Source organism: Hyperolius riggenbachi, chromosome 2, assembly GCF_040937935.1.
Source record: "Hyperolius riggenbachi isolate aHypRig1 chromosome 2, aHypRig1.pri, whole genome shotgun sequence".
NCBI lineage: Eukaryota > Metazoa > Chordata > Amphibia > Anura > Hyperoliidae > Hyperolius > Hyperolius riggenbachi.
Genome location: NC_090647.1, coordinates 5,568,747 through 5,640,835, shown reverse-complemented (window position 1 = coordinate 5,640,835; position 72,089 = coordinate 5,568,747).

Below are 72,089 nucleotides of genomic sequence, written 5' to 3'. Positions count from 1 at the left end.
GTAGTAGACGTAGTGGTAGGAGTAAATGTGGTAGTAGTCGATGTAGTAGTAGAAGTAGTAGTAGTAGTAGTGGTAGTATTAGTAGATGTAGTAGCAGTAGTAGTAGTAGTAGTAGTAGTAGATGTAGTGGTAGTAGTAGATGTGGTAGTAGTCGATGTAGTAGTAGTAGAGGTGGTAGTAGTAGTAGAAGTAGTAGTAGTAGTAGATGTATAAGATGTAGTAGTAGAAGAAGTAGTAGATGGAGTAGTAGTAGTGGTAGTAGACGTAGTGGCAGGAGTAGAAGTAGATGTGGTAGTAGTTGATGTAGTAGTAGTAGTAGTAGTAGTAGTGGTAGTAGTAGTAGTAGTAGTAGTAGTAGTAGTAGTAGTAGTAGTAGTAGTAGTAGTAGTAGTAGTAGTAGAATAGATGTAGTAGTAGTAGTAGTAGTAGTAGTAGACATAGTGGTAGGAGTAGATGTGGTAGTAGTCGATGTAGTAGTATTAGTGGTGGTGGTAGTAGTAGTAGTGGTAGTAGTAGCAGTAGATGTAGTAGATGTAGTTTTAGGAGTAGATGTGGCAGCTGTGGATGTATTTATTAGTAGTAGTTGTGGTAGTTGTATTAGTGGTAGTAGTAGTAGTAGTAGTAGTAGTAGTAGTAGTAGTAGTAGTAGTAGTAGTAGTAGTAGTAGTAGTAGTAGCAGTAGTAGTCGTACTGGTAGTAGTAGATGTGGTAATAGTCTATGAAGTAGTAGTAGAGGTAGTAGTAGTAATAGAAGTAAATGTAGTAGTAGTAGTAGTAGTAGTAGTAGATGTATAAGACGTTGTAGTAGTAGACGTAGTGGTAGTAGTAGATGTGGTAGTAGTTGATGTAGTAGTAGTGGTGGTGGTATTAGTAGTAGTGGTGGTAGTAGTAGTAGTGGTGGTAGTAGTAGTAGTAGTAGTAGACGTAGTGGTAGTAGTAGATGTGGTAGTAGTCGATGTAGTAGTAGTAGTGGTGGTAGTAGTAGTGGTAGTAGTAGTAGTAGATGTATAAGACGTAGTAGACATAGTGGTAGTAGTAGTAGTAGTGGTGGTGGAAGTAGTAGTAGTAGATGTAGTGGTGGTAGTAGTAGTAGTGGTAGTAGTAGTAGATGTAGTAGTAGTAGTCGTAGTGGTAGCAGTAGATGTGGTAGTAGTCGATGTAGTAGTAGTAGTGGTGGTAGTAGTAGTGGTAGTAGTAGTAGTAGATGTATAAGACGTAGTAGACATAGTGGTAGTAGTAGATGTGGTGGTAGTAGATGTAGTAGTAGAATTAATGGTGGTAGTAGTAGTAGTGGTAGTAGTAGACATAGTGGTAGTAGTAGATGTGGTAGTAGTCGATGTAGTAGTAGTAGGAATGGTAGTAGTAGTAGTAATGGTAGTAGTAGTAGTAGTAGTAGTAGTAGTAGTAGATGTAGTGGTGGTAGTAGTAGTAGTGGTGTAGTAGTAGTAGCAGTAGATGTAATGGTGGTAGTAGTAGTAGTGGTAGTAGTAGTGGTGGTAGTAGTAGTAGATGTAGTAGTAGTAGTCGTGGTAGACATAGTGGTAGCAGTAGATGTGGTAGTAGTCGATGTAGTAGTAATAGTGGTGGTAGTAGTAGTAGTAGTAGTAGTAGTAGTAGTAGTAGTAGTAGTAGTAGATGTAAAAGACGTAGTAGTAGTAGTAGACGTAGTGGTGGTAGTAGATGTAGTAGTAGTAATAGTGGTGGTAGTACTAGTGGCGGTAGTAGTAGTAGACGTAGTGGTAGTAGTAGATGTGGTAGTAGTCGATGTAGTAGTGATGGTAGTGGTAGTAGTGGGAGTAGTAGTAGTAGTAGTAGTAGACGTAGTGGTAGGAGTAAATGTGGTAGTAGTCGATGTAGTAGTAGTAGTAGTAGTAGTAGTAGTAGTAGTAGTAGTAGTGGTAGTATTAGTAGATGTAGTAGCAGTAGTAGTAGTAGTAGTAGTAGTAGTAGATGTAGTGGTAGTAGTAGATGTGGTAGTAGTCGATGTAGTAGTAGTAGAGGTGGTAGTAGTAGTAGAAGTAGTAGTAGTAGTAGATGTATAAGATGTAGTAGTAGAAGAAGTAGTAGATGGAGTAGTAGTAGTAGTAGTGGTAGTAGACGTAGTGGCAGGAGTAGAAGTAGATGTGGTAGTAGTTGATGTAGTAGTAGTAGTAGTAGTAGTAGTGGTGGTAGTAGTAGTAGATGTAGTAGTAGTAGTGGGAGTAGTAGTAGGAGTAGGAGTAGTAGTAGTAGTAGTAGTAGTAGTAGACGTAGTGGTAGGAGTATATGTGGTAGTAGTCGATGTAGTAGTAGTAGAAGTAGTAGTAGTGGTAGATGTATTAGATGTAGTAGTAGTAGTAGTAGAAGAAGTAGTAGATGGAGTAGTAGTAGTAGTAGTAGTAGTAGACGTAGTGGTAGGAGTATATGTGGTAGTAGTCGATGTAGTAGTAGTAGAAGTAGTAGTAGTGGTAGATGTATTAGATGTAGTAGTAGTAGTAGTAGTAGAAGAAGTAGTAGATGGAGTAGTAGTAGTAGTAGTAGTAGACGTAGTGGTAGGAGTAGAAGTAGATGTGGTAGTAGTTGATGTAGTAGTAGTAGTAGTAGTAGTAGTAGTAGTAGATGTAGTAGTAGTAGTAGTACTAGTAGTAGTAGTAGTGGTGGTAGTAGTAGTAGATGTAGTAGTAGTAGTAGTAGTGGGAGTAGTAGTAGTAGTAGTAGTAGTAGTAGTAGTAGTAGTAGTAGTAGTAGTAGTAGTAGTAAACGTAGTGGTAGGAGTAGATGTGGTAGTAGTCGATGTAGTAGTAGTAGAAGTAGAAGTAGTAGTAGATGTATTAGATGTAGTAGTAGTAGTAGTAGAAGAAGTAGTAGATGGAGTAGTAGTAGTAGAAGTGGTAGTAGACGTAGTGGTAGGAGTAGAAGTAGATGTGGTAGTAGTTGATGTAGTAGTAGTAGTAATAGTAGTAGTGGTGGTAGTAGTAGTAGTAGATGTAGTAGTGGTGGTAGTAGTAGTAGTAGTAGTAGTAGTAGTAGTAGTAGTAGTAGTAGTAGTAGTAGATGTAGTGGTAGGAGTAGATGTGGTAGTAGTCGATGTAGTAGTAGTAGAAGTAGAAGTAGTAGATGTATTTGATGTAGTAGTAGTAGTAGAAGAAGTAGTAGATGTAGTAGTGGTAAGTTGTGAAAAGTTGATTCACTGCACCCAAACTGCATAGTTCAATAGGTCAATAAGGGGTTAATAGTGTTTTTTCTCTAGTTCGGTATGGGGGAGGGAGGGCTATGCTACTTGAGTTTGTTATTTTATAGTTTTTAACCTTGTTTTATGGTTTTCTTGTAAGTCGGTATCACAGTTCTCACACAGGCTCATGGAGCATAGAAAGCAGCCTGTCCTAACAAACCATGTGATTGCCTGGCTGCTGAAGTGTGAACTGGTCAGCAGTGAACAGGAAACATGCCTGGGCATTCACTTTTTTTTCATTAAGTTTTCAAATATAACATACATGACTAGTATAGAAAAATAAAAGAGAATAACATGCAAAGACTGGACATTTACAAGAAGGTAGATATCGCTACATTTAGGTTATCATGTGAAATGTAAAGGTTTGTAAATTGTGAGCAAAAAGGGTCCTCATTGGACAAGGACTTGGTTCAAACTGTTGACCAAAAGTGGGAGATAAATTTGTCCCTGTATTTAAATAGATCTGAGTAAGGAGCGATGCCCCCTGGTGGTGGGATTTTTGCCCTTCAGACACACCAGAGGTCGCATCCATTTATTGATGTAATGCCTGGCGAGAGAATCGTGAATAAATAGGCCTTACTCACAACGAGGAACCCACAGCTTATGGTGATTTCTGATATCTGATATTTCAGTTTAGAAACAACAACTAGTAGCGCCTGTGAAAACTAGCAGTAAGGAAAAGAAAAGGGAGACAGAAGAAAGAGCAAAGAACAAACCCTGAACTAGGAACAGAAATTTCCTGTTACAAAAATGTGCATACTTTAAGAAATCTATAATATAATGTGACTGACCAAGTATACTGTTTCAAGCTTATCCGGGATATTCCTACCTATGGCGGGTCCACCAGTTCTGTGGCAGCCGGTGGTAGTTAGCGCTAGCAGCAGATCCACGTCTAATATTCCTTTCCATACTTATGTTTCTTGTAAGATTTGTGCACATAATAAAGTATTGCTGATAAGAGCACAAGTGTGTCAAAGATAAGGGGGCAAGGTCATCGACCTGACTACAAAAACAAGAAAGAAAAGGGCAACCCCCATAAATTGTACAATATGGTATTAACCCCCTTGCCGGTCCAATTCCTGCGGTAAGTGGGCAGCGCAGCACTTTTTTTTGTTTTAAATCATGTAGCGAGCCCTGGGCTCGCTACATGATAGTCGCTGAGCATCCCCTCACCCACTCCGATCGCCTCCGGCGATCAGAGTAAGCAGGAAATCCCGTTCAGAACGGGATTTCCTGCTGGGCTTCCCCGGTCGCCATGGCGACGGGGCGGGATGACATCACCGACGTCATGGACGTCGGGACGTCAGAGGGAATCCCGATCCACCCCTCAGCGCTGCCTGGCACTGATTGGCCAGGCTGCGCAAGGGGTCTGGAGGGTGGGGGGGCTGCGAATCGGCGGCGAGCGGTGGCGATCGTAATATGCACGCAGCTAGCAAAGTGCTAGCTGCGTGCAATAAAAAAAAAATATGCAAATCGGCCCAGCGGGGCCTGAGAAAACCTCCTGCGCAGGTTACCCCGAGCTGCACTCGGGATAACCGTCAAGGAGGTTAAGGAACAAATAACTGGTGCAAAAAACCAGTCCCCAGCCCTCTTCACCACCTCATTTAGGTAAGTACGTTTTTTACCTGCACATTTATTTATGTGTGTCTCACTCCTGTGAAGCTGCAGTGGTTTCAGCGTCACTTATTACTCCACTATTGTTTACTGTTGCAACCAGGGCCGGTTTAAGCAACAGTGGGGCCCCCAACAGTTATCCCGGAACAAAAATCGCCATTAAGGGACCTTTTTGCAGCTGGTATAGTCAGGGTGTAAAGCCCCAATCGGTCGGAGCTCCACATTCTGGCCACCCCAGCCTGCATGGGGGACAAGGGGTTAAAAAGTTTCAGGAGGGGGGACCCCACATAATTAAAAAAAAATGCCCACACTCTAAACATAAAAAAAAAAAATTGGGAAAATAGGAAAAAATGCCAGGGATCTTCATACAGCCATATTGCGGCTGTATAGCGATCTCTGGCCAAAGCGCTGCGGCTGCGTATAGACCCCCTGGAAACCCCGTCAGGAAATGTATTGCTCTTTCTTTTGATGCATGTAAAATTACACTACCGTTAGGTTTGCTACTAAAAGTGACATTTACCGCATTTAAAAGTATACTTTTTTCCTTCGAAACTTTAAAATCGATTTTCTCAAAAACTATAAGGTCTTTTTGAAAAATTGTTTTTCCTCTTATTCCCAATGATCTCTTTAATATATTCTGCAAATTTAGGGTTTCTAGAATTTAAGGTGGATTTGCTATTAACCGTTAAAGTCGGCGGGTTTTTAAATGTGTATTTTTTCCTTTGAAACTTTAAAATGATTTTCTCAAAAACTATAAGGTCTTTTTGAAAAAAAAATATTTCCTCTTGTAGCCACTGGGGGTCCCTACAAGCTCTGGGGCCCTGGGGAAATTGCCCCCTTTGCCTCTATGGTAGTGCCGGCCCTGGTTGTAACGCTATAAACCGCATAGACCGCCTCACATGTACCTTTATCTGACTGTGATCTTTAGCTGCTAAGCTTGGACTGCTTCATATAGACTGCAATTAGCCTGTGATACTAGCCGCTTCGCACGGACTGTTTCATATGGACTTCTATTAGCCTGTGATATTGCCTGCCACTGCCCCCCACACGGACTGCTACATTGCGGCGGACCGCCACGAGCCTGCCGCGGCCCCCCCCCCCCCCATATGGACTTTACAGATGAACTGTTATTATAACTGCTGTGCACGATCTCTAATATTCACTTGCACGACAAACCTACTGTCGCTGTCTTTCTGCACTGCTCACACATGCCCCACTCCTGTATGATACCCACTGTAATCTGCTATAACCCATGCAATAGGCACTGTAAATGAGGGGGTTACAATCTTCTCGTGGATGCCACTGATACGCTGCGGGCGCAGTGTCGGAACCGCAATATCTCCAATGGACCCCCTCCCATCTCAGCGCACCATCACCTACACCAGAGCTGAGCTCCTGGTATGGGAGTCCAAGGCCCAGGGACTTCCCCTGCGGGATACAGTCCAGGCTCACCTTGACCAGTGGACCCGTAGGCTCAGATACCGGCCTAGGGGGAGGAGAGCGGGCGCACAAGTAAGGCTGAAAAAGAAAGGTCTGAAATCACCGATCCCAGCCATTCTGCTAGCGAACGTCCGCTCTCTCCCGAACAAGCTAGACGAGCTGCTTCTATTGCTTGGCAGCAAACCCACGCTTGGTAGCAACTCCCCGGTACTCTGCTTCACAGAGACCTGGCTGAACGACAACATCCCGGACAACTCCCTTCATCTTCCGGGCTTTGACCTCTTTCGTGCGGATCGCAACCAGGCACTCTCGGGGAAAAAGAAAGGCGGAGGTGTCTGTTTTTACATCAACTCCACCTGGTGCTCCAACACGACCGTCCTGCAGAAAGGCTGCTCCCCAGACATCGAACTCTTACTGATTAACTGCAGGCCTCAGTACTCTCCCAGGGAATTCAACTCCTATGTCCTGGCGGGCGTCTACATCCCCCCGGATGCCGACACCAGTAATGCACTGGGCACACTCAGCGACGCCATCTCAAGGTGGGAGACACACCTCCCAGACTCCCTCTTCATCATTCTGGGGGATTTCAACAGGGCAAACCTACGCCAAGAGCTGCCCCGTTACAAACAACATATCACCTGCCCCACCAGGAACCAGAACACCCTGGACCACTGTTACACGGTCCTCAAAGACGCGTACAAGGCCATTAGCCGAGCTGCCTTGGGCAGCTCTGATCACTACTTAATCCACATGATCCCCACCTACAGAAGACACCTTGAAACCACAAAGCCGCTAGTCAAGCCTGTGAAAAAGTGGACAGACGAGGCGAAGGAGCAACTCCAGGCCTGCTTCGACAGCACCGACTGGTCAGTCCTGGAAGCTCCCTGCCTGGAGGAATGGACAGAGAATGTCACCTCCTACATCAGATTCTGCGAGGAGTCATGCATACCAGCGACAACCATCAAGGTCTTTCCGAACAACAAGCCCTGGTTCAACGGAAGGCTACGCAGGCTCCGGAGGCAAAAAGAGGAAGCCCACAAATCTGGTACACCAGAGGGTTTCAGGGAAGCCAGGAACACCTTGAAAAGAGAGTTGAAGGTGGCAAAGAGAGACTACTCCAACAAGCTGAGTCGCAACCTACAGTCCAACAATGTCCGGGAGGTCTGGAAAGGCCTAAGGGCAGCCACCAACTTCAAGCCTCCTTCTCAACACATTTCTCCGAGCACTGCACTAGCTGAGGATCTCAACAAATTCTATTGCAGGTTCGAGGCCCAGCCCACCCTCCCGGCGGATCAAACGTCCACATCCTCACCCGAGAATCCACCACCCCCCTCCTCTCCTCCACACGCTGGTCATTCCCCCTCAACACAGCTAACAGTCCAGGAGACCGATGTGCTGCGGCACCTCCGGAAGCTAAACACTAGGAAGGCCTCAGGCCCAGACGGCATATCCCCATCCTGTCTAAAAACATGTGCGGGACAGTTAGCCCCGGTCCTCACTTCCATCTTCAACAGATCCCTGGAGCTGGGAAAAGTTCCCTCATGCTTCAAAAAAGCCGACATCATCCCGGTCCCCAAGAAGCCAGGAGTCACGGACCTAAACAACTTCAGACCCGTCGCCCTAACCCCGATTATCATGAAGACCTTCGAGAGACTGGTCCTCTCCTACCTGAAGCTTCACACTGCTACCCTATTGGATCCTCTACAATTTGCATACAGGGCAAACCGGTCTGTGGAAGACGCCATTAACATCTGCCTTGCACATATCACTGAACACCTGGATAAACCAAAGACCTATGCAAGGATCCTCCTCCTGGACTTCAGTTCTGCGTTCAATACCATCTGCCCAAACATTCTGCATGACGATCTGGAACGGCTCGGTGTCGACCCAACCCTTTGCACCTGGATCAAGGACTTCCTTACGAACAGGACACAGCTAGTGAGACTCGGAGACTGCTCCTCCAGTGTAAGAACCACAAACACAGGCGCCCCGCAAGGATGTGTACTGTCTCCGATGCTCTTCTCCCTGTATACAAACAGCTGCACCTCCTCCACGGATACCGTCAAGGTCATTAAGTTTGCGGATGACACCACCATCGTAGGACTCCTGGGCGATAAAGCGGAGCTGGAATATCACAGCGAGATCGAGCGGATTCTCAGATGGTGCTCTGACAACAAACTCGTACTAAACACAGCAAAAACAGTGGAACTGATAGTGAACTTCAGAAGGTACGCGCCACCACCCAGCCCGGTCATCATTGATGGCACCGAAGTCTCCAGGGTACACAGCGCGCGGTTCCTAGGCACCACCATCACGGAGAACTTGAGATGGGACGTAAACACCTCTACCACCCAAAAGAAGGCCCAGCAGAGACTGTTCTTCCTGAGGCAACTAAAGAAGTTTGGCATGCCCAGGGAGCTACTGACCAGTTTTTATACGGCGACCATCGAATCTGTCCTTTGCTCCTCCATCATTGTCTGGTACGCGGGTGCAAATGCGAAGGACAGGCTCAAACTCCAGAGAGTCATCAACGTGGCTGAGAAGATCATTGGGTCGCCCCTGCCACCCCTGGACCTTCTCCACACATCCAGAATGAGGTCCAGGGCAAATAGAATCACACTCGATCCCTCCCACCCGGGCAATCACTTCTTCAGTCCCCTTCGCTCGGGACGTCGCTTCAGGTCCATCTACACCAAGACCACCAGGCGTAGGAACACATTCTTCCCTCAAGCGATCACTCTCCTAAACTCAGACTCTATCCCCAATGCCATCTCCTAATCCCCTTCTGCACCTCGGGGCACTTAGAGGACGAACGCGCGCCCATGGGCGGGCACTCATGTCCATCTCGGCTTAATACAGCGACAACCGCTTTATGTGTCTTTTGCTATGTGAAATGTTTCTTTTTAAATTGTACCGTGTGTAATGTTATTTGCACTGTTTGCACTTGACAATATGCCTTGTGTCCACAAACAATTCCGGGTGCGGCGCCTGTCGCACTTGGCGAATAAAGTGATTCTGATTCTGATTCTGATTCTGAATTTATTACCGCTGCTCTTTAGGAGTCATACACACTACTTTTTGTATATTATCATTATGCAATCCATATAGACTCTTTTTTCTGTGCAGCTTTTCAGACTGATTGCAGGGCCTATTGCCATTATTATATGATACAAGGGGCCCTTGCGCTGGGCACGGTGTTGCCTTATTTTTAATTGTTTTTAAACGTTTGTAATTGGCTTAATGAAAAGAGAATTGCACCTACTTCTGTTTTTTTGCACCAGTTATTTGTTCCTTAACCTTCCTGGTGGTAACCCCGAACGTAGTTCGGGGTAAGCTGCGCAGGACGTTTTCTTAGGCCCTGCTGGGCCGATTTGCATAATTTTTTTTTTTGCTGAACGCAGCTAGCACTTTGCTAGCTGTGTCAGCACCCCTATCACCGCCGCCCCGCGCCGATTCGCCGCTATCTGCGTCGCCACAGAGCCCCTCCCCTAGACCCCTGTGCTGCCTGGCCAATCAGCGCCAGGCAGCGCTAAGGGGTGGATCGGGACTCCCTTAGACGTCACGACGTCCATGACGTCGTTGACGTCATCCCGCCCCGTCGCCATGGCGACGGGGGAAGCCCTCCAGGAAATCCCGTTCTTTGAACGGGATTTCCTGATCGCCTATCGCCAGAGGCGATCGGAGGGGCTGGGGGGATGCCGCTGAGCAGCGGCTATCATGTAGCGAGCCCTAGGCTCGCTACATGATTTTAAAAAGAAAAATCAATGAATCTTCCAACGTTCCTCACTTTTTAGATTATTTCCATTGATTGGTGTCTATCTCACCTGTGAGGCTGGGGGCAGGGCTCTGCAGAGTCCTCCAGCATCACTACAGTACACAGCACTTGGCGAGGGGTGGAGAGGCTGGGGGCGGGGCTCTGCAGACTCCTCCGGCATCACTACAGTACACAGCACTTGGGGAGGGGAGGGAGAGGCTGGGGGCGGGGCTCTGCAGACTCCTCCAGCATCACTACAGTACACAGCACTTGGGGAGGGGTAGAGAGGCTGGGGGCGGGGCTCTGCACACTTCTCCAGCATCACTACAGTGCACAGCACTTGGGGAGGGGTGGAGAGGCTGGGAGTGGGGCTCTGCAGACTCCTCCAGCATCACTACAGTACACAGCACTTGGGGAGGGGTAGAGAGGTTTGGGGCTGGGCTCTGCAGACTCCTCCAGCATCACTACAGTGCACAGCACTTGGGGAGGGGTAGAGAGGCTGGGGGCGGGGCTCTGCAGACTCCTCCAGCATCACTACAGTACAAAGTGTTGAAGAGGGGTGGAGAGGCTGGGGGCGGGGCTCTGCAGACTCCACCAGCATCACTACAGTACACAGCACTTGGGGAGGGGTGGAGAGGCTGGGGGCGGGGCTCTTTAGACTCCTCCAGCATCATTACAGTACACAGCACTTGGGGAGGGGTGGAGAGGCTGGGGGCGGGGCTCTGCAGACTCCTCCAGCATCACTACAGTACACAGCACTTGGGGAGGGGTAGAGTGGCTGGGGGCGGGGCTCTACAGACTCCTCCAGCATCACTAAAGTACACAGCACTTGGGGAGGGGTGGAGAGGCAGGGGGCAGGGCTCTGCAGACTCCTCCAGCATCACTACAGTACACAGCACTTGGGGAGGGGTGGAGAGGCTGGGGCCGTCCTCACCCGGCGCAGGTTATTTACACATAACATGCTCCACCTGTGCTCTGTCTTCTTCCCCGCTTCCTGCCTCTCCTCCATGACCTGGTGCAGGTTATTTACACATAACATGCTCCACCTGTGCTCTGTCTTCTTCCCCGCTTCCTGCCTCTCCTCCATGACCTGGTGCAGGTTATTTACACATAACATGCTCCACCTGTGCTCTGTCTTCTTCCCCGCTTCCTGCCTCTTCTCCATGACCTGGTGCAGGTTATTTACACATAACATGCTCCACCTGTGCTCTGTCTTCCTCCCCGCTTCCTGCCTCTCCTCCATGAACCGGCGCAGGTTATTTACACATAACATGTTCCACCTGTGCTCTGTCTTCTTCCCCGCTTCCTGCCTCTCTTCCATGACCCGGCGCAGGTTATTTACACATAACATGCTCCACCTGTGCTCTGTCTTCCTCCCCACTTCCTGCCTCTCCTCCATGAACCGGCGCAGGTTATTTACACATAACATGCTCCACCTGTGCTCTGTCCTCTTCTCCACTTCCTGCCTCTCTTCCATGACCTAGCGTAGGTTATTTACACATAACATGCTCCACCTGTGCGCTGTCTTCTTCCCCGCTTCCTGCCTCTCCTCCATGAACCGGCACAGGTTATTTACACATAACATGCTCCACCTGTGCTCTGTCTTCCTCCCTGCTTCCTGCCTCTCCTCCCTGCCCCGACACAGGTTATTTACACATAACATGCTCCGCCTGTGCTCTGTCTTCCTCCCCGCTTCCTGCCTCTCCTCCATGGCCCGGTGCAGGTTATTTACACATAACATGCTTCACCTGTGCTCTGTTTTCTTCCCCGCTTCCTGCCTCTCCTCCATGACCCGGTGAAGGTTATTTACACATAACATGCTCCACCTGTGCTCTGCCTTCTTCCCCACTTCCTGCCTCTCCTCCATGGCCCGGTGCAGGTTATTTACACATAACATGCTCCACCTGTGCTCTGTCTTCTTCCCGCTTCCTGCCTCTCCTCCATGACCCGGTGCAGGTTATTTACACATAACATGCTCCACCTGTGCGCTGTCTTCTTCCCCGCTTCCTGCATCTCCTCCCTGACCCGGAACAGGTTATTTACACATAACATGCTCCACCTGTGCTCTGTCTTCTTCCCCGCTTCCTGACTCTCCTCCATGAACCAGCGCAGGTTATTTACACATAACATGCTCCACCTGTGCTCTGTCTTCTTCCCCGCTTCCTGCCTCTCCTCCCTTCCCCGGCACAGGTTATTTACACATAACATGCTCCACCTGTGCTCTATCTTCTTCCCTGCTTCCTGCCTCTCCTCCATGACCCGGTGCAGGTTATTTACACATAACATGCTCCACTTGTGCTCTGTCTTCTTCCCCGCTTCCTGCCTCTCCTCCCTGCCCCGGCGCAGGTTATTTACACATAACATGCTCCACCTGTGCTCTGTCTTCCTCCCTGCTTCCTGCCTCTCCTCCATGAACCAGCGCAGGTTATTTACACATAACATGCTCCACTTGTGCTCTGTCTTCTTCCCCGCTTCCTGCCTCTCCTCCATGAACCGGCGCAGGTTATTTACACATAACATGCTCCACTTGTGCGCTGTCTTCTTCCCCGCTTCCTGCCTCTCCTCCATGAACCGGCGCAGGTTATTTACACATAACATGCTCCACCTGTGCTCTGTCTTCTTCCCCGCTTCCTGCCTCTCCTCCATGAACCGGAACAGGTTATTTACATATAAAATGCTCCACCTGTGCTCTGTCTTCTTCCCCGCTTCCTGCCTCTCCTCCCTGCCCCGAAACAGGTTATTTACACATAACATGCTCCACCAGTGCTCTGTCTTCCTCCCCGCTTCCTGCCTCTCCTCCATGAACCGGCGCAGGTTATTTACACATAACATGTTCCACCTGTGCTCTGTCTTCTTCCCCGCTTCCTGCCTCTCTTCCATGACCCGGCGCAGGTTATTTACACATAACATGCTCCACCTGTGCTCTGTCTTCCTCCCCACTTCCTGCCTCTCCTCCATGAACCGGCGCAGGTTATTTACACATAACATGCTCCACCTGTGCTCTGTCCTCTTCTCCACTTCCTGCCTCTCTTCCATGACCTAGCGTAGGTTATTTACACATAACATGCTCCACCTGTGCGCTGTCTTCTTCCCCGCTTCCTGCCTCTCCTCCATGAACCGGCACAGGTTATTTACACATAACATGCTCCACCTGTGCTCTGTCTTCCTCCCTGCTTCCTGCCTCTCCTCCCTGCCCCGACACAGGTTATTTACACATAACATGCTCCGCCTGTGCTCTGTCTTCCTCCCCGCTTCCTGCCTCTCCTCCATGGCCCGGTGCAGGTTATTTACACATAACATGCTTCACCTGTGCTCTGTTTTCTTCCCCGCTTCCTGCCTCTCCTCCATGACCCGGTGAAGGTTATTTACACATAACATGCTCCACCTGTGCTCTGCCTTCTTCCCCACTTCCTGCCTCTCCTCCATGGCCCGGTGCAGGTTATTTACACATAACATGCTCCACCTGTGCTCTGTCTTCTTCCCGCTTCCTGCCTCTCCTCCATGACCCGGTGCAGGTTATTTACACATAACATGCTCCACCTGTGCGCTGTCTTCTTCCCCGCTTCCTGCATCTCCTCCCTGACCCGGAACAGGTTATTTACACATAACATGCTCCACCTGTGCTCTGTTTTCTTCCCCGCTTCCTGCCTCTCCTCCATGAACCGGCACAGGTTATTTACACATAACATGCTCCACCTGTTCTCTGTCTTCCTCCCTGCTTCCTGCCTCTCCTCCCTGCCCCGGCACAGGTTATTTACACATAACATGCTCCACCTGTGCTCTGTCTTCTTCCCCGCTTCCTGCCTCTCCTCCCTTCCCCGGCACAGGTTATTTACACATAACATGCTCCACCTGTGCTCTATCTTCTTCCCTGCTTCCTGCCTCTCCTCCATGACCCGGTGCAGGTTATTTACACATAACATGCTCCACTTGTGCTCTGTCTTCTTCCCCGCTTCCTGCCTCTCCTCCCTGCCCCGGCGCAGGTTATTTACACATAACATGCTCCACCTGTGCTCTGTCTTCCTCCCTGCTTCCTGCCTCTCCTCCATGAACCAGCGCAGGTTATTTACACATAACATGCTCCACTTGTGCTCTGTCTTCTTCCCCGCTTCCTGCCTCTCCTCCATGAACCGGCGCAGGTTATTTACACATAACATACTCCACTTGTGCGCTGTCTTCTTCCCCGCTTCCTGCCTCTCCTCCATGACCCGGCGCAGGTTATTTACACATAACATGCTCCACCTGTGCTCTGTCTTCTTCCCCGCTTCCTGCCTCTCCTCCATGAACCGGAACAGGTTATTTACATATAAAATGCTCCACCTGTGCTCTGTCTTCTTCCCCGCTTCCTGCCTCTCCTCCCTGCCCCGAAACAGGTTATTTACACATAACATGCTCCACCAGTGCTCTGTCTTCCTCCCCGCTTCCTGCCTCTCCTCCATGGCCCGGTGCAGGTTATTTACACATAACATGCTCCACCTGTGCTCTGTCTTCTTCCCCGCATCCTGCATCTCCTTCATGACCCGGTGCAGGTTATTTACACATAACATGCTCCACCTGTGCTCTGTCTTCTTCCCCACTTCCTGCCTCTCCTCCATGGCCCGGTGCAGGTTATTTACACATAACATGCTCCACCTGTGCTCTGTCTTCTTCCCCGCTTCCTGCCTATCCTCCATGACCCGGTGCAGGTTATTTACACATAACATGCTCCACCTGTGCTCTGTCTTCTTCCCCGCTTCCTGCCTCTCCTCCATGAACCGGCGCAGGTTATTTACACATAACATGCACCACCTGTGCTCTGTCTTCTTCTCCGCTTCCTGCCTCTCCTCCATGACCCGGCGCAGGTTATTTACACATAACATGCTCCACTTGTGCGCTGTCTTCTTCCCCGCTTCCTGCCTCTCCTCTATGAACAGGCACAGGTTATTTACACATAACATGCTCCACCTGTGCTCTGTCTTCTTCCCCGCTTCCTGCCTCTCCTCCATGAACCGGCACAGGTTATTTACACATAACATGCTCCACCTGTTCTCTGTCTTCCTCCCTGCTTCCTGCCTCTCCTCCCTGCCCCGGCACAGGTTATTTACACATAACATGCTCCACCTGTGCTCTGTCTTCCTCCCCGCTTCCTGCCTCTCCTCCATGAACCAGCGCAGGTTATTTACACATAACATGCTCCACCTGTGCTCTATCTTCTTCCCCGCTTCCTGCCTCTCCTCCATGACCCGGTGCAGATTATTTACACATAACATGCTCCACTTGTGCTCTGTCTTCTTCCCCGCTTCCTGCCTCTCCTCCATGAACCGGCGCAGGTTATTTACACATAACATGCACCACCTGTGCTCTGTCTTCTTCCCCGCTTCCTGCCTCTCCTCCATGACCCAGCGCAGGTTATTTACACATAACATGCTCCACTTGTGCGCTGTCTTCTTCCCCGCTTCCTGCCTCTCCTCCATGAACCGGCGCAGGTTATTTACACTTAACATGCTCCACCTGTGCTCTGTCTTCTTCCCCGCTTCCTGCCTCTCCTCCATGAACCAGCGCAGGTTATTTACACATAACATGCTCCACCTGTGCTCTGTCTTCTTCCCCGCTTCCTGCCTCTCCTCCATGAACCAGCGCAGGTTATTTACACATAACATGCTCCACCTGTGCTCTGTCTTCTTCCCCGCTTCCTGCCTCTCCTCCCTTCCCCGGCACAGGTTATTTACACATAACATGCTCCACCTGTGCTCTATCTTTTTCCCTGCTTCCTGCCTCTCCTCCATGACCCGGTGCAGGTTATTTACACATAACATGCTCCACTTGTGCTCTGTCTTCTTCCCCGCTTCCTGCCTCTCCTCCCTGCCCCGGCGCAGGTTATTTACACATAACATGCTCCACCTGTGCTCTGTCTTCCTCCCTGCTTCCTGCCTCTCCTCCATGAACCAGCGCAGGTTATTTACACATAACATGCTCCACTTGTGCTCTGTCTTCTTCCCCGCTTCCTGCCTCTCCTCCATGAACCGGCGCAGGTTATTTACACATAACATGCTCCACTTGTGCGCTGTCTTCTTCCCCGCTTCCTGCCTCTCCTCCATGACCCGGCGCAGGTTATTTACACATAACATGCTCCACCTGTGCTCTGTCTTCTTCCCCGCTTCCTGCCTCTCCTCCATGAACCGGAACAGGTTATTTACATATAAAATGCTCCACCTGTGCTCTGTCTTCTTCCCCGCTTCCTGCCTCTCCTCCCTGCCCCGAAACAGGTTATTTACACATAACATGCTCCACCTGTGCTCTGTCTTCCTCCCCGCTTCCTGCCTCTCCTCCATGGCCTGGTGCAGGTTATTTACACATAACATGCTCCACCTGTGCTCTGTCTTCTTCCCCGCATCCTGCATCTCCTTCATGACCCGGTGCAGGTTATTTACACATAACATGCTCCACCTGTGCTCTGTCTTCTTCCCCACTTCCTGCCTCTCCTCCATGGCCCGGTGCAGGTTATTTACACATAACATGCTCCACCTGTGCTCTGTCTTCTTCCCCGCTTCCTGCCTATCCTCCATGACCCGGTGCAGGTTATTTACACATAACATGCTCCACCTGTGCTCTGTCTTCTTCCCCGCTTCCTGCCTCTCCTCCATGAACCGGCGCAGGTTATTTACACATAACATGCACCACCTGTGCTCTGTCTTCTTCCCCGCTTCCTGCCTCTCCTCCATGACCCGGCGCAGGTTATTTACACATAACATGCTCCACTTGTGCGCTGTCTTCTTCCCCGCTTCCTGCCTCTCCTCTATGAACAGGCACAGGTTATTTACACATAACATGCTCCACCTGTGCTCTGTCTTCTTCCCCGCTTCCTGCCTCTCCTCCATGAACCGGCACAGGTTATTTACACATAACATGCTCCACCTGTTCTCTGTCTTCCTCCCTGCTTCCTGCCTCTCCTCCCTGCCCCGGCACAGGTTATTTACACATAACATGCTCCACCTGTGCTCTGTCTTCCTCCCCGCTTCCTGCCTCTCCTCCATGAACCAGCGCAGGTTATTTACACATAACATGCTCCACCTGTGCTCTATCTTCTTCCCCGCTTCCTGCCTCTCCTCCATGACCCGGTGCAGGTTATTTACACATAACATGCTCCACTTGTGCTCTGTCTTCTTCCCCGCTTCCTGCCTCTCCTCCATGACCCGGTGCAGGTTATTTACACATAACATGCACCACCTGTGCTCTGTCTTCTTCCCCGCTTCCTGCCTCTCCTCCATGACCCAGCGCAGGTTATTTACACATAACATGCTCCACTTGTGCGCTGTCTTCTTCCCCGCTTCCTGCCTCTCCTCCATGAACCGGCGCAGGTTATTTACACTTAACATGCTCCACCTGTGCTCTGTCTTCTTCCCCGCTTCCTGCCTCTCCTCCATGAACCGGCACAGGTTATTTACATATAACATGCTCCACCTGTGCTCTGTCTTCCTCCCTGCTTCCTGCCTCTCCTCCCTGCCCCAAAACAGGTTATTTACACATAACAAGCTCCACCTGTGCTCTGTCTTCCTCCCCGCTTCCTGCCTCTCCTCCATGGCCCGGTGCAGGTTATTTACACATAACATGCTCCACCTGTGCTCTGTCGTCTTCCCCGCTTCCTGCATCTCCTTCATGACCCGGTGCAGGTTATTTACACATAACATGCTCCACCTGTGCTCTGTCTTCTTCCCCGCTTCCTGCCTCTCCTCCATGGCCCGGTGCAGGTTATTTACACATAACATGCTCCACCTGTGCTCTGTCTTCTTCCCCGCTTCCTGCTTCTCCTCCATGACCCGGTGCAGGTTATTTACACATAACATGCTCCACCTGTGCTCTGTCTTCTTCCCCGCTTCCTGTCTCTCCTCCATGAACCGGCGCAGGTTATTTACACATAACATGCACCACCTGTGCTCTGTCTTCTTCCCCGCTTCCTGCCTCTCCTCCATGACCCGGCGCAGGTTATTTACACATAACATGCTCCACTTGTGCGCTGTCTTCTTCCCCGCTTCCTGCCTCTCCTCCATGGCCCGGTGCAGGTTATTTACACATAACATGCTCCACCTGTGCTCTGTCTTCTTCCCCGCTTCCTGCCTCTCCTCCATGGCCCGGTGCAGGTTATTTACACATAACATGCTCCACCTGTGCTCTGTCTTCTTCCCCGCTTCCTGCCTCTCCTCCATGAACCGGCGCAGGTTAATTACACATAACATGCACCACCTGTGCTCTGTCTTCTTCCCCGCTTCCTGCCTCTCCTCCATGACCCAGTGCAGGTTATTTACACATAACATTCTCCACCTGTGCGCTGTCTTCTTCCCCGCTTCCTGCCTCTCCTCCCTGCCCCGGCACAGGTTATTTACACATAACATGCTCCACCTGTGCCCTGTCTTCTTCCCCGATTCCTGTCTCTCCTCCATGACCTGGCGTAGGTTATTTACACATAACATGCTCCACCTGTGCTCTATCTTCTTCCCCACTTCCTGCCTCTCCTCCATGAACCGGCGCAGGTTATTTACACATAACATGCTCCACCTGTGCTCTGTCTTCTTCCCTGCTTCCTGCCTCTCCTCCCTGCCCCGGCACAGATTATTTACACATAACATGCTCCACCTGTGCTCTGTCTTCTTCCCCGCTTCCTGCCTCTCCTCCATGAACCAGCGCAGGTTATTTACACATAACATGCTCCACCTGTGCTCTGTCTTCCGCTCCGCTTCCTGCCTCTCCTCCCTTCCCCGGAACAGGTTATTTACACATAACATGCTCCACCTGTGCTCTATCTTCTTCCCCGCTTCCTGCATCTCCTCCATGACCCGGTGGAGGTTATTTACACATAACATGCTCCACCTGTGCTCTGTCTTCTTCCCCGCTTCCTGCCTCTCCTCCATGACCCGGTGCAGGTTATTTACACATAACATGCTCCACTTGTGCTCTGTCTTCCTCCCCGCTTCCTGCCTCTCCTCCATGAACCAGCGCAGGTTATTTACACATAACATGCTCCACCTGTGCTCTATCTTCTTCCCCGCTTCCTGTCTCTCCTCCATGACCCGGTGCAGGTTATTTACACATAACATGCTCCACTTGTGCTCTGTCTTCTTCCCCGCTTCCTGCCTCTCCTCCATGAACCGGCGCAGGTTATTTACACATAACATGCACCACCTGTGCTCTGTCTTCTTACCCACTTCCTGCCTCTCCTCCATGACCCGGCGCAGGTTATTTACACATAACATGCTCCACTTGTGCGCTGTCTTCTTCCCCGCTTCCTGCCTCTCCTCCATGAACTGGCGCAGGTTATTTACACATAACATGCTCCACCTGTGCTCTGTCTTCTTCCCCGCTTCCTGCCTCTCCTCCATGAACCGGCACAGGTTATTTACACATAACATGCTCCACCTGTGCTCTGTCTTCCTCCCTGCTTCCTGCCTCTCCTCCCTGCCCCGACACAGGTTATTTACACATAACATGCTCCACCTGTGCTCTGTCTTCCTCCCTGCTTCCTGCCTCTCCTCCATGGCCCGGTGCAGGTTATTTACACATAACATGCTCCACCTGTGCTCTGTCTTCTTCCCCGCTTCCTGCATCTCCTCCATGACCCGGTGCAGGTTATTTACACATAACATGCTCCACCTGTGCTCTGTCTTCTTCCCCGCTTCCTGCCTCTCCTCCATGACCCGGTGCAGGTTATTTACACATAACATGCTCCACTTGTGCTCTGTCTTCTTCACCGCTTCCTGCCTCTCCTCCATGAACCGGCGCAGGTTATTTACACATAACATGCACCACCTGTGCTCTGTCTTCTTACCCACTTCCTGCCTCTCCTCCATGACCCGGCGCAGGTTATTTACACATAACATGCTCCACTTGTGCGCTGTCTTCTTCCCCGCTTCCTGCCTCTCCTCCATGAACTGGCGCAGGTTATTTACACATAACATGCTCCACCTGTGCTCTGTCTTCTTCCCCGCTTCCTGCCTCTCCTCCATGAACCGGCACAGGTTATTTACACATAACATGCTCCACCTGTGCTCTGTCTTCCTCCCTGCTTCCTGCCTCTCCTCCCTGCCCCGACACAGGTTATTTACACATAACATGCTCCACCTGTGCTCTGTCTTCCTCCCCGCTTCCTGCCTCTCCTCCATGACCCGGTGCAGGTTATTTACACATAACATGCTCCACTTGTGCTCTGTCTTCTTCCCCGCTTCCTGCCTCTCCTCCATGAACCGGCGCAGGTTATTTACACATAACATGCACCACCTGTGCTCTGTCTTCTTACCCACTTCCTGCCTCTCCTCCATGACCCGGCGCAGGTTATTTACACATAACATGCTCCACTTGTGCGCTGTCTTCTTCCCCGCTTCCTGCCTCTCCTCCATGAACTGGCGCAGGTTATTTACACATAACATGCTCCACCTGTGCTCTGTCTTCTTCCCCGCTTCCTGCCTCTCCTCCATGAACCGGCACAGGTTATTTACACATAACATGCTCCACCTGTGCTCTGTCTTCCTCCCTGCTTCCAGCCTCTCCTCCCTGCCCCGACACAGGTTATTTACACATAACATGCTCCACCTGTGCTCTGTCTTCCTCCCCGCTTCCTGCCTCTCCTCCATGGCCCGGTGCAGGTTATTTACACATAACATGCTCCACCTGTGCTCTGTCTTCTTCCCCGCTTCCTGCATCTCCTCCATGACCCGGTGCAGGTTATTTACACATAACATGCTCCACTTGTGCTCTGTCTTCTTCCCCGCTTCCTGCCTCTCCTCCATGAACCGGCGCAGGTTATTTACACATAACATGCACCACCTGTGCTCTGTCTTCTTACCCACTTCCTGCCTCTCCTCCATGACCCGGCGCAGGTTATTTACACATAACATGCTCCACTTGTGCGCTGTCTTCTTCCCCGCTTCCTGCCTCTCCTCCATGAACTGGCGCAGGTTATTTACACATAACATGCTCCACCTGTGCTCTGTCTTCTTCCCCGCTTCCTGCCTCTCCTCCATGAACCGGCACAGGTTATTTACACATAACATGCTCCACCTGTGCTCTGTCTTCCTCCCTGCTTCCTGCCTCTCCTCCCTGCCCCGACACAGGTTATTTACACATAACATGCTCCACCTGTGCTCTGTCTTCCTCCCCGCTTCCTGCCTCTCCTCCATGGCCCGGTGCAGGTTATTTACACATAACATGCTCCACCTGTGCTCTGTCTTCTTCCCCGCTTCCTGCATCTCCTCCATGACCCGGTGCAGGTTATTTACACATAACATGCTCCACCTGTGCTCTGTCTTCTTCCCCGCTTCCTGCCTCTACTCCATGATCCAGCACAGATTATATACACATAACCTGCTCCACCTGTGCTCTGTTTTCTTCCCCGCTTCCTGCCTCTCCTCCCTGCCCGGCACAGGTTATTTACACATAACATACTCCACCTATGCTCTGTCTTCCTCCCCGCTTCCTGTCTCTCCTCCATGACCCGGCGCAGGTTATTTACACATAACATGCTCCACTTGTGCGCTGTCTTCTTCCCCGCTTCCTGCCTCTCCTCCATGAACTGGCGCAGGTTATTTACACATAACATGCTCCACCTGTGCTCTGTCTTCTTCCCCGCTTCCTGCCTCTCCTCCATGAACCGGCACAGGTTATTTACACATAACATGCTCCACCTGTGCTCTGTCTTCCTCCCTGCTTCCTGCCTCTCCTCCCTGCCCCGACACAGGTTATTTACACATAACATGCTCCACCTGTGCTCTGTCTTCCTCCCAGCTTCCTGCCTCTCCTCCATGGCCCGGTGCAGGTTATTTACACATAACATGCTCCACCTGTGCTCTGTCTTCTTCCCCGCTTCCTGCCTCTCCTCCATGGCCCGTTGCAGGTTATTTACACATAACATGCTCCACCTGTGCTCTGTCTTCTTCCCCGCTTCCTGCCTCTACTCCATGATCCAGCACAGATTATATACACATAACCTGCTCCACCTGTGCTCTGTTTTCTTCCCCGCTTCCTGCCTCTCCTCCCTGCCCGGCACAGGTTATTTACACATAACAAGCTCCACCTATGCTCTGTCTTCCTCCCCGCTTCCTGCATCTCCTCCATGACCCAGTGCAGGTTATTTACACATAACATGCTCCACCTGTGCTCTGTCTTCTTCCCCGCTTCCTGCCTCTCCTCCATGGCCCGGTGCAGGTTATTTACACATAACATGCTCCACCTGTGCTCTGTCTTCTTCCCCGCTTCCTGCCTCTACTCCATGACCCAGCACAGATTATTTACACATAACCTGCTCCACCTGTGCTCTGTCTTCTTCCCCGCTTCCTGCCTCTACTCCCTGCCCGGCAAAGGTTATTTACACATAACATGCTCCACCTGTGCTCTGTCTTCTTCCCCGCTTCCTGCCTCTCCTCCATGAAACGGCGCAGGTTATTTACACATAACATGCACCACCTGTGCTCTGTCTTCTTACCCACTTCCTGCCACTCCTCCATGACCCGGCGCAGGTTATTTACACATAACATGCTCCACTTATGCGCTGTCTTCTTCCCCGCTTCCTGCCTCTCCTCCATGAACCAGCGCAGGTTATTTACACATAACATGTTCCACCTGTGCTCTGTCTTCTTCCCCGCTTCCTGCCTCTCCTCCATGAACCGGCGCAGGTTAATTACACATAACATGCACCACCTGTGCTCTGTCTTCTTCCCCGCTTCCTGCCTCTCCTCCATGACCCAGTGCAGGTTATTTACACATAACATTCTCCACCTGTGCGCTGTCTTCTTCCCCGCTTCCTGCCTCTCCTCCCTGCCCCGGCACAGGTTATTTACACATAACATGCTCCACCTGTGCCCTGTCTTCTTCCCCGATTCCTGTCTCTCCTCCATGACCTGGCGTAGGTTATTTACACATAACATGCTCCACCTGTGCTCTGTCTTCTTCCCCGCTTCCTGCCTCTCCTCCATGAACCGGAACAGGTTATTTACATATAAAATGCTCCACCTGTGCTCTGTCTTCTTCCCCGCTTCCTGCCTCTCCTCCCTGCCCCGAAACAGGTTATTTACACATAACATGCTCCACCAGTGCTCTGTCTTCCTCCCCGCTTCCTGCCTCTCCTCCATGAACCGGCGCAGGTTATTTACACATAACATGTTCCACCTGTGCTCTGTTTTCTTCCCCGCTTCCTGCCTCTCTTCCATGACCCGGCGCAGGTTATTTACACATAACATGCTCCACCTGTGCTCTGTCTTCCTCCCCACTTCCTGCCTCTCCTCCATGAACCGGCGCAGGTTATTTACACATAACATGCTCCACCTGTGCTCTGTCCTCTTCTCCACTTCCTGCCTCTCTTCCATGACCTAGCGTAGGTTATTTACACATAACATGCTCCACCTGTGCGCTGTCTTCTTCCCCGCTTCCTGCCTCTCCTCCATGAACCGGCACAGGTTATTTACACATAACATGCTCCACCTGTGCTCTGTCTTCCTCCCTGCTTCCTGCCTCTCCTCCCTGCCCCGACACAGGTTATTTACACATAACATGCTCCGCCTGTGCTCTGTCTTCCTCCCCGCTTCCTGCCTCTCCTCCATGGCCCGGTGCAGGTTATTTACACATAACATGCTTCACCTGTGCTCTGTTTTCTTCCCCGCTTCCTGCCTCTCCTCCATGACCCGGTGAAGGTTATTTACACATAACATGCTCCACCTGTGCTCTGCCTTCTTCCCCACTTCCTGCCTCTCCTCCATGGCCCGGTGCAGGTTATTTACACATAACATGCTCCACCTGTGCTCTGTCTTCTTCCCGCTTCCTGCCTCTCCTCCATGACCCGGTGCAGGTTATTTACACATAACATGCTCCACCTGTGCGCTGTCTTCTTCCCCGCTTCCTGCATCTCCTCCCTGACCCGGAACAGGTTATTTACACATAACATGCTCCACCTGTGCTCTGTCTTCTTCCCCGCTTCCTGACTCTCCTCCATGAACCAGCGCAGGTTATTTACACATAACATGCTCCACCTGTGCTCTGTCTTCTTCCCCGCTTCCTGCCTCTCCTCCCTTCCCCGGCACAGGTTATTTACACATAACATGCTCCACCTGTGCTCTATCTTCTTCCCTGCTTCCTGCCTCTCCTCCATGACCCGGTGCAGGTTATTTACACATAACATGCTCCACTTGTGCTCTGTCTTCTTCCCCGCTTCCTGCCTCTCCTCCCTGCCCCGGCGCAGGTTATTTACACATAACATGCTCCACCTGTGCTCTGTCTTCCTCCCTGCTTCCTGCCTCTCCTCCATGAACCAGCGCAGGTTATTTACACATAACATGCTCCACTTGTGCTCTGTCTTCTTCCCCGCTTCCTGCCTCTCCTCCATGAACCGGCGCAGGTTATTTACACATAACATACTCCACTTGTGCGCTGTCTTCTTCCCCGCTTCCTGCCTCTCCTCCATGACCCGGCGCAGGTTATTTACACATAACATGCTCCACCTGTGCTCTGTCTTCTTCCCCGCTTCCTGCCTCTCCTCCATGAACCGGAACAGGTTATTTACATATAAAATGCTCCACCTGTGCTCTGTCTTCTTCCCCGCTTCCTGCCTCTCCTCCCTGCCCCGAAACAGGTTATTTACACATAACATGCTCCACCAGTGCTCTGTCTTCCTCCCCGCTTCCTGCCTCTCCTCCATGGCCCGGTGCAGGTTATTTACACATAACATGCTCCACCTGTGCTCTGTCTTCTTCCCCGCATCCTGCATCTCCTTCATGACCCGGTGCAGGTTATTTACACATAACATGCTCCACCTGTGCTCTGTCTTCTTCCCCACTTCCTGCCTCTCCTCCATGGCCCGGTGCAGGTTATTTACACATAACATGCTCCACCTGTGCTCTGTCTTCTTCCCCGCTTCCTGCCTATCCTCCATGACCCGGTGCAGGTTATTTACACATAACATGCTCCACCTGTGCTCTGTCTTCTTCCCCGCTTCCTGCCTCTCCTCCATGAACCGGCGCAGGTTATTTACACATAACATGCACCACCTGTGCTCTGTCTTCTTCTCCGCTTCCTGCCTCTCCTCCATGAACCGGCGCAGGTTATTTACACATAACATGCTCCACTTGTGCGCTGTCTTCTTCCCCGCTTCCTGCCTCTCCTCTATGAACAGGCACAGGTTATTTACACATAACATGCTCCACCTGTGCTCTGTCTTCTTCCCCGCTTCCTGCCTCTCCTCCATGAACCGGCACAGGTTATTTACACATAACATGCTCCACCTGTTCTCTGTCTTCCTCCCTGCTTCCTGCCTCTCCTCCCTGCCCCGGCACAGGTTATTTACACATAACATGCTCCACCTGTGCTCTGTCTTCCTCCCCGCTTCCTGCCTCTCCTCCATGAACCAGCGCAGGTTATTTACACATAACATGCTCCACCTGTGCTCTATCTTCTTCCCCGCTTCCTGCCTCTCCTCCATGACCCGGTGCAGATTATTTACACATAACATGCTCCACTTGTGCTCTGTCTTCTTCCCCGCTTCCTGCCTCTCCTCCATGACCCAGCGCAGGTTATTTACACATAACATGCTCCACTTGTGCGCTGTCTTCTTCCCCGCTTCCTGCCTCTCCTCCATGAACCGGCGCAGGTTATTTACACTTAACATGCTCCACCTGTGCTCTGTCTTCTTCCCCGCTTCCTGCCTCTCCTCCATGAACCAGCGCAGGTTATTTACACATAACATGCTCCACCTGTGCTCTGTCTTCTTCCCCGCTTCCTGCCTCTCCTCCATGAACCAGCGCAGGTTATTTACACATAACATGCTCCACCTGTGCTCTGTCTTCTTCCCCGCTTCCTGCCTCTCCTCCCTTCCCCGGCACAGGTTATTTACACATAACATGCTCCACCTGTGCTCTATCTTTTTCCCTGCTTCCTGCCTCTCCTCCATGACCCGGTGCAGGTTATTTACACATAACATGCTCCACTTGTGCTCTGTCTTCTTCCCCGCTTCCTGCCTCTCCTCCCTGCCCCGGCGCAGGTTATTTACACATAACATGCTCCACCTGTGCTCTGTCTTCCTCCCTGCTTCCTGCCTCTCCTCCATGAACCAGCGCAGGTTATTTACACATAACATGCTCCACTTGTGCTCTGTCTTCTTCCCCGCTTCCTGCCTCTCCTCCATGAACCGGCGCAGGTTATTTACACATAACATGCTCCACTTGTGCGCTGTCTTCTTCCCCGCTTCCTGCCTCTCCTCCATGACCCGGCGCAGGTTATTTACACATAACATGCTCCACCTGTGCTCTGTCTTCTTCCCCGCTTCCTGCCTCTCCTCCATGAACCGGAACAGGTTATTTACATATAAAATGCTCCACCTGTGCTCTGTCTTCTTCCCCGCTTCCTGCCTCTCCTCCCTGCCCCGAAACAGGTTATTTACACATAACATGCTCCACCTGTGCTCTGTCTTCCTCCCCGCTTCCTGCCTCTCCTCCATGGCCTGGTGCAGGTTATTTACACATAACATGCTCCACCTGTGCTCTGTCTTCTTCCCCGCATCCTGCATCTCCTTCATGACCCGGTGCAGGTTATTTACACATAACATGCTCCACCTGTGCTCTGTCTTCTTCCCCACTTCCTGCCTCTCCTCCATGGCCCGGTGCAGGTTATTTACACATAACATGCTCCACCTGTGCTCTGTCTTCTTCCCCGCTTCCTGCCTCTCCTCCCTGCCCCGGCGCAGGTTATTTACACATAACATGCTCCACCTGTGCTCTGTCTTCCTCCCTGCTTCCTGCCTCTCCTCCATGAACCAGCGCAGGTTATTTACACATAACATGCTCCACTTGTGCTCTGTCTTCTTCCCCGCTTCCTGCCTCTCCTCCATGAACCGGCGCAGGTTATTTACACATAACATGCTCCACTTGTGCGCTGTCTTCTTCCCCGCTTCCTGCCTCTCCTCCATGACCCGGCGCAGGTTATTTACACATAACATGCTCCACCTGTGCTCTGTCTTCTTCCCCGCTTCCTGCCTCTCCTCCATGAACCGGAACAGGTTATTTACATATAAAATGCTCCACCTGTGCTCTGTCTTCTTCCCCGCTTCCTGCCTCTCCTCCCTGCCCCGAAACAGGTTATTTACACATAACATGCTCCACCTGTGCTCTGTCTTCCTCCCCGCTTCCTGCCTCTCCTCCATGGCCTGGTGCAGGTTATTTACACATAACATGCTCCACCTGTGCTCTGTCTTCTTCCCCGCATCCTGCATCTCCTTCATGACCCGGTGCAGGTTATTTACACATAACATGCTCCACCTGTGCTCTGTCTTCTTCCCCACTTCCTGCCTCTCCTCCATGGCCCGGTGCAGGTTATTTACACATAACATGCTCCACCTGTGCTCTGTCTTCTTCCCCGCTTCCTGCCTATCCTCCATGACCCGGTGCAGGTTATTTACACATAACATGCTCCACCTGTGCTCTGTCTTCTTCCCCGCTTCCTGCCTCTCCTCCATGAACCGGCGCAGGTTATTTACACATAACATGCACCACCTGTGCTCTGTCTTCTTCCCCGCTTCCTGCCTCTCCTCCATGACCCGGCGCAGGTTATTTACACATAACATGCTCCACTTGTGCGCTGTCTTCTTCCCCGCTTCCTGCCTCTCCTCTATGAACAGGCACAGGTTATTTACACATAACATGCTCCACCTGTGCTCTGTCTTCTTCCCCGCTTCCTGCCTCTCCTCCATGAACCGGCACAGGTTATTTACACATAACATGCTCCACCTGTTCTCTGTCTTCCTCCCTGCTTCCTGCCTCTCCTCCCTGCCCCGGCACAGGTTATTTACACATAACATGCTCCACCTGTGCTCTGTCTTCCTCCCCGCTTCCTGCCTCTCCTCCATGAACCAGCGCAGGTTATTTACACATAACATGCTCCACCTGTGCTCTATCTTCTTCCCCGCTTCCTGCCTCTCCTCCATGACCCGGTGCAGATTATTTACACATAACATGCTCCACTTGTGCTCTGTCTTCTTCCCCGCTTCCTGCCTCTCCTCCATGAACCGGCGCAGGTTATTTACACATAACATGCACCACCTGTGCTCTGTCTTCTTCCCCGCTTCCTGCCTCTCCTTCATGACCCAGCGCAGGTTATTTACACATAACATGCTCCACTTGTGCGCTGTCTTCTTCCCCGCTTCCTGCCTCTCCTCCATGAACCGGCGCAGGTTATTTACACTTAACATGCTCCACCTGTGCTCTGTCTTCTTCCCCGCTTCCTGCATCTCCTTCATGACCCGGTGCAGGTTATTTACACATAACATGCTCCACCTGTGCTCTGTCTTCTTCCCCACTTCCTGCCTCTCCTCCATGGCCCGGTGCAGGTTATTTACACATAACATGCTCCACCTGTGCTCTGTCTTCTTCCCCGCTTCCTGCCTATCCTCCATGACCCGGTGCAGGTTATTTACACATAACATGCTCCACCTGTGCTCTGTCTTCTTCCCCGCTTCCTGCCTCTCCTCCATGAACCGGCGCAGGTTATTTACACATAACATGCACCACCTGTGCTCTGTCTTCTTCCCCGCTTCCTGCCTCTCCTCCATGACCCGGCGCAGGTTATTTACACATAACATGCTCCACTTGTGCGCTGTCTTCTTCCCCGCTTCCTGCCTCTCCTCTATGAACAGGCACAGGTTATTTACACATAACATGCTCCACCTGTGCTCTGTCTTCTTCCCCGCTTCCTGCCTCTCCTCCATGAACCGGCGCAGGTTATTTACACATAACATGCTCCACCTGTTCTCTGTCTTCCTCCCTGCTTCCTGCCTCTCCTCCCTGCCCCGGCACAGGTTATTTACACATAACATGCTCCACCTGTGCTCTGTCTTCCTCCCCGCTTCCTGCCTCTCCTCCATGAACCAGCGCAGGTTATTTACACATAACATGCTCCACCTGTGCTCTATCTTCTTCCCCGCTTCCTGCCTCTCCTCCATGACCCGGTGCAGGTTATTTACACATAACATGCTCCACTTGTGCTCTGTCTTCTTCCCCGCTTCCTGCCTCTCCTCCATGACCCGGTGCAGGTTATTTACACATAACATGCACCACCTGTGCTCTGTCTTCTTCCCCGCTTCCTGCCTCTCCTCCATGACCCAGCGCAGGTTATTTACACATAACATGCTCCACTTGTGCGCTGTCTTCTTCCCCGCTTCCTGCCTCTCCTCCATGAACCGGCGCAGGTTATTTACACTTAACATGCTCCACCTGTGCTCTGTCTTCTTCCCCGCTTCCTGCCTCTCCTCCATGAACCGGCACAGGTTATTTACATATAACATGCTCCACCTGTGCTCTGTCTTCCTCCCTGCTTCCTGCCTCTCCTCCCTGCCCCAAAACAGGTTATTTACACATAACATGCTCCACCTGTGCTCTGTCTTCCTCCCCGCTTCCTGCCTCTCCTCCATGGCCCGGTGCAGGTTATTTACACATAACATGCTCCACCTGTGCTCTGTCTTCTTCCCCGCTTCCTGCATCTCCTTCATGACCCGGTGCAGGTTATTTACACATAACATGCTCCACCTGTGCTCTGTCTTCTTCCCCGCTTCCTGCCTCTCCTCCATGGCCCGGTGCAGGTTATTTACACATAACATGCTCCACCTGTGCTCTGTCTTCTTCCCCGCTTCCTGCTTCTCCTCCATGACCCGGTGCAGGTTATTTACACATAACATGCTCCACCTGTGCTCTGTCTTCTTCCCCGCTTCCTGTCTCTCCTCCATGAACCGGCGCAGGTTATTTACACATAACATGCACCACCTGTGCTCTGTCTTCTTCCCCGCTTCCTGCCTCTCCTCCATGACCCGGCGCAGGTTATTTACACATAACATGCTCCACTTGTGCGCTGTCTTCTTCCCCGCTTCCTGCCTCTCCTCCATGGCCCGGTGCAGGTTATTTACACATAACATGCTCCACCTGTGCTCTGTCTTCTTCCCCGCTTCCTGCCTCTCCTCCATGGCCCGGTGCAGGTTATTTACACATAACATGCTCCACCTGTGCTCTGTCTTCTTCCCCGCTTCCTGCCTCTCCTCCATGAACCGGCGCAGGTTAATTACACATAACATGCACCACCTGTGCTCTGTCTTCTTCCCCGCTTCCTGCCTCTCCTCCATGACCCAGTGCAGGTTATTTACACATAACATTCTCCACCTGTGCGCTGTCTTCTTCCCCGCTTCCTGCCTCTCCTCCCTGCCCCGGCACAGGTTATTTACACATAACATGCTCCACCTGTGCCCTGTCTTCTTCCCCGATTCCTGTCTCTCCTCCATGACCTGGCGTAGGTTATTTACACATAACATGCTCCACCTGTGCTCTATCTTCTTCCCCACTTCCTGCCTCTCCTCCATGAACCGGCGCAGGTTATTTACACATAACATGCTCCACCTGTGCTCTGTCTTCTTCCCTGCTTCCTGCCTCTCCTCCCTGCCCCGGCACAGATTATTTACACATAACATGCTCCACCTGTGCTCTGTCTTCTTCCCCGCTTCCTGCCTCTCCTCCATGAACCAGCGCAGGTTATTTACACATAACATGCTCCACCTGTGCTCTGTCTTCCGCTCCGCTTCCTGCCTCTCCTCCCTTCCCCGGAACAGGTTATTTACACATAACATGCTCCACCTGTGCTCTATCTTCTTCCCCGCTTCCTGCATCTCCTCCATGACCCGGTGGAGGTTATTTACACATAACATGCTCCACCTGTGCTCTGTCTTCTTCCCCGCTTCCTGCCTCTCCTCCATGACCCGGTGCAGGTTATTTACACATAACATGCTCCACTTGTGCTCTGTCTTCCTCCCCGCTTCCTGCCTCTCCTCCATGAACCAGCGCAGGTTATTTACACATAACATGCTCCACCTGTGCTCTATCTTCTTCCCCGCTTCCTGTCTCTCCTCCATGACCCGGTGCAGGTTATTTACACATAACATGCTCCACTTGTGCTCTGTCTTCTTCCCCGCTTCCTGCCTCTCCTCCATGAACCGGCGCAGGTTATTTACACATAACATGCACCACCTGTGCTCTGTCTTCTTACCCACTTCCTGCCTCTCCTCCATGACCCGGCGCAGGTTATTTACACATAACATGCTCCACTTGTGCGCTGTCTTCTTCCCCGCTTCCTGCCTCTCCTCCATGAACTGGCGCAGGTTATTTACACATAACATGCTCCACCTGTGCTCTGTCTTCTTCCCCGCTTCCTGCCTCTCCTCCATGAACCGGCACAGGTTATTTACACATAACATGCTCCACCTGTGCTCTGTCTTCCTCCCTGCTTCCTGCCTCTCCTCCCTGCCCCGACACAGGTTATTTACACATAACATGCTCCACCTGTGCTCTGTCTTCCTCCCTGCTTCCTGCCTCTCCTCCATGGCCCGGTGCAGGTTATTTACACATAACATGCTCCACCTGTGCTCTGTCTTCTTCCCCGCTTCCTGCCTCTCCTCCATGACCCGGTGCAGGTTATTTACACATAACATGCTCCACTTGTGCTCTGTCTTCTTCACCGCTTCCTGCCTCTCCTCCATGAACCGGCGCAGGTTATTTACACATAAACATGCACCACCTGTGCTCTGTCTTCTTACCCACTTCCTGCCTCTCCTCCATGACCCGGCGCAGGTTATTTACACATAACATGCTCCACTTGTGCGCTGTCTTCTTCCCCGCTTCCTGCCTCTCCTCCATGAACTGGCGCAGGTTATTTACACATAACATGCTCCACCTGTGCTCTGTCTTCTTCCCCGCTTCCTGCCTCTCCTCCATGAACCGGCACAGGTTATTTACACATAACATGCTCCACCTGTGCTCTGTCTTCCTCCCTGCTTCCTGCCTCTCCTCCCTGCCCCGACACAGGTTATTTACACATAACATGCTCCACCTGTGCTCTGTCTTCCTCCCCGCTTCCTGCCTCTCCTCCATGACCCGGTGCAGGTTATTTACACATAACATGCTCCACTTGTGCTCTGTCTTCTTCCCCGCTTCCTGCCTCTCCTCCATGAACCGGCGCAGGTTATTTACACATAACATGCACCACCTGTGCTCTGTCTTCTTACCCACTTCCTGCCTCTCCTCCATGACCCGGCGCAGGTTATTTACACATAACATGCTCCACTTGTGCGCTGTCTTCTTCCCCGCTTCCTGCCTCTCCTCCATGAACTGGCGCAGGTTATTTACACATAACATGCTCCACCTGTGCTCTGTCTTCTTCCCCGCTTCCTGCCTCTCCTCCATGAACCGGCACAGGTTATTTACACATAACATGCTCCACCTGTGCTCTGTCTTCCTCCCTGCTTCCTGCCTCTCCTCCCTGCCCCGACACAGGTTATTTACACATAACATGCTCCACCTGTGCTCTGTCTTCCTCCCCGCTTCCTGCCTCTCCTCCATGGCCCGGTGCAGGTTATTTACACATAACATGCTCCACCTGTGCTCTGTCTTCTTCCCCGCTTCCTGCATCTCCTCCATGACCCGGTGCAGGTTATTTACACATAACATGCTCCACTTGTGCTCTGTCTTCTTCCCCGCTTCCTGCCTCTCCTCCATGAACCGGCGCAGGTTATTTACACATAACATGCACCACCTGTGCTCTGTCTTCTTACCCACTTCCTGCCTCTCCTCCATGACCCGGCGCAGGTTATTTACACATAACATGCTCCACTTGTGCGCTGTCTTCTTCCCCGCTTCCTGCCTCTCCTCCATGAACTGGCGCAGGTTATTTACACATAACATGCTCCACCTGTGCTCTGTCTTCTTCCCCGCTTCCTGCCTCTCCTCCATGAACCGGCACAGGTTATTTACACATAACATGCTCCACCTGTGCTCTGTCTTCCTCCCTGCTTCCTGCCTCTCCTCCCTGCCCCGACACAGGTTATTTACACATAACATGCTCCACCTGTGCTCTGTCTTCCTCCCCGCTTCCTGCCTCTCCTCCATGGCCCGGTGCAGGTTATTTACACATAACATGCTCCACCTGTGCTCTGTCTTCTTCCCCGCTTCCTGCATCTCCTCCATGACCCGGTGCAGGTTATTTACACATAACATGCTCCACCTGTGCTCTGTCTTCTTCCCCGCTTCCTGCCTCTACTCCATGATCCAGCACAGATTATATACACATAACCTGCTCCACCTGTGCTCTGTTTTCTTCCCCGCTTCCTGCCTCTCCTCCCTGCCCGGCACAGGTTATTTACACATAACATACTCCACCTATGCTCTGTCTTCCTCCCCGCTTCCTGTCTCTCCTCCATGACCCGGCGCAGGTTATTTACACATAACATGCTCCACTTGTGCGCTGTCTTCTTCCCCGCTTCCTGCCTCTCCTCCATGAACTGGCGCAGGTTATTTACACATAACATGCTCCACCTGTGCTCTGTCTTCTTCCCCGCTTCCTGCCTCTCCTCCATGAACCGGCACAGGTTATTTACACATAACATGCTCCACCTGTGCTCTGTCTTCCTCCCTGCTTCCTGCCTCTCCTCCCTGCCCCGACACAGGTTATTTACACATAACATGCTCCACCTGTGCTCTGTCCTCCTCCCAGCTTCCTGCCTCTCCTCCATGGCCCGGTGCAGGTTATTTACACATAACATGCTCCACCTGTGCTCTGTCTTCTTCCCCGCTTCCTGCCTCTCCTCCATGGCCCGTTGCAGGTTATTTACACATAACATGCTCCACCTGTGCTCTGTCTTCTTCCCCGCTTCCTGCCTCTACTCCATGATCCAGCACAGATTATATACACATAACCTGCTCCACCTGTGCTCTGTTTTCTTCCCCGCTTCCTGCCTCTCCTCCCTGCCCGGCACAGGTTATTTACACATAACAAGCTCCACCTATGCTCTGTCTTCCTCCCCGCTTCCTGCATCTCCTCCATGACCCAGTGCAGGTTATTTACACATAACATGCTCCACCTGTGCTCTGTCTTCTTCCCCGCTTCCTGCCTCTCCTCCATGGCCCGGTGCAGGTTATTTACACATAACATGCTCCACCTGTGCTCTGTCTTCTTCCCCGCTTCCTGCCTCTACTCCATGACCCAGCACAGATTATTTACACATAACCTGCTCCACCTGTGCTCTGTCTTCTTCCCCGCTTCCTGCCTCTACTCCCTGCCCGGCAAAGGTTATTTACACATAACATGCTCCACCTGTGCTCTGTCTTCTTCCCCGCTTCCTGCCTCTCCTCCATGAAACGGCGCAGGTTATTTACACATAACATGCACCACCTGTGCTCTGTCTTCTTACCCACTTCCTGCCACTCCTCCATGACCCGGCGCAGGTTATTTACACATAACATGCTCCACTTATGCGCTGTCTTCTTCCCCGCTTCCTGCCTCTCCTCCATGAACCAGCGCAGGTTATTTACACATAACATGTTCCACCTGTGCTCTGTCTTCTTCCCCGCTTCCTGCCTCTCCTCCATGACCCGGCGCAGGTTATTTACACATAACATGCTCCACTTGTGCGCTGTCTTCTTCCCCTCTTCCTGCCTCTCCTCCTTGAACCGGCGCAGGTTATTTACACATAACATGCTCCACCTGTGCTCTGTCTTCTTCCCCGCTTCCTGCCTCTCCTCCATAACCCGGCACAGGTTATTTACATATAACATGCTCCACCTGTGCTCTGTCTTCTTCCCCGCTTCCTGCATCTCCTTCATGACCTGGTGCAGGTTATTTACACATAACATGCTCCACTTGTGCTCTGTCTTCTTCCCCGCTTCCTGCCTCTCCTCCATGGCCCGGTGCAGGTTATTTACACATAACATGCTCCACCTGTGCTCTGTCTTCTTCCCCGCTTCCTGCCTCTCCTCCATGACCCGGTGCAGGTTATTTACACATAACATGCTCCACCTGTGCTCTGTCTTCTTCCCCGCTTCCTGCCTCTCCTCCATGAACCGGCGCAGGTTATTTACACATAACATACACCACCTGTGCTCTGTCTTCTTCCCCGCTTCCTGCCTCTCCTCCATGACCCGGCGCAGGTTATTTACACATAACATGCTCCACTTGTGCGCTGTCTTCCTCCCTGCTTCCTGCCTATCCTCCCTGCCCCGACACAGGTTATTTACACATAACATGCTCCACCTGTGCTCTGTCTTCCTCCCCGCTTCCTGCCTCTCCTCCATCACCCGGTGCAGGTTATTTACACATAACATGCTCCACCTGTGCTCTGTCTTCTTCCCCGCTTCCAGCCTCTCCTCCATGGCCCGGTGCAGGTTATTTACACATAACATGCTCCACCTGTGCTCTGTCTTCTTCCCCGCTTCCTGCCTCTCCTCCATGACCCAGTGCAGGTTATTTACACATAACATGCTCCACCTGTGCGCTGTCTTCTTCCCCGCTTCCTGCCTCTCCTCCCTGCCCCGGCACAGGTTATTTACACATAACATGCTCCACCTGTGCTCTGTCTTCTTCCCCGATTCCTGTCTCTCCTCCATGACCTGGCGTAGGTTATTTACACATAACATGCTCCACCTGTGCTCTATCTTCTTCCCCACTTCCTGCCTCTCCTCCATGAACCGGCGCAGGTTATTTACACATAACATGCTCCACCTGTGCTCTGTTTTCTTCCCTGCTTCCTGCCTCTCCTCCCTGCCCCGGCACAGATTATTTACACATAACATGCTCCACCTGTGCTCTTTCTTCTTCCCCGCTTCCTGCCTCTCCTCCATGAACCAGCGCAGGTTATTTACACATAACATGCTCCACCTGTGCTCTGTCTTCCGCTCCGCTTCCTGCCTCTCCTCCCTTCCCTGGAACAGGTTATTTACACATAACATGCTCCACCTGTGCTCTATCTTCTTCCCCGCTTCCTGCATCTCCTCCATGACCCGGTGCAGGTTATTTACACATAACATGCTCCACCTGTGCTCTTTCTTCTTCCTCGCTTCCTGCCTCTCCTCCATGACCCGGTGCAGGTTATTTACACATAACATGCTCCACTTGTGCTCTGTCTTCCTCCCCGCTTCCTGCCTCTCCTCCATGAACCAGCGCAGGTTATTTACACATAACATGCTCCACCTGTGCTCTATCTTCTTCCCCGCTTCCTGCCTCTCCTCCATGACCTGGTGCAGGTTATTTACACATAACATGCTCCACCTGTGCGCTGTCTTCTTCCCCGCTTCCTGCGTCTACTCCATGGCCCGGTGCAGGTTATTTACACATAACATGCTCCACCTGTGCTCTGTCTTCTTCCCCACTTCCTGCCTCTCCTCCATGAACCGGCGCAGGTTATTTACACATAACATGCTCCACCTGTGCTCTATCTTCTTCCCCGCTTCCTGCCTCTCCTCCATGACCTGGTGCAGGTTATTTACACATAACATGCTCCACCTGTGCGCTGTCTTCTTCCCCGCTTCCTGCGTCTACTCCATGGCCCGGTGCAGGTTATTTACACATAACATGCACCACCTGTGCTCTGTCTTCTTCCCCGCTTCCTGCCTCTCCTCCATGACCTGGTGCAGGTTATTTACACATAACATGCACCACCTGTGCTCTGTCTTCTTCCCCGCTTCCTGCCTCTCCTCCATGACCTGGTGCAGGTTATTTACACATAACATGCTCCACTTGTGCTCTGTCTTCTTCCCCGCTTCCTGCGTCTACTCCATGGCCCGGTGCAGGTTATTTACACATAACATGCTCCACCTGTGCTCTGTCTTCCTCCCTGCTTCCTGCCTCTCCTCCATGAACCGGCGCAGGTTATTTACACATAACATGCACCACCTGTGCTCTGTCTTCTTCTTTTTTTTTTTTTTTTTTTCTTTTCTTCAAACTCAGCGTACAGATTTGTACTATACCCAACTAGATTAGCTGCGCTTCACCGGAGCCCTCTTATGTTGGGTTTTATTTTGCATCATCGTTTGACAATTTTTTACTTCTCAAATATGTATATCTATATATAAATATGTGTGTATATCTAATTAGCTATCAAAAGTTACGCCAAAAAGTGAGAGCAGAAATAAGTGAAGGAAGAAGAAGGTTAGTGGCCCAGATAACCCCTCTCACCCGAATCATGCCTCACCTTTTCAGTTTTAAATTAATATACACCAAGTTCCTTTCAGACTTCTAAACATACACATTTATCTTCCTTAAATTACATCCATCCCCATCCTCTCTATACATTCTCTCTTTATCTTTCTCTACCCATTCCCACATATATCCGGTATGTCAGCTTTAACCGTTTCGGTATCCTATTCCCCTCTGAGAGTCCCATCCTCAACCATTCCCCGGGTTCTACACCTCCTTTTTCCTTCCCCCTTTACTATTCTTTAATCTTTGTTCTTCCTCTCTCTTATCTTCTCTCATCCTCTCTCCTCCTCTCTCCCCCTTGCTTCCTCCCACAACTCTCTGGCCCTCTGAAAATTTTCCTGTAACGCATCTTCCAGCTCTCCTTCCTCCCCTGCTTCTATCTGTAGCCAATAAGATGATAAGTTCGCCCATTCTTTTTTGTTTGCAGGTTATTTACACATAACATGCTCCACCTGTGCTCTGTCTTCTTCCCCGCTTCCTGCCTCTCCTCCATGGCCCGGTGCAGGTTATTTACACATAACATGCTCCACCTGTGCTCTGTCTTCTTCCCCGCTTCCTGCCTCTACTCCATGACCCAGCACAGATTATTTACACATAACATGCTCCACCTGTGCTCTGTCTTCTTCCCCGCTTCCTGCCTCTCCTCCCTGCCCGGCACAGGTTATTTACACATAACATGCTCCACCTGTGCTCTGTCTTCTTCCCCGCTTCCTGCCTCTCCTCCATGACCTGGTGCAGGTTATTTACACATAACATGCTCCACCTGTGCTCTGTCTTCCTCCCTGCTTCCTGCCTCTCCTCCCTGCCCCGACACAGGTTATTTACACATAACATGCTCCACCTGTGCTCTGTCTTTCTCCCCGCTTCCTGCCTCTCCTCCATGGCCCGGTGCAGGTTATTTACACATAACATGCTCCACCTGTGTTCTGTCTTCCTCCCTGCTTCCTGCCTCTCCTCCATGAACCGGCGCAGGTTATTTACACATAACATGCTCCACCTGTGCTCTGTCTTCTTACCCACTTCCTGCCTCTCCTCCATGACCCGGCGCAGGTTATTTACACATAACATGCTCCACTTGTGCGCTGTCTTCTTCCCCGCTTCCTGCCTCTCCTCCATGAACTGGCACAGGTTATTTACACATAACATGCTCCACCTGTGCTCTGTCTTCTTCCCCGCTTCCTGCCTCTCCTCCATGAACCGGCACAGGTTATTTACACATAACATGCTCCACCTGTGCTCTGTCTTCCTCCCTGCTTCCTGCCTCTCCTCCCTGCCCCGACACAGGTTATTTACACATAACATGCTCCACCTGTGCTCTGTCTTCCTCCCCGCTTCCTGCCTCTCCTCCATGGCCCGGTGCAGGTTATTTACACATAACATGCTCCACCTGTGCTCTGTCTTCTTCCCCGCTTCCTGCATCTCCTCCATGACCCGGTGCAGGTTATTTACACATAACATGCTCCACCTGTGCTCTGTCTTCTTCCCCGCTTCCTGCCTCTACTCCAGGACCCAGCACAGATTATTTACACATAACATGCTCCACCTGTGCTCTGTCTTCTTCCCCGCTTCCTGCCTCTCCTCCCTGCCCGGCACAGGTTATTTACACATAACATGCTCCACCTGTGCTCTGTCTTCTTCCCCGCTTCCTGCCTCTCCTCCATGAACCGGCGCAGGTTATTTACACATAACATGCACCACCTGTGCTCTGTCTTCTTACCCACTTCCTGCCACTCCTCCATGACCCGGCGCAGGTTATTTACACATAACATGCTCCACTTGTGCGCTGTCTTCTTCCCCGCTTCCTGCCTCTCCTCCATGAACTGGCGCAGGTTATTTACACATAACATGCTCCACCTGTGCTCTGTCTTCTTCCCCGCTTCCTGCCTCTCCTCCATGAACCGGCACAGGTTATTTACACATAACATGCTCCACCTGTGCTCTGTCTTCCTCCCTGCTTCCTGCCTCTCCTCCCTGCCCCGACACAGGTTATTTACACATAACATGCTCCACCTGTGCTCTGTCTTCCTCCCCGCTTCCTGCCTCTCCTCCATGGCCCGGTGCAGGTTATTTACACATAACATGCTCCACCTGTGCTCTGTCTTCTTCCCCACTTCCTGCATCTCCTCCATGACCCGGTGCAGGTTATTTACACATAACATGCTCCACCTGTGCTCTGTCTTCTTCCCCGCTTCCTGCCTCTCCTCCATGACCCGGTGCAGGTTATTTACACATAACATGCTCCACTTGTGCTCTGTCTTCTTCCCCGCTTCCTGTCTCTCCTCCATGAACCAGCGCAGGTTATTTACACATAACATGCTCCACCTGTGCTCTATCTTCTTCCCCGCTTCCTGCCTCTCCTCCATGACCCGGTGCAGGTTATTTACACATAACATGCTCCACTTGTGCTCTGTCTTCTTCCCCGCTTCCTGCCTCTCCTCCATGAACCGGCGCAGGTTATTTACACATAACATGCACCACCTGTGCTCTGTCTTCTTACCCACTTCCTGCCTCTCCTCCATGACCCGGCGCAGGTTATTTACACATAACATGCTCCACTTGTGCTCTGTCTTCTTCCCCGCTTCCTGCCTCTCCTCCATGAACCGGCACAGGTTATTTACACATAACATGCTCCACCTGTGCTCTGTCTTCCTCCCTGCTTCCTGCCTCTCCTCCCTGCCCCGACACAGGTTATTTACACATAACATGCTCCACCTGTGCTCTGTCTTCCTCCCCGCTTCCTGCCTCTCCTCCATGGCCCGGTGCAGGTTATTTACACATAACATGCTCCACCTGTGCTCTGTCTTCTTCCCCGCTTCCTGCATCTCCTCCATGACCCGGTGCAGGTTATTTACACATAACATGCTCCACCTGTGCTCTGTCTTCTTCCCCGCTTCCTGCCTCTCCTCCATGGCCCGGTGCAGGTTATTTACACATAACATGCTCCACCTGTGCTCTGTCTTCTTCCCCGCTTCCTGCCTCTACTCCATGACCCAGCACAGATTATTTACACATAACATGCTCCACCTGTGCTCTGTCTTCTTCCCCGCTTCCTGCCTCTCCTCCCTGCCCGGCACAGGTTATTTACACATAACATGCTCCACCTGTGCTCTGTCTTCTTCCCCGCTTCCTGTCTCTCCTCCCTGCCCCGACACAGGTTATTTACACATAACATGCTCCACCTGTGCTCTGTCTTCTTCCCCACTTCCTGCCTCTTTTCAATGACCCGGTGCAGGTTATTTACACATAACATGCTCCACCTGTGCTCTGTCTTCTTCCCCGCTTCCTGCCTCTCCTCCATGACCTGGTGCAGGTTATTTACACATAACATGCTCCACCTGTGCTCTGTCTTCCTCTCTGCTTCCTGCCTCTCCTCCCTGCCCCGACACAGGTTATTTACACATAACATGCTCCACCTGTGCTCTGTCTTTCTCCCCGCTTCCTGCCTCTCCTCCATGGCCCGGTGCAGGTTATTTACACATAACATGCTCCACCTGTGTTCTGTCTTCCTCCCTGCTTCCTGCCTCTCCTCCATGAACCGGCGCAGGTTATTTACACATAACATGCTCCACCTGTGCTCTGTCTTCTTCCCCACTTCCTGCCTCTCCTCCATGACCTGGTGCAGGTTATTTACACATAACATGCTCCACCTGTGCTCTGTCTTCTTCCCCGCTTCCTGCCTCTCCTCCATGACCCGGCCACAGGTTATTTACACATAACATGCTCCACCTGTGCTCTGTCTTCTTCCCCGCTTCCTGCCTCTCCTCCATGACCCGGCACAGGTTATTTACACATAACATGCTCCACCTGTGCTCTGTCTTCTTCCCCGCTTCCTGCCTCTCCTCCATGACCCGGCGCAGGTTATTTACACATAACATGTGCCACCTGTGCTCTGTATTCTTCCCCGCTTCTTGCCTCTCCTCTATGACCCGGCGCAGGTTATTTACACATAACATGCTCCACCTGTGCTCTGTCTTCTTCCCCGCTTCCTGCCTCTTCTCCCTGCCCCGGCGCAGGTTATTTACACATAACATGCTCCACCTGTGCTCTGTCTTCTTCCCTGCTTCCTGCCTCTCCTCCCTGCCCTGGCGCAGGTTATTTACACATAACATGCTCCACCTGTGCTCTGTCTTCTTCCCCGCTTCCTGCCTCTCCTCCATGAACCGGCGCAGGTTATTTACACATAACATGCTCCACCTGTGCGCTGTCTTCTTCCCCGCTTCCTGCCTCTCCTCCATGAACCGGTGCAGGTTATTTACACATAACATGCTCCACCTGTGCTCTGTCTTCTTCCCGCTTCCTGCCTCTCCTCCATGACCTGGTGCAGGCTATTTACACATAACATTTTCCACCTGTGCTCTGTCTTCTTCCCCACTTCCTGCCTCTCCTCCATGACCCGGCACAGGTTATTTACATAACATGCTCCACCTGTGCTCTGTCTTCCTCCCCGCTTACTGCCTCTCCTCCATGGCCCGGTGCAGGTTATTTACACATAACATGCTCCACCTGTGCTCTGTCTTCCTCCCTGCTTCCTGCCTCTCCTCCATGAACCGGCGCAGGTTATTTACACATAACATGCTCCACCTGTGCTCTGTCTTCTTCCCCGCTTCCTGCCTCTCCTCCATGACCTGGTGCAGGTTATTTACACATAACATGCTCCACCTGTGCTGTGTCTTCTTCCCCGCTTCCTGCCTCTACTCCATGACCTGGTGCAGGTTATTTACACATAACATGTTCCACCTGTGCTCTGTCTTCTTCCCCGCTTCCTGCCTCTCCTCCATGAACCGGCACAGGTTATTTACACATAACATGCTCCACCTGTGCTCTGTCTTCCTCCCTGCTTCCTGCCTCTCCTCCCTGCCCCGACACAGGTTATTTACACATAACATGCTCCACCTGTGCTCTGTCTTCCTCCCCGCTTCCTGCCTCTCCTCCATGGCCCGGTGCAGGTTATTTACACATAACATGCTCCACCTGTGCTCTGTCTTCTTCCCCGCTTCCTGCATCTCCTCCATGACCCGGTGCAGGTTATTTACACATAACATGCTCCACCTGTGCTCTGTCTTCTTCCCCGCTTCCTACCTCTCCTCCATGGCCCGGTGCAGGTTATTTACACATAACATGCTCCATCTGTGCTCTGTCTTCTTCCCCGCTTCCTGTCTCTCCTCCATGAACCAGCGCAGGTTATTTACACATAACATGCTCCACCTGTGCTCTATCTTCTTCCCCGCTTCCTGCCTCTCCTCCATGACCCGGTGCAGGTTATTTACACATAACATGCTCCACTTGTGCTCTGTCTTCTTCCCCGCTTCCTGCCTCTCCTCCATGAACCGGCGCAGGTTATTTACACATAACATGCACCACCTGTGCTCTGTCTTCTTCCCCGCTTCCTGCATCTCCTCCATGACCCGGTGCAGGTTATTTACACATAACATGCTCCACTTGTGCTCTGTCTTCTTCCCCGCTTCCTGCCTCTCCTCCATGAACCGGCGCAGGTTATTTACACATAACATGCACCACCTGTGCTCTGTCTTCTTCCCCGCTTCCTGCATCTCCTCCATGACCCGGTGCAGGTTATTTACACATAACATGCTCCACCTGTGCTCTGTCTTCTTCCCCGCTTCCTGCCTCTCCTCCATGGCCCGGTGCAGGTTATTTACACATAACATGCTCCACCTGTGCTCTGTCTTCTTCCCCGCTTCCTGCCTCTACTCCATGACCCAGCACAGATTATTTACACATAACATGCTCCACCTGTGCTCTGTCTTCTTCCCCGCTTCCTGCCTCTCCTCCCTGCCCGGCACAGGTTATTTACACATAACATGCTCCACCTGTGCTCTGTCTTCTTCCCCGCTTCCTGTCTCTCCTCCCTGCCCCGACACAGGTTATTTACACATAACATGCTCCACCTGTGCTCTGTCTTCTTCCCCGCTTCCTGCATCTCCTCCATGACCCGGTGCAGGTTATTTACACATAACATGCTCCACCTGTGCTCTGTCTTCTTCCCCGCTTCCTACCTCTCCTCCATGGCCCGGTGCAGGTTATTTACACATAACATGCTCCATCTGTGCTCTGTCTTCTTCCCCGCTTCCTGTCTCTCCTCCATGAACCAGCGCAGGTTATTTACACATAACATGCTCCACCTGTGCTCTATCTTCTTCCCCGCTTCCTGCCTCTCCTCCATGACCCGGTGCAGGTTATTTACACATAACATGCTCCACTTGTGCTCTGTCTTCTTCCCCGCTTCCTGCCTCTCCTCCATGAACCGGCGCAGGTTATTTACACATAACATGCACCACCTGTGCTCTGTCTTCTTCCCCGCTTCCTGCATCTCCTCCATGACCCGGTGCAGGTTATTTACACATAACATGCTCCACCTGTGCTCTGTCTTCTTCCCCGCTTCCTGCCTCTCCTCCATGGCCCGGTGCAGGTTATTTACACATAACATGCTCCACCTGTGCTCTGTCTTCTTCCCCGCTTCCTGCCTCTACTCCATGACCCAGCACAGATTATTTACACATAACATGCTCCACCTGTGCTCTGTCTTCTTCCCCGCTTCCTGCCTCTCCTCCCTGCCCGGCACAGGTTATTTACACATAACATGCTCCACCTGTGCTCTGTCTTCTTCCCCGCTTCCTGTCTCTCCTCCCTGCCCCGACACAGGTTATTTACACATAACATGCTCCACCAGTGCTCTGTCTTCTTCCCCACTTCCTGCCTCTTCTCCATGACCCGGTGCAGGTTATTTACACATAACATGCTCCACCTGTGCTCTGTCTTCTTCCCCGCTTCCTGCCTCTCCTCCATGGCCCGGTGCAGGTTATTTACACATAACATGCTCCACCTGTGCTCTGACTTCCTCCCTGCTTCCTGCCTCTCCTCCATGAACCGGCGCAGGTTATTTACACATAACATGCTCCACCTGTGCTCTGTCTTCTTCCCCACTTCCTGCCTCTCCTCCATGACCTGGTGCAGGTTATTTACACATAACATGCTCCATCTGTGCTCTGTCTTCCTCCCTGCTTCCTGCCTCTCCTCCCTGCCCCGACACAGGTTATTTACACATAACATGCTCCACCTGTGCTCTGTCTTTCTCCCCGCTTCCTGCCTCTCCTCCATGGCCCGGTGCAGGTTATTTACACATAACATGCTCCACCTGTGTTCTGTCTTTCTCCCTGCTTCCTGCCTCTCCTCCATGAACCGGCGCAGGTTATTTACACATAACATGCTCCACCTGTGCTCTGTCTTCTTCCCCGCTTCCTGCCTCTCCTCCATGACCTGGTGCAGGTTATTTACACATAACATGCTCCACCTGTGCTCTGTCTTCTTTCCCGCTTCCTGCCTCTCCTCCATGACCCGGCCACAGGTTATTTACACATAACATGCTCCACCTGTGCTCTGTCTTCTTCCCCGCTTCCTGCCTCTCCTCCATGACCCGGCACAGGTTATTTACACATAACATGCTCCACCTGTGCTCTGTCTTCTTCCCCGCTTCCTGCCTCTCCTCCATGACCCGGCGCAGGTTATTTACACATAACATGTGCCACCTGTGCTCTGTATTCTTCCCCGCTTCTTGCCTCTCCTCTATGACCCGGCGCAGGTTATTTACACATAACATGCTCCACCTGTGCTCTGTCTTCTTCCCAGCTTCCTGCCTCTCCTCCCTGCCCCGGCGCAGGTTATTTACACATAACATGCTCCACCTGTGCTCTGTCTTCTTCCCTGCTTCCTGCCTCTCCTCCCTGCCCTGGCGCAGGTTATTTACACATAACATGCTCCACCTGTGCTCTGTCTTCTTCCCCGCTTCCTGCCTCTCCTCCATGAACCGGCGCAGGTTATTTACACATAACATGCTCCACCTGTGCGCTGTCTTCTTCCCCGCTTCCTGCCTCTCCTCCATGAACCGGTGCAGGTTATTTACACATAACATGCTCCACCTGTGCTCTGTCTTCTTCCCGCTTCCTGCCTCTCCTCCATGACCTGGTGCAGGCTATTTACACATAACATTTTCCACCTGTGCTCTGTCTTCTTCCCCACTTCCTGCCTCTCCTCCATGACCCGGCACAGGTTATTTACATAACATGCTCCACCTGTGCTCTGTCTTCCTCCCCGCTTCCTACCTCTCCTCCATGGCCCGGTGCAGGTTATTTACACATAACATGCTCCACCTGTGCTCTGTCTTCCTCCCTGCTTCCTGCCTCTCCTCCATGAACCGGCGCAGGTTATTTACACATAACATGCTCCACCTGTGCTCTATCTTCTTCCCCACTTCCTGCCTCTCCTCCATGACCTGGTGCAGGTTATTTACACATAACATGTTCCACCTGTGCTCTGTCTTCTTCCCCGCTTCCTGCCTCTCCTCCATGAACCGGCACAGGTTATTTACACATAACATGCTCCACCTGTGCTCTGTCTTCCTCCCTGCTTCCTGCCTCTCCTCCCTGCCCCGACACAGGTTATTTACACATAACATGCTCCACCTGTGCTCTGTCTTCCTCCCCGCTTCCTGCCTCTCCTCCATGGCCCGGTGCAGGTTATTTACACATAACATGCTCCACCTGTGCTCTGTCTTCTTCCCCGCTTCCTGCATCTCCTCCATGACCCGGTGCAGGTTATTTACACATAACATGCTCCACCTGTGCTCTGTCTTCTTCTCCGCTTCCTGCCTCTCCTCCATGGCCCGGTGCAGGTTATTTACACATAACATGCTCCACCTGTGCTCTGTCTTCTTCCCCGCTTCCTGCCTCTACTCCATGACCCAGCACAGATTATTTACACATAACATGCTCCACCTGTGCTCTGTCTTCTTCCCCGCTTCCTGCATCTCCTCCATGACCCGGTGCAGGTTATTTACACATAACATGCTCCACCTGTGCTCTGTCTTCTTCCCCGCTTCCTGCCTCTCCTCCATGGCCCGGTGCAGGTTATTTACACATAACATGCTCCACCTGTGCTCTGTCTTCTTCCCCGCTTCCTGCATCTCCTCCATGACCCGGTGCAGGTTATTTACACATAACATGCTCCACCTGTGCTCTGTCTTCTTCCCCGCTTCCTGCCTCTCCTCCATGAACTGGCGCAGGTTATTTACACATAACATGCTCCACCTGTGCTCTGTCTTCTTCCCCGCTTCCTGCCTCTCCTCCATGAACCGGCACAGGTTATTTACACATAACATGCTCCACCTGTGCTCTGTCTTCCTCCCTGCTTCCTGCCTCTCCTCCCTGCCCCAACACAGGTTATTTACACATAACATGCTCCACCTGTGCTCTGTCTTCCTCCTTGCTTCCTGCCTCTCCTACATGGCCCGGTGCAGGTTATTTACACATAACATGCTCCACCTGTGCTCTGTCTTCCTCCCTGCTTCCTGCCTCTCCTCCATGAACCGGAGCAGGTTATTTACACATAACATGCTCCACCTGTGCTCTGTCTTCTTCCCAGCTTCCTGCCTCTCCTCCATGACCTGGTGCAGGTTATTTACACATAACATGTTCCACCTGTGCTCTGTCTTCCTCCCCGCTTCCTGCCTCTCCTCCATGAACCGGCGCAGGTTATTTACACATAACATGCTCCACCTGTGCTCTGTCTTCTTCTCCGCTTCCTGCCTCTCCTCCATGACCCGGCCACAGGCTATTTACACATAACATGCTCCACCTGTGCTCTGTCTTCTTCCCCGCTTCCTGCCTCTCCTCCATGACCCGGCCCAGGTTATTTACACATAACATGCTCCACCTGTGCTCTGTCTTCTTCCCCGCTTCCTGCCTCTCCTCCATGACCTGGCGCAGGTTATTTACACATAACATGTGCCACCTGTGCTCTGTATTCTTCCCCGCTTCTTGCCTCTCCTCTATGACCCGGCACAGGTTATTTACACATAACATGCTTCACCTGTGCTCTGTCTTCTTCCCCGCTTCCTGCCTCTCCTCCCTGCCCCGGCGCAGGTTATTTACACATAACATGCTCCACCTGTGCTCTGTCTTCTTCCCTGCTTCCTGCCTCTCCTCCCTGCCCTGGCGCAGGTTATTTACACATAACATGCTCCACCTGTGCTCCTTCTTCTTCCCCGCTTCCTGCCTCTCCTCCATGAACCGGCGCAGGTTATTTACACATAACATGCTCCACCTGTGCGCTGTCTTCTTCCCCGCTTCCTGCCTCTCCTCCATGGACCGGTGCAGGTTATTTACACATAACATGCTCCACCTGTGCTCTGTCTTCTTCCCGCTTCCTGCCTCTCCTCCATGACCTGGTGCAGGCTATTTACACATAACATTTTCCACCTGTGCTCTGTCTTCTTCCCCACTTCCTGCCTCTCCTCCATGACCCGGCACAGGTTATTTACATAACATGCTCCACCTGTGCTCTGTCTTCCTCCCCGCTTCCTGCCTCTCCTCCATGGCCCAGTGCAGGTTATTTACACATAACATGCTCCACCTGTGCTCTGTCTTCCTCCCTGCTTCCTGCCTCTGCTCCATGAACCGGCGCAGGTTATTTACACATAACATGCTCCACCTGTGCTCTGTCTTCTTCCCCGCTTCCTGCCTCTCCTCCATGACCTGGTGCAGGTTATTTACACATAACATGCTCCACCTGTGCTCTGTCTTCTTCCCCGCTTCCTGCCTCTCCTCCATGACCTGGTGCAGGTTATTTACACATAACATGTTCCACCTGTGCTCTGTCTTCGTCCCCGCTTCCTGCCTCTCCTCCATGAACCGGCACAGGTTATTTACACATAACATGCTCCACCTGTGCTCTGTCTTCCTCCCTGCTTCCTGCCTCTCCTCCCTGCCCCGACACAGGTTATTTACACATAACATGCTCCACCTGTGCTCTGTCTTCCTCCCCGCTTCCTGCCTCTCCTCCATGGCCCGGTGCAGGTTATTTACACATAACATGCTCCACCTGTGCTCTGTCTTCTTCCCCGCTTCCTGCATCTCCTCCATGACCCGGTGCAGGTTATTTACACATAACATGCTCCACCTGTGCTCTGTCTTCTTCCCCGCTTCCTGCCTCTCCTCCATGAACCGGCGCAGGTTATTTACACATAACATGCTCCACCTGTGCTCTGTCTTCTTCCCCACTTCCTGCCTCTCCTTCCTGCCCGGCACAGGTTATTTACACATAACATGCTCCACCTGTGCTCTGTCTTCTTCCCCGCTTCCTGCCTCTCCTCCATGAACCGGCACAGGTTATTTACACATAACATGCACCACCTGTGCTCTGTCTTCTTACCCACTTCCTGCCACTCCTCCATGACCCGGCACAGGTTATTTACACATAACATGCTCCACTTGTGCGCTGTCTTCTTCCCCGCTTCCTGGCTCTCCTTCATGAACTGGCGCAGGTTATTTACACATAACATGCTCCACCTGTGCTCTGTCTTCTTCCCCGCTTCCTGCCTCTCCTCCATGAACCGGCACAGGTTATTTACACAGAACATGCTCCACCTGTGCTCTGTCTTCCTCCCTGCTTCCTGCCTCTCCTCCCTGCCCCGACACAGGTTATTTACACATAACATGCTCCACCTGTGCTCTGTCTTCCTCCCCGCTTCCTGCCTCTCCTCCATGGCCCGGTGCAGGTTATTTACACATAACATGCTCCACCTGTGCTCTGTCTTCTTCCCCGCTTCCTGCATCTCCTCCATGACCCGGTGCAGGTTATTTACACATAACATGCTCCACCTGTGCTCTGTCTTCTTCCCCGCTTCCTGCCTCTCCTCCATGACCCGGTGCAGGTTATTTACACATAGCATGCTCCACTTGTGCTCTGTCTTCCTCACCGCTTCCTGTCTCTCCTCCATGAACCAGCGCAGGTTATTTCCACATAACATGCTCCACCTGTGCTCTATCTTCTTCCCCGCTTCCTGCCTCTCCTCCATGACCCGGTGCAGGTTATTTACACATAACATGCTCCACTTGTGTTCTGTCTTCTTCCCTGCTTCCTGCCTCTCCTCCATGAACCGGCGCAGGTTATTTACACATAACATGCACCACCTGTGCTCTGTCTTCTTACCCACTTCCTGCCTCTCCTCCATGACCCGGCGCAGGTTATTTACACATAACATACTCCACTTGTGCTCTGTCTTCTTCCCCGCTTTCTGCCTCTCCTCCATGAACCGGCACAGGTTATTTACACATAACATGCTCCACCTGTGCTCTGTCTTCCTCCCTGCTTCCTGCCTCTCCTCCCTGCCCCGACACAGGTTATTTACACATAACATGCTCCACCTATGCTCTGTCTTCCTCCCCGCTTCCTGCCTCTCCTCCATGGCCCGGTGCAGGTTATTTACACATAACATGCTCCACCTGTGCTCTGTCTTCTTCCCCGCTTCCTGCCTCTCCTCCATGGCCCGGTGCAGGTTATTTACACATAACATGCTCCACCTGTGCTCTGTCTTCTTCCCCGCTTCCTGCCTCTCCTCCCTGCCAGGCACAGGTTATTTACACATAACATGCTCCACCTGTGCTCTGTCTTCTTCTCCTGCTTCCTGTCTCTCCTCCCGGCCCCGACACAGGTTATTTACACATAACATGCTCCACCTGTGCTCTGTCTTCTTCCCCACTTCCTGCCCCTCCTCCATGACCCAGTGCAGGTTATTTACACATAACATGCTCCACCTGTGCTCTGTCTTCTTCCCCGCTTCCTGCCTCTCCTCCATGACCTGGTGCAGGTTATTCACACATAACATGCTCCACCAGTGCTCTGACTTCCTCCCTGCTTCCTGCCTCTCCTCCATGAACCGGCGCAGGTTATTTACACATAACATGCTCCACCTGTGCTCTGTCTTCTTCCCCGCTTCCTGCCTCTCCTCCATGACCTGGTGCAGGTTATTTACACATAACATGCTCCATCTGTGCTCTGTCTTCCTCCCTGCTTCCTGCCTCTCCTCCCTGCCCCGACACAGGTTATTTACACATAACATGCTCCACCTGTGCTCTGTCTTCCTCCCCGCTTCCTGCCTCTCCTCCATGGCCCGGTGCAGGTTATTTACACATAACATGCTCCACCTGTGCTCTGTCTTCCTCCCTGCTTCCTGCCTCTCCTCCATGAACCGGCGCAGGTTATTTACACATAACATGCTCCACCTGTGCTCTGTCTTCTTCCCCGCTTCCTGCCTCTCCTCCATGACCTGGTGCAGGTTATTTACACATAACATGCTCCACCTGTGCTCTGTCTTCCTCCCTGCTTCCTGCCTCTCCTCCCTGCCCTGACACAGGTTATTTACACATAACATGCTCCACCTATGCTCTGTCTTCCTCCCCGCTTCCTGCCTCTCCTCCATGGCCCGGTGCAGGTTATTTACACATAACATGCTCCACCTGTGCTCTGTCTTCTTCCCCGCTTCCTGCATCTCCTCCATGACCCAGTGCAGGTTATTTACACATAACATGCTCCACCTGTGCTCTGTCTTCTTCCCCGCTTCCTGCCTCTCCTCCATGACCTGGTGCAGGTTATTCACACATAACATGCTCCACCTGTGCTCTGACTTCCTCCCTGCTTCCTGCCTCTACTCCATGAACCGGCGCAGGTTATTTACACATAACATGCTCCACCTGTGCTCTGTCTTCTTCCCCGCTTCCTGCCTCTCCTTCATGACCTGGTGCAGGTTATTTACACATAACATGCTCCATCTGTGCTCTGACTTCCTCCCTGCTTCCTGCCTCTCCTCCATGAACCGGCGCAGGTTATTTACACATAACATGCTCCACCTGTGCTCTGTCTTCTTCCCCGCTTCCTGCCTCTCCTCCATGACCTGGTGCAGGTTATTTACACATAACATGCTCCATCTGTGCTCTGTCTTCCTCCCTGCTTCCTGCCTCTCCTCCCTGCCCCGACACAGGTTATTTACACATAACATGCTCCACCTGTGCTCTGTCTTCCTCCCCGCTTCCTGCCTCTCCTCCATGGCCCGGTGCAGGTTATTTACACATAACATGCTCCACCTGTGCTCTGTCTTCCTCCCTGCTTCCTGCCTCTCCTCCATGAACCGGCGCAGGTTATTTACACATAACATGTTCCACCTGTGCTCTGTCTTCTTCCCCGCTTCCTGCCTCTCCTCCATGAACCGGTGCAGGTTATTTACACATAACATGCTCCACCTGTGCTCTGTCTTCTTCCCCGCTTCCTGCCTCTCCTCCATGACCCGGCACAGGTTATTTACACATAACATGCTCCACCTGTGCTCTGTCTTCTTCCCCGCTTCCTGCCTCTCCTCCATGACCCGGCACAGGTTATTTACACATAACATGCTCCACCTGTGCTCTGTCTTCTTCCCCGCTTCCTGCCTCTCCTCCATGACCCGGCGCAGGTTATTTACACATAACATGTGTCACCTGTGCTCTGTATTCTTCCCCGCTTCTTGCCTCTCCTCCATGACCCGGCGCAGGTTATTTACACATAACATGCTCCACTTGTGCTCTGTCTTCTTCCCCGCTTCCTGCCTCTCCTCCCTGCCCCGGCGCAGGTTATTTACACATAACATGCTCCACCTGTACTCTGTCTTCTTCCCTGCTTCCTGCCTCTCCTCCCTGCCCTGGCGCAGGTTATTTACACATAACATGCTCCACCTGTGCTCTGTCTTCTTCCCCGCTTCCTGCCTCTCCTCCATGACCTGGTGCAGGTTATTTACACATAACATGCTCAACCTGCGCTCTGTCTTCTTCCCCGCTTCCTGCCTCTCCTCCATGAACCGGCGCAGGTTATTTACACATAACATGCTCCACCTGTGCGCTGTCTTCTTCCCCGCTTCCTGCCTCTCCTCCATTAACCGGTGCAGGTTATTTGGTAACACTGATTTTTATTAAGCAGGTTAAATAATACACAAAAACCGTTAGAAGATTGGAAGTTAACTTACAAATCATATAAAATTTAAGAGTCAGTGATGTAAGAGTCTTAGGGTGAAAAGTTCTTCAGCCAGTCTCCATGTGGCTCGTAGATTTGTTTACTTCTCTGAGATGGATTTTAATAATACACCTATTTCTTTAAAGAAGTAGACAGCCTTGTATATGGGGGGGGGGGAGGGAGAGGGGGGTATGAGGGGGGGGAGGGATTAGGGGGGGGGAGGGGAGGGGGTAGTGTAATAGGGATAAGGGAGGGAAGAGTTTATATATTATTAAAGGTCAACCAGCTAAATAATCAGCAGATAGCAACAATTGAAAATAAAGAACTGATGGACAACGGGCCCAAGTGGGTCACGATGGTCAGATATCCCGCATATCAGTTTTGATAGTTACCTCAGATGAGGTTAGTTCTATTTAGAGATAGAGGGAAGGAAGGGCCTAATAGAGAGGATTGTATAGAGTCCTTGTATTGGGTATAGAGGGGATGATATGGGGATTTGTTTTTCCCTCAACTACCACATTCACTCCAAAGCCCATTCGTCTCCTTCAGCATCCCAAAAAGATTTAAGCATATGTTCTGCTCAGCTAGATAATAAAAGTGGCAAACACGCTGCACCATTGACATCACAGGACAGTTGCCTATAAAACTAGACTTCTGACTCTGGGCTCAAGCTTCATTCATCTTACAGATCGTTATCTTCATCTGGCAGTGCTGTGGTCTGGGCAACCTATATATCATGTTCATGTGGTGTTGCCAAGGCAGGATCCATATCCACTTCGGGTGGGGTATGGGGAAGCAGTAGATTTGGGCGCATGAGACAAGTGGACAAAAAGGGCGCCCCATTCACTTCCATTATAAATATCGTTTAATGGGCGCTGAACGGGGAAAATAAGGTGCCGGAGATTTTTAAGGATTTATAACGGCGCCCGGAGATTTTTAAGGATTTATAACTATGTTTGTGATGTTTTAAGTTTACAAAATGAGCCCGTGACGAATAACGTTTATGAAGATAATAAATCACTATTTCTAAAACATTTCTAACACATTATTATCCACCCAAAAAAATAATTTACATTTTTTTTCTTTACATTTTTTATTTATTAATGTCTGTAAAATATTATTATCCATAGGGGGTTTTAGGTTTAGGCACCAACAGGGGGGTCTTAGGTTTAGGCACCAACAGGGGGGTCTTAGGTTTAGGCACCAACAGGGGGGTCTTAGGTTTAGGCACCAACAGGGGGGGTCTTAGGTTTAGGCACCAACAGGGGGGTCTTAGGTTTAGGCACCAAGAGGGGGGTCTAGGGGTTAGGGGTAGGTACAGGGAGGGTTACTTAGGCACCAACAGGGGGGTCTTAGGTTTAGGCACCAACAGGGGGGTCTTAGGTTTAGGCACCAACAGGGGGGTCTTAGGTTTAGGCACCAACAGGGGGGTCTTAGGTTTAGGCACCAACAGGGGGGTCTTAGGTTTAGGCACCAACAGGGGGGTCTTAGGTTTAGGCACCAACAGGGGGGTCTTAGGTTTAGGCACCAACAGGGGGTCTAGGGGTTAGGGATAGGTACAGGGAGGGTTTTTAATAAACGAAAATATAAGTTTCACTTTACAAACAGGGAAGATTAACGTTTTAAGAATTGCCGATCTCATACACATTATTTAGTGATTTATAAATTCTTAAAACACTATTTATAAACGAAATTCTACACAATAATTTCTATAAACGATATTTCCATTTATCGTTTATACCACGCGCCCTTTTTTCCCGACGCCCTTTTCGTACGTACGCGGGGTATGGGGAGGCATGGCTAGAGACTCAAGGTTTGAGTCCCCTATCAGCTTCCTGGCAAACCCCAGGGTAAATAGGGTACCGGCTCATTTTAGGGAAGGGTGGGTGGTCAGGGTCCCTTTTTTTTTTTTTTTTTTTTTTTTTTTTTTAAGGGGGTATGTAATCTGAGGAGTTAAAAGTCCATGGGTCCCAGATCTTATGGAATCTGTCTTCGGAGTCTCTCAGAGAGGCTGTCATTTTCTCCATAGTTTTATACCAGGTAATTTTAATTTTTATCTCTAAGGTTGTGGGTGGGGCTATTTGTTTCCATGCGGCTGCTATGGAGAGTCTGGTGGCTGTCAGGATGTGGGTAATTAGACGCATAGAATGTGTAGGGACACCAGGTATGGTTTTGCCCAGTAGCATATAAAGGGGATCGTGAGGGATAAAAGTGTCAGTGACATGTTGAATCAGAGATTGGATGTCTCTCCATAATGTATCAATGAGAGGACAGAACCAGAATATATGTGCTAGGGTGCCTTTATTTCCACATCCTCTCCAGCATAAATCAGAGGGTCCATTGTATATTCTGGAGAGTCTATCTGGGGTGAGATACCAATGGAAGAGGATCTTGTATATGTTTTCTTTTATTTGTGTGCAGATGGAGCTATGTTTAGCATTTTCCCAGATGTCTGTCCAGTCCTCCAACGTGATAGAAGTAGAGAGAGCGGACTCCCATTTAGCCATGTAAGGGTGAGAGGGGGTGAGGGAATTTGATTTAGTCTGAAGAAGAGAGTAAATTTGTGATATCAGTCCTTTTTAGGGTCCTCTAAAGTTACATAAACGCTCAAAATGTGTCCAGGAAGGGATTACGTTTGCCCCCTTGGTGGTTTTTTGGAGAAAGTGTTTGATCTGGTAGTACTCTAGGTACATCTGAGGGGAGAACTGGGTCTTTTCCTCTAATGCTGTTCTATCCCAAATTTTACCCGTTAATGGATTAATCCAGTCTCTAAGGTTAAAAAAGCCCAGATTGAACCAGCGGGCCATAAATTGTTTTGAGCTTCCAGGGGGAAAAGACTGATTTCCAAGTATTGGGAATAGCGGGGAGGGAGTGGACCTAAGCTTGGCAGTGGACATAGTGTTCCTCCATATGCGAGTTGAAAAGGATATAGTGGGTAGTGTAATAGTGGGGGGGAGTTTTGGAGGAGTTGGTGACCAGATAAGTGAAGCTAAAGTGGTTGGTAGGATGCTTGTAGCCTCTATTAGGGCCCATTTAGTAAAAACTCTTGGGCTAGTCCATTCGGTAAGTTGTCTAAGATGGGTGGCCTGATAGTAAAGCTTCAGGTGGGGGACTGCCAAACCTCCTGATTCTCGTGGGGATAGGAGTATATTTTTGTGGACTCTCGGGTGTTTGTGGTTCCAAATGAATTTGAAAAACTCAGTTTGTAGTTTGGAGAGTTGGGTTGAAGGGACTTGGACTGGCAGTGTTTCGAATAGGTATAAGAGGCGTGGGAGGATGTTCATTTTTAGAGAGTATATTCTCCCCATCCAAGAAATTTTATATGCTGTCCACTTGTGTAGGTCCTTAAGAATGGTCTGGATGAGTGTAGGGTAGTTTTGTTTATATAGTGTGGAATATGTAGGTGTGAGGTTTATTCCTAAGTATTTGAGGGCGTGTATTTTCCATCTATAAGGGTAGTGAGCTTTAAGGGAGGACAGTAGGGTGGGGGGTATTTTGATAGGGAGAGCTTCTGTCTTATCTTGGTTTAATTTGAAACCTGAGAGGGATTCATATTCTTTTATGGTGGAGTGCAATGTCGGGAGAGAGATAAGGGGTTGTGTGATTGTGAACAGGACGTCATCCGCAAATAAAGATATCTTATGATCATGTTTGCCTTGTCGAACCCCATGTATATTCAGGTTCAGTCTAATAGCTGAGGCTAGAGGTTCGATGCTTATGGCGAACAATAAGGGGGAAAGGGGACATCCCTGGCGAGTGCCATTTTGTATTCGTAAGGGTTGTGTAGGGGCAAAAGGAAGCTTAATGGAAGTGGATGGTGTGGAGTATAAATACTTAAGTAAAGAGAGGAAGGGCCCTTTGAAGCCTTGATGTTCTAGTACTCGGAATAGATAGGGCCAGGATAGTCTGTCGAAGGCCTTCTCTGCATCCAAACTCAGGAGCAGAGAAGGCCTGCCACTCTGACTCATAAGTGAGATAAGATTTATTGCTTTCCTGGTGTTATCCCCAGCTTGGCGTCCTAGGATAAATCCTACTTGGTCATTATTAATAAGCGTGGTTAGAATAGGGTTAAGACGATTGGCCATGACTTTTGTTATAATTTTCAGGTCTGAGTTTAGGAGAGAAATAGGTCGATAACTTTGAGGGAGTTGAGGGTCCTTCCCTTCCTTGGGTATTACTGTGAGTAAGGAAGCTAGCATGGATGAGGGGGGAGAGTCTCCTTGGAGTATTTTGTTTGCCAGTTTGATTAGGTGTGGAACTAGTTCTGATTTAAATGTCTTGTAGTATGAGTAGGGGAGACCGTCTGGACCAGGGCTTTTGGAGGAAGGGAGAAGTTTAAGAACCTCAAGAATCTCAGAGTCTGATATTGGGGAGTTAAGTAGGGTTAATTGAGCCTCTGTGAGGGTTGGGAGATTGAGTTTGGAGAGGAATGAGTCTAACTTAGGGAGGAAGGTGGGCTTCTTAGATAGGTCTGGTAAGCTATATAATTGTGAGTAGTAGTCAGAGAAGATATGGGCAATTTTCTGAGGATCGTAGTGTATTGTGCCCTCTGTATCTTTCATGGAATAGATCAGTTGCTGGGCGGATTTAGGATTCAGTTTTCGGGCTAGTATGGTGTGGGGTTTGTTGCCCCTTTCGAAGAAGAGTTGCCTCGACCACCTCAGGCTTTTCTCAAGTTGGAGGGTCTGTAGGGAGCGGATTTCTTGTTTTAAATTTTGTACTATGCTAAAGTGTTCTTGCGTAGGTGTTTTTTTATAAGTTGACTGAGCCTTAACTAGGGTGGCATGGAGGGAAAGAAATTTTTGAGAGGAGAGTTTTTTTCTCCTGGAACCTTCAGCAATGAACAGTCCCCGCACAAATGCTTTATGGGCCTCCCATAGAGTGCCATAAGAGGATACAGTATTAGTATTTGTGCTGAAGAATGACCGCAGCTCCTCACTAAGTTCTTTGGCGAAAGTTTTATCCCGTATGAGGGATTCATTGAGTCTCCAGTTTAAGGGCTTATGGGGTCTACGCAGCCAGTTTAGGTGTAAGACAACACTCTGGTGGTCGGACCAAGCCATTGGTAAAATTTCTGATTTGTCCAATAGAGGTAGTAGGGTGGGGTTGGCGAAAAAATAGTCTAAGCGAGAGTGAGATGCATGAGGAGGGGAGAAAAAAGTGTATTCAATAGATTTGGGATTGGAGATTCTCCATAAATCAAGCAAGGTATGTTTTCTCATAAGCGCCCTGAACTTACGGGAGTTACGGTCGTGAGTACCTTTTGAGGAGGGATTTTTAACATAGCTTCTATCGTGGATAGCTGAGAATGCCAAATTGAAATCTCCCCCTAAGATTAAAGTGCCGTATTTTAATTTTTGGAGTTTATCCAGAAAGGAGGATAAATAAGAGGTTTGATCTTTGTTTGGGATATAAACATTGGCCAGGGTGATGGGTTTGCCCGCCAGGGATCCAGTAAGTATGAGGTAGTGGCCATCAGAATCGCATATAGATTTAGTGATCTGTAGGGGGAGATTTGATTTGAACAAAATAGCAACACCTGCTCGTTTAGTCGAGGCGGAGGCCAAATATACCTTAGAGTAATGCTTGTTTCCCAGTCTAATAGGGTCTTGTCGTCTGAAATGGGTTTCCTGGAGCATAGCAATGTCTATGTCCAGCCTTTTGAGGTCTTTTAATAGGGAAAGTCTTTTCTGAGGTATATTTAGGCCCTTCGCATTTAACGTGATCAGTTTAACCATAATCCGTGGTAATGCGGAGCACGTTTGAGGTGTATGCGGTAAGATCCGACCATCGCGACCCATAGTAAACATAAAACAAACAATCTATAAACCTTAATGAGACATACTTCCATATCGGACAGAAAAACACATCAGTAGAAACAAATGTTGGTTGATATAGAGGTAAGAAGCTTATGCCACTATAAAGTAAGTGGCCGTAGGTAATGGCAACCAAAAAGATCTGCCTGGGCGAGGAAGCCTTTGGGGGTACCAGACTCCAAAAGAGCCAGATAAGCCCATAAGGGGACCTCCTGAGGTGCATGTGGAAGTACCGGGGGGTAGCAGCCCAGGGACCAGAGTCCCATTGTCTAGATTGTTAAAAACCGGAAACAGAGATGATGTTGTAGTGTAGGTAATGGTGAGTCCAAACCATCATGTTAGGGCCTCCAAAGTAAGTATCAAAAGTGTGGGATCCCTCTGTAAGGGAGAAAAAGGAGTGCAGTTTAGAGTTCAGCTAGGTAAGGTTTCCATATCATCTTGGATCTGGGTGTATGTGAGGTTCCGAACAGGGGCTCGAGTCCAATCTGAGATATGGCGTACTTTCCTGGGGGGCGAAGACGTAGAGGGAGATCTGGGGTTCTGGGTGAGTTGTAGAGGTGGGAGTTTGAGTCCCATTTGCTTCAGAAAGAGGGGAGCATCATCAATATCCGTTAAGGTAAAGGTCAGTCCTTGGCGGTTAACAGTTAGACGAAAAGGGAAACCCCACTTGTAAGGGATAGCTGCATCACGCAGAAGTTGTGTAACTGGTTTCAGGGACCTGCGCTTTGCCAGGGTGATGAGGGATAGATCATTGTAAACATGGATCTCGTCTCCTTTAAAAGTAAGAGATGGAACTTTGCGTAATGCCTGTAACAGGGCTTCTTTAGCTTCATACTAGTGCATCTGGACTATGATGTCTATAGGCCTTTGGCTGTGGGGCTGACGTTCCCCTAAGGACCTGTGGGCTCTGTCCATGCGCCATAGCTCATCTGTAAAGTCAGGTAGAATCGATTTGAATAGCTCCAGCAAGTGTGGCTTAATTTGGTCAGGCTTGACTGACATGGAGACCCCTTTCACCCTCAGATTCTGTCTCCTTTCCCTATTTTCAAAGTCTTCCTGTGTAATGTGGATTGCTTTCAGGTCTGACTGTATTATAGATTGTTCATCCTCTATGGCTGACTGCTTCTGAGAGAGAGTGATGGCTTTGTCCTCCAGGGCGCTAGTGCGTTCCCCCAGGCTTATTATGTCTGCCTTCATGTCTTTTATGGCAGATAAGAATAGATTCTGTAGGGAGTCATGCATGGCTTTACAGTGCCTGTCTAGTGTAGATTCTAGGAAAGCTGCAGTGACCGGTGCAGTGTCTGGCGTTATACTGGCCTGTGGGGTGTTGTCAGCGTGCTCTGGCTGATCGGCGCCATCTTGGGTGTGCGCGGGGCGGAGGAAGCGATCCATTGTGCCCGGAGTCTGCGGCGATTTGAGGGATCCCTTTGCGGCCATCAGGTGGAGGGAGTCTTAGAGCATCTGATCCGGTTAGAGCCGTGCGGTTCTGAGGCTTAGAGATGCGGATAGTGGCTCTTCTCAGGGAGCTGTGGGTCGGAGCTCAGATCCTAGGCTGCCATCTCCGTGACGTCGCGCATGCGCCTCACAGGTGCAGGTTATTTACACATAACATGCTCCACCTGTGCTCTGTCTTCTTCCCCACTTCCTGCCTCTCCTCCATGACCCGGCACAGGTTATTTACACATAACATGCTCCACCTGTGCTCTGTCTTCTTCCCGCTTCCTGCCTCTCCTCCATGACCTGGTGCAGGTTATTTACACATAACATGCACCACCTGTGCTCTGTCTTCTTCCCGCTTCCTGCCTCTCCTCCATGAACCAGCGCAGGTTATTTACACATAACATGCTCCACTTGTGCGCTGTCTTCTTCCCCGCTTCCTGCCTCTCCTCCATGAACTGGCGCAGGTTATTTACACATAACATGCTCCACCTGTGCTCTGTCTTCTTCCCCGCTTCCTGCCTCTCCTCCATGAACCGGCACACGTTATTTACACATAACATGCTCCACCTGTGCTCTGTCTTCTTACCCACTTCCTGCCTCTCCTCCATGACCCGGCGCAGGTTATTTACACATAACATGCTCCACCTGTGCTCTGTCTTCTTACCCACTTCCTGCCTCTCCTCCATGACCCGGCGCAGGTTATTTACACATAACATGCTCCACTTGTGCGCTGTCTTCTTCCCCGCTTCCTGCCTCTCCTCCATGAACTGGCGCAGGTTATTTACACATAACATGCTCCACCTGTGCTCTGTCTTCTTCCCCGCTTCCTGCCTCTCCTCCATGAACCGGCACAGGTTATTTACACATAACATGCTCCACCTGTGCTCTGTCTTCCTCCCTGCTTCCTGCCTCTCCTCCCTGCCCCGACACAGGTTATTTACACATAACATGCTCCACCTGTGCTCTGTCTTCCTCCCCGCTTCCTGCCTCTCCTCCATGGCCCGGTGCAGGTTATTTACACATAACATGCTCCACCTGTGCTCTGTCTTCTTCCCCGCTTCCTGCATCTCCTCCATGACCCGGTGCAGGTTATTTACACATAACAACATGCTCCACCTGTGCTCTGTCTTCTTCCCCGCTTCCTGCCTCTCCTCCCTGGCCCGGTGCAGGTTATTTACACATAACATGCTCCACCTGTGCTCTGTCTTCTTCCCCGCTTCCTGCCTCTACTCCATGACCCAGCACAGATTATTTACACATAACATGCTCCACCTGTGCTCTGTCTTCTTCCCCGCTTCCTGCCTCTCCTCCCTGCCCGGCGCAGGTTATTTACACATAACATGCTCCACCTGTGCTCTGTCTTCCTCCCTGCTTCCTGCCTCTCCTCCATGAACCGGCGCAGGTTATTTACACACAACATGCTCCACCTGTGCTCTGTCTTCTTCCCCGCTTCCTGCCTCTCCTCCATGACCTGGTGCAGGTTATTTACACAAAACATGTTCCACCTGTGCTCTGTCTTCTTCCCCGCTTCCTGCCTCTCCTCCATGAACCGGCGCAGGTTATTTACACATAACATGCTCCACCTGTGCTCTGTCTTCTTCCCCGCTTCCTGCCTCTCCTCCATGACCCGGCCACAGGTTATTTACACATAACATGCTCCACCTGTGCTCTGTCTTCTTCCCCGCTTCCTGCCTCTCCTCCATGACCCGGCGCAGGTTATTTACACATAACATGTGCCACCTGTGCTCTGTATTCTTCCCCGCTTCTTGCCTCTCCTCTATGACCCGGCGCAGGTTATTTACACATAACATGCTCCACCTGTGCTCTGTCTTCTTCCCGCTTCCTGCCTCTCCTCCATGACCTGGTGCAGGCTATTTACACATAACATGTTCCACCTGTGCTCTGTCTTCTTCCCCACTTCCTGCCTCTCCTCCATGACCCGGCACAGGTTATTTACACATAACATGCTCCACCTGTGCTCTGTCTTCTTACCCACTTCCTGCCTCTCCTCCATGACCCGGCGCAGGTTATTTACACATAACATGCTCCACCTGTGCTCTGTCTACTTACCCACTTCCTGCCTCTCCTCCATGACCCGGCGCAGGTTATTTACACATAACATGCTCCACTTGTGCGCTGTCTTCTTCCCCGCTTCCTGCCTCTCCTCCATGAACTGGCGCAGGTTATTTACACATAACATGCTCCACCTGTGCTCTGTCTTCTTCCCCGCTTCCTGCCTCTCCTGCATGAACCGGCACAGGTTATTTACACATAACATGCTCCACCTGTGCTCTGTCTTCCTCCCTGCTTCCTGCCTCTCCTCCCTGCCCCGACACAGGTTATTTACACATAACATGCTCCACCTGTGCTCTGTCTTCCTCCCCGCTTCCTGCCTCTCCTCCATGGCCCGGTGCAGGTTATTTACACATAACATGCTCCACCTGTGCTCTGTCTTCTTCCCCGCTTCCTGCATCTCCTCCATGACCCGGTGCAGGTTATTTACACATAACAACATGCTCCACCTGTGCTCTGTCTTCTTCCCCGCTTCCTGCCTCTCCTCCCTGGCCCGGTGCAGGTTATTTACACATAACATGCTCCACCTGTGCTCTGTCTTCTTCCCCGCTTCCTGCCTCTACTCCATGACCCAGCACAGATTATTTACACATAACATGCTCCACCTGTGCTCTGTCTTCTTCCCCGCTTCCTGCCTCTCCTCCCTGCCCGGCGCAGGTTATTTACACATAACATGCTCCACCTGTGCTCTGTCTTCCTCCCTGCTTCCTGCCTCTCCTCCATGAACCGGCGCAGGTTATTTACACACAACATGCACACACAACATGCTCCACCTGTGCTCTGTCTTCTTCCCCGCTTCCTGCCTCTCCTCCATGACCTGGTGCAGGTTATTTACACAAAACATGTTCCACCTGTGCTCTGTCTTCTTCCCCGCTTCCTGCCTCTCCTCCATGAACCGGCGCAGGTTATTTACACATAACATGCTCCACCTGTGCTCTGTCTTCTTCCCCGCTTCCTGCCTCTCCTCCATGACCCGGCCACAGGTTATTTACACATAACATGCTCCACCTGTGCTCTGTCTTCTTCCCCGCTTCCTGCCTCTCCTCCCTGCCCGGCGCAGGTTATTTACCCATAACATGCTCCACCTGTGCTCTGTCTTCCTCCCTGCTTCCTGCCTCTCCTCCATGAACCGGCGCAGGTTATTTACACACAACATGCACACACAACATGCTCCACCTGTGCTCTGTCTTCTTCCCCGCTTCCTGCCTCTCCTCCATGACCTGGTGCAGGTTATTTACACAAAACATGTTCCACCTGTGCTCTGTCTTCTTCCCCGCTTCCTGCCTCTCCTCCATGAACCGGCGCAGGTTATTTACACATAACATGCTCCACTTGTGCGCTGTCTTCTTCCCCGCTTCCTGCCTCTCCTCCATGAACTGGCGCAGGTTATTTACACAAAACATGCTCCACCTGTGCTCTGTCTTCTTCCCCGCTTCCTGCCTCTCCTCCATGAACCGGCACAGGTTATTTACACATAACATGCTCCACCTGTGCTCTGTCTTCCTCCCTGCTTCCTGCCTCTCCTCCCTGCCCCGACACAGGTTATTTACACATAACATGCTCCACCTGTGCTCTGTCTTCCTCCCCGCTTCCTGCCTCTCCTCCATGGCCCGGTGCAGGTTATTTACACATAACATGCTCCACCTGTGCTCTGTCTTCTTCCCCGCTTCCTGCATCTCCTCCATGACCCGGTGCAGGTTATTTACACATAACAACATGCTCCACCTGTGCTCTGTCTTCTTCCCCGCTTCCTGCCTCTCCTCCCTGGCCCGGTGCAGGTTATTTACACATAACATGCTCCACCTGTGCTCTGTCTTCTTCCCCGCTTCCTGCCTCTACTCCATGACCCAGCACAGATTATTTACACATAACATGCTCCACCTGTGCTCTGTCTTCTTCCCCGCTTCCTGCCTCTCCTCCCTGCCCGGCGCAGGTTATTTACACATAACATGCTCCACCTGTGCTCTGTCTTCCTCCCTGCTTCCTGCCTCTCCTCCATGAACCGGCGCAGGTTATTTACACACAACATGCTCCACCTGTGCTCTGTCTTCTTCCCCGCTTCCTGCCTCTCCTCCATGACCTGGTGCAGGTTATTTACACAAAACATGTTCCACCTGTGCTCTGTCTTCTTCCCCGCTTCCTGCCTCTCCTCCATGAACCGGCGCAGGTTATTTACACATAACATGCTCCACCTGTGCTCTGTCTTCTTCCCCGCTTCCTGCCTCTCCTCCATGACCCGGCCACAGGTTATTTACACATAACATGCTCCACCTGTGCTCTGTCTTCTTCCCCGCTTCCTGCCTCTCCTCCATGACCCGGCGCAGGTTATTTACACATAACATGTGCCACCTGTGCTCTGTATTCTTCCCCGCTTCTTGCCTCTCCTCTATGACCCGGCGCAGGTTATTTACACATAACATGCTCCACCTGTGCTCTGTCTTCTTCCCGCTTCCTGCCTCTCCTCCATGACCTGGTGCAGGCTATTTACACATAACATGTTCCACCTGTGCTCTGTCTTCTTCCCCACTTCCTGCCTCTCCTCCATGACCCGGCACAGGTTATTTACACATAACATGCTCCACCTGTGCTCTGTCTTCTTACCCACTTCCTGCCTCTCCTCCATGACCCGGCGCAGGTTATTTACACATAACATGCTCCACCTGTGCTCTGTCTTCTTACCCACTTCCTGCCTCTCCTCCATGACCCGGCGCAGGTTATTTACACATAACATGCTCCACTTGTGCGCTGTCTTCTTCCCCGCTTCCTGCCTCTCCTCCATGAACTGGCGCAGGTTATTTACACATAACATGCTCCACCTGTGCTCTGTCTTCTTCCCCGCTTCCTGCCTCTCCTGCATGAACCGGCACAGGTTATTTACACATAACATGCTCCACCTGTGCTCTGTCTTCCTCCCTGCTTCCTGCCTCTCCTCCCTGCCCCGACACAGGTTATTTACACATAACATGCTCCACCTGTGCTCTGTCTTCCTCCCCGCTTCCTGCCTCTCCTCCATGGCCCGGTGCAGGTTATTTACACATAACATGCTCCACCTGTGCTCTGTCTTCTTCCCCGCTTCCTGCATCTCCTCCATGACCCGGTGCAGGTTATTTACACATAACAACATGCTCCACCTGTGCTCTGTCTTCTTCCCCGCTTCCTGCCTCTCCTCCCTGGCCCGGTGCAGGTTTTTTACACATAACATGCTCCACCTGTGCTCTGTCTTCTTCCCCGCTTCCTGCCTCTACTCCATGACCCAGCACAGATTATTTACACATAACATGCTCCACCTGTGCTCTGTCTTCTTCCCCGCTTCCTGCCTCTCCTCCCTGCCCGGCGCAGGTTATTTACACATAACATGCTCCACCTGTGCTCTGTCTTCCTCCCTGCTTCCTGCCTCTCCTCCATGAACCGGCGCAGGTTATTTACACACAACATGCACACACAACATGCTCCACCTGTGCTCTGTCTTCTTCCCCGCTTCCTGCCTCTCCTCCATGACCTGGTGCAGGTTATTTACACAAAACATGTTCCACCTGTGCTCTGTCTTCTTCCCCGCTTCCTGCCTCTCCTCCATGAACCGGCGCAGGTTATTTACACATAACATGCTCCACCTGTGCTCTGTCTTCTTCCCCGCTTCCTGCCTCTCCTCCATGACCCGGCCACAGGTTATTTACACATAACATGCTCCACCTGTGCTCTGTCTTCTTCCCCGCTTCCTGCCTCTCCTCCATGACCCGGCGCAGGTTATTTACACATAACATGTGCCACCTGTGCTCTGTATTCTTCCCCGCTTCTTGCCTCTCCTCTATGACCCGGCGCAGGTTATTTACACATAACATGCTCCACCTGTGCTCTGTCTTCTTCCCCGCTTCCTGCCTCTCCTCCCTGCCCCGGCGCAGGTTATTTACACATAACATGCTCCACCTGTGCTCTGTCTTCTTCCCTGCTTCCTGCCTCTCCTCCCTGCCCTGGCGCAGGTTATTTACACATAACATGCTCCACCTGTGCTCTGTCATCTTCCCCGCTTCCTGCCTCTCCTCCATGAACCGGCGCAGGTTATTTACACATAACATGCTCCACCTGTGCGCTGTCTTCTTCCCCGCTTCCTGCCTCTCCTCCATGAACCGGTGCAGGTTATTTACACATAACATGCTCCACCTGTGCTCTGTCTTCTTCCCCGCTTCCTGCCTCTCCTCCCTGCCCCGGCGCAGGTTATTTACACATAACATGCTCCACCTGTGCTCTGTCTTCTTCCCTGCTTCCTGCCTCTCCTCCCTGCCCTGGCGCAGGTTATTTACACATAACATGCTCCACCTGTGCTCTGTCTTCTTCCCCGCTTCCTGCCTCTCCTCCATGAACCGGCGCAGGTTATTTACACATAACATGCTCCACCTGTGCTCTGTCTTCTTCCCGCTTCCTGCCTCTCCTCGATGACCTGGTGCAGGCTATTTACACATAACATTTTCCACCTGTGCTCTGTCTTCTTCCCCACTTCCTGCCTCTCCTCCATGACCCGGCACAGGTTATTTACATAACATGCTCCACCTCTGCTCTGTCTTCCTCCCCGCTTCCTGCCTCTCCTCCATGGCCCGGTGCAGGTTATTTACACATAACATGCTCCACCTGTGCTCTGTCTTCCTCCCTGCTTCCTGCCTCTGCTCCATGAACCGGCGCAGGTTATTTACACATAACATGCTCCACCTGTGCTCTGTCTTCTTCCCCACTTCCTGCCTCTCCTCCATGAACTGGCACAGGTTATTTACACATAACATGCTCCACCTGTGCTCTGTCTTCCTCCCTGCTTCCTGCCTCTCCTCCCTGCCCCGACACAGGTTATTTACACATAACATGCTCCACCTGTGCTCTGTCTTCCTCCTCGCTTCCTGCCTCTCCTCCATGGCCCGGTGCAGGTTATTTACACATAACATGCTCCACCTGTGCTCTGTCTTCTTCCCCGCTTCCTGCATCTCCTCCATGACCCGGTGCAGGTTATTTACACATAACAACATGCTCCACCTGTGCTCTGTCTTCTTCCCCGCTTCCTGCCTCTCCTCCCTGGCCCGGTGCAGGTTATTTACACATAACATGCTCCACCTGTGCTCTGTCTTCTTCCCCGCTTCCTGCCTCTACTCGATGACCCAGCACAGATTATTTACACATAACATGCTCCACCTGTGCTCTGTCTTCTTCCCCGCTTCCTGCCTCTCCTCCCTGCCCGGCGCAGGTTATTTACACATAACATGCTCCACCTGTGCTCTGTCTTCCTCCCTGCTTCCTGCCTCTCCTCCATGAACCGGCGCAGGTTATTTACACACAACATGCACACACAACATGCTCCACCTGTGCTCTGTCTTCTTCCCCGCTTCCTGCCTCTCCTCCATGACCTGGTGCAGGTTATTTACACAAAACATGTTCCACCTGTGCTCTGTCTTCTTCCCCGCTTCCTGCCTCTCCTCCATGAACCGGCGCAGGTTATTTACACATAACATGCTCCACCTGTGCTCTGTCTTCTTCCCCGCTTCCTGCCTCTCCTCCATGACCCGGCCACAGGTTATTTACACATAACATGCTCCACCTGTGCTCTGTCTTCTTCCCCGCTTCCTGCCTCTCCTCCATGACCCGGCGCAGGTTATTTACACATAACATGTGCCACCTGTGCTCTGTATTCTTCCCCGCTTCTTGCCTCTCCTCTATGACCCGGCGCAGGTTATTTACACATAACATGCTCCACCTGTGCTCTGTCTTCTTCCCCGCTTCCTGCCTCTCCTCCCTGCCCCGGCGCAGGTTATTTACACATAACATGCTCCACCTGTGCTCTGTCTTCTTCCCTGCTTCCTGCCTCTCCTCCCTGCCCTGGCGCAGGTTATTTACACATAACATGCTCCACCTGTGCTCTGTCATCTTCCCCGCTTCCTGCCTCTCCTCCATGAACCGGCGCAGGTTATTTACACATAACATGCTCCACCTGTGCTCTGTCTTCTTCCCCGCTTCCTGCCTCTCCTCCATGAACCGGTGCAGGTTATTTACACATAACATGCTCCACCTATGCTCTGTCTTCTTCCCCGCTTCCTGCCTCTCCTCCCTGCCCCGGCGCAGGTTATTTACACATAACATGCTCCACCTGTGCTCTGTCTTCTTCCCTGCTTCCTGCCTCTCCTCCCTGCCCTGGCGCAGGTTATTTACACATAACATGCTCCACCTGTGCTCTGTCTTCTTCCCCGCTTCCTGCCTCTCCTCCATGAACCGGCGCAGGTTATTTACACATAACATGCTCCACCTGTGCTCTGTCTTCTTCCCGCTTCCTGCCTCTCCTCGATGACCTGGTGCAGGCTATTTACACATAACATTTTCCACCTGTGCTCTGTCTTCTTCCCCACTTCCTGCCTCTCCTCCATCACCCGGCACAGGTTAGTTACATAACATGCTCCACCTCTGCTCTGTCTTCCTCCCCTCTTCCTGCCTCTCCTCCATGGCCCGGTGCAGGTTATTTACACATAACATGCTCCACCTGTGCTCTGTCTTCCTCCCTGCTTCCTGCCTCTGCTCCATGAACCGGCGCAGGTTATTTACACATAACATGCTCCACCTGTGCTCTGTCTTCTTCCCCGCTTCCTGCCTCTCTTCCATGACCTGGTGCAGGTTATTTACACATAACATGCTCCACCTGTGCTCTGTCTTCTTCCCCGCTTCCTGCCTCTCCTCCATGACCTGGTGCCGGTTATTTACACATAACATGTTCCACCTGTGCTCTGTCTTCTTCCCCACTTCCTGCCTCTCCTCCATGACCTGGTGCGGGTTATTTACACATAACATGTTCCACCTGTGCTCTGTCTTCTTCCCCGCTTCCTGCCTCTCCTCCATAACCCGGCACAGGTTATTTACACATAACATGCTCCACCTGTGCTCTGTCTTCCTGCCTGCTTCCTGCCTCTCCTCCCTGCCCCGACACAGGTTATTTACACATAACATGCTCCACCTGTGCTCTGTCTTCCTCCCCGCTTCCTGCCTCTCCTCCATGGCCCGGTGCAGGTTATTTACACATAACATGCTCCACCTGTGCTCTGTCTTCTTCCCCGCTTCCTGCATCTCCTCCATGACCCGGTGCAGGTTATTTACACATAACATGCTCCACCTGTGCTCTGTCTTCTTCCCTGCTTCCTGCCTCTCCTCCCTGCCCTGGCGCAGGTTATTTACACATAACATGCTCCACCTGTGCTCTGTCTTCTTCCCCGCTTCCTGCCTCTCCTCCATGAACCGGCGCAGGTTATTTACACATAACATGCTCCACCTGTGCGCTGTCTTCTTCCCCGCTTCCTGCCTCTCCTCCATGAACCGGTGCAGGTTATTTACACATAACATGCTCCACCTGTGCTCTGTCTTCTTCCCGCTTCCTGCCTCTCCTCCATGACCTGGTGCAGGCTATTTACACATAACATTTTCCACCTGTGCTCTGTCTTCTTCCCCACTTCCTGCCTCTCCTCCATGACCCGGCACAGGTTATTTACATAACATGCTCCACCTGTGCTCTGTCTTCCTCCCCGCTTCCTGCCTCTCCTTCATGGCCCGGTGCAGGTTATTTACACATAACATGCTCCACCTGTGCTCTGTCTTCCTCCCTGCTTCCTGCCTCTGCTCCATGAACCGGCGCAGGTTATTTACACATAACATGCTCCACCTGTGCTCTGTCTTCTTCCCCGCTTCCTGCCTCTCCTCCATGACCTGGTGCAGGTTATTTACACATAACATGCTCCACCTATGCTCTGTCTTCTTCCCCGCTTCCTGCCTCTCCTCCATGACCTGGTGCAGGTTATTTACACATAACATGTTCCACCTGTGCTCTGTCTTCTTCCCCGCTTCCTGCCTCTCCTCCATAACCCGGCACAGGTTATTTACACATAACATGCTCCACCTGTGCTCTGTCTTCCTCCCTGCTTCCTGCCTCTCCTCCCTGCCCCGACACAGGTTATCTACACATAACATGCTCCACCTGTGCTCTGTCTTCCTCCCCGCTTCCTGCCTCTCCTCCATGGCCCGGTGCAGGTTATTTACACATAACATGCTCCACCTGTGCTCTGTCTTCTTCCCCGCTTCCTGCATCTCCTCCATGACCCGGTGCAGGTTATTTACACATAACATGCTCCACCTGTGCTCTGTCTTCTTCCCCGCTTCCTGCCTCTCCTCCATGGCCCGGTGCAGGTTATTTACACATAACATGCTCCACCTGTGCTCTGTCTTCTTCCCCGCTTCCTGCCTCTCCTCCATGAACCGGCGCAGGTTATTTACACATAACATGCACCACCTGTGCTCTGTCTTCTTCCCCGCTTCCTGCCTCTACTCCATGACCCAGCACAGATTATTTACACATAACATGCTCCACCTGTGCTCTGTCTTCTTCCCCGCTTCCTGCCTCTCCTCCCTGCCCGGCACAGGTTATTTACACATAACATGCTCCACCTGTGCTCTGTCTTCTTCCCCGCTTCCTGCCTCTCCTCCATGAACCGGCGCAGGTTATTTACACATAACATGCACCACCTGTGCTCTGTCTTCTTACCCACTTCCTGCCACTCCTCCATGACCCGGCGCAGGTTATTTACACATAACATGCTCCACTTGTGCGCTGTCTTCTTCCCCGCTTCCTGCCTCTCCTCCATGAACTGGCACAGGTTATTTACACATAACATGCTCCACCTGTGCTCTGTCTTCTTCCCCGCTTCCTGCCTCTCCTCCATGAACCGGCACAGGTTATTTACACATAACATGCTCCACCTGTGCTCTGTCTTCCTCCCTGCTTCCTGCCTCTCCTCCCTGCCCCGACACAGGTTATTTACACATAACATGCTCCACCTGTGCTCTGTCTTCCTCCCCGCTTCCTGCCTCTCCTCCATGACCCGGTGCAGGTTATTTACACATAACATGCTCCACCTGTGCTCTGTCTTCTTCCCCGCTTCCTGCCTCTCCTCCATGACCTGGTGCAGGTTATTTACACATAACATGTTCCACCTGTGCTCTGTCTTCTTCCCCGCTTCCTGCCTCTCCTCCATAATCCGGCACAGGTTATTTACACATAACATGCTCCACCTGTGCTCTGTCTTCCTCCCCGCTTCCTGCCTCTCCTCCCTGCCCCGACACAGGTTATTTACACATAACATGCTCCACCTGTGCTCTGTCTTCCTCCCCGCTTCCTGCCTCTCCTCCATGGCCCGGTGCAGGTTATTTACACATAACATGCTCCACCTGTGCTCTGTCTTCTTCCCCGCTTCCTGCATCTCCTCCATGACCCGGTGCAGGTTATTTACACATAACATGCTCCACCTGTGCTCTGTCTTCTTCCCTGCTTCCTGCCTCTCCTCCCTGCCCTGGCGCAGGTTATTTACACATAACATGCTCCACCTGTGCTCTGTCTTCTTCCCCGCTTCCTGCCTCTCCTCCATGAACCGGCGCAGATTATTTACACATAACATGCTCCACCTGTGCGCTGTCTTCTTCCCCGCTTCCTGCCTCTCCTCCATGAACCGGTGCAGGTTATATACACATAACATGCTCCACCTGTGCTCTGTCTTCTTCCCGCTTCCTGCCTCTCCTCCATGACCTGGTGCAGGCTATTTACACATAACATTTTCCACCTGTGCTCTGTCTTCTTCCCCACTTCCTGCCTCTCCTCCATGACCCAGCACAGGTTATTTACATAACATGCTCCACCTGTGCTCTGTCTTCCTCCCCGCTTCCTGCCTCTCCTCCATGGCCCGGTGCAGGTTATTTACACATAACATGCTCCACCTGTGCTCTGTCTTCCTCCCTGCTTCCTGCCTCTGCTCCATGAACCGGCGCAGGTTATTTACACATAACATGCTCCACCTGTGCTCTGTCTTCTTCCCCGCTTCCTGCCTCTCCTCCATGACCTGGTGCAGGTTATTTACACATAACATGCTCCACCTGTGCTCTGTCTTCTTCCCCGCTTCCTGCCTCTCCTCCATGACCTGGTGCAGGTTATTTACACATAACATGTTCCACCTGTGCTCTGTCTTCTTCCTCGCTTCCTGCCTCTCCTCCATAACCCGGCACAGGTTATTTACACATAACATGCTCCACCTGTGCTCTGTCTTCCTCCCTGCTTCCTGCCTCTCCTCCCTGCCCCGACACAGGTTATCTACACATAACATGCTCCACCTGTGCTCTGTCTTCCTCCCCGCTTCCTGCCTCTCCTCCATGGCCCGGTGCAGGTTATTTACACATAACATGCTCCACCTGTGCTCTGTCTTCTTCCCCGCTTCCTGCATCTCCTCCATGACCCGGTGCAGGTTATTTACACATAACATGCTCCACCTGTGCTCTGTCTTCTTCCCCGCTTCCTGCCTCTCCTCCATGGCCCGGTGCAGGTTATTTACACATAACATGCTCCACCTGTGCTCTGTCTTCCTCCCCGCTTCCTGCCTCTCCTCCATGAACCGGCGCAGGTTATTTACACATAACATGCACCACCTGTGCTCTGTCTTCTTCCCCGCTTCCTGCCTCTACTCCATGACCCAGCACAGATTATTTACACATAACATGCTCCACCTGTGCTCTGTCTTCTTCCCCGCTTCCTGCCTCTCCTCCCTGCCCGGCACAGGTTATTTACACATAACATGCTCCACCTGTGCTCTGTCTTCTTCCCCGCTTCCTGCCTCTCCTCCATGAACCGGCGCAGGTTATTTACACATAACATGCACCACCTGTGCTCTGTCTTCTTACCCACTTCCTGCCACTCCTCCATGACCCGGCGCAGGTTATTTACACATAACATGCTCCACTTGTGCGCTGTCTTCTTCCCCGCTTCCTGCCTCTCCTCCATGAACTGGCACAGGTTATTTACACATAACATGCTCCACCTGTGCTCTGTCTTCTTCCCCGCTTCCTGCCTCTC